The following is a 72,089-nucleotide window of genomic DNA, read 5'->3' as shown; positions in this document are numbered from 1 at the left end:
CCTGACAACAGTCAACAGTACACATACAAATTGGTTGAAACCATAGTAAAGAACAGAAATATCAGATATGTAGGTGAACACTGAGAGGCAATGAGGCAGCAGGGAACACATGTGGGGTCACATGCCCCCTCAGATTTGTTGCTTGGCTTGTACTGAGCATGCTCACACAGACCGAGCGTACTCAGTAACACTGTTGAAGCTGGCTGCCATCACTCTGCTCCCCCTCCCCATGACTGTCAGGCACAGATTGTCTCTGTGAACACTATATGTTGTGGTGAAGTCAACATGGCTTTTGTAAAGGGAAATCTTGCCTCACCAAACTATTGGAATTCTTTTAGGGAGTCAACAAACGTGTGGACAAGGATGATACAGTGAACCTGGACTTTCAGAAAGCCTTTGACAAGGTCCCTCACCAAAGGCTCTGAGAAAAGTAAGGTGTCTTGGGATAAGAGGGAAGGTCCTCTCCTAGATCAATAACTAGTTAAAAGATAGAAACAATGGGTAGGAATAAATGGTCAGTTTTCAGAGTGCAGAGAGGTAAATAGTGGGGTCCCACAAAGGATCTGTACTAGAGAACAGGGGATGGATCACTTGATAAATTGTCCTGTTCACTGTTCTTTTCATTCCCTCTGAAGCATCTGGCACTGACCACTGTCAGAAGACAGGATACTGGGCTAGATGGACCATTGGTAGGGCTCTGTGTTTGTCATGGAGGTCACAGAAGTCATGGATTCTGTGACGTCCTGCAACCTCCGTGACTTCTGCAGTGGCCAGTGTGGCTGACCCCAGGGCTGCCCAAACAGTGGCCGATGCGGCTGGCCCCGGGGTCCGCCTGAGCAGCGGTCCTGAGGGCAGCGGGAGCAGCCGCAGCTCAGCAGCTCCCGGCAGTGGTCCTGGGATGGCCGGAGCAGTGGCTGGCCCCAGGGCTCCCTGCCCCTGGCGGCGACCGGAACAGCTGTGGGCCCCCTGGTGCTCCCCACTCCCGGCACCCTCCTAAGATTAAATCAGGGGTATTTATGATATAAGTCATGGACAGGTCATGGGCCATGATTTTTTGTTTCTTGCCCATGACCTGTCCATGACTTTTACTAAAAATACGCATGATTAAATCATAGCCTTGACTATTGGTCTGATCCACTATGGCCATTCTTATGAGCTCTTCACAGCAGGCTTTTAGATGCTACCAGAATCTGGTCCTAGCTTTGAATTTAAAGAATTTGGCCATCATTGGAGCAAAAATATGAAATGAAGAATATTTAACACCTAAGGCTTCAGAGCACCATACCAACACTAACCATTTAATTAATGAAGTATAATGTTTGCAAGTATAAATCTATATTTAACAGTTAAACAATTCCAACAATGCTGTGCTTGATTTGAAAGCGGTTCAGCATCCAGGATCTTTTTGTTTAACTGCCAATGGAAATTGTGTACTGTACACGACACTAGCTCATTTAGGGACAGATTTCAGCCTTCAGAGATTGCCTGGAGGGAAGCTTGCATGGCACCTGGCTCAACAGTAACTCCTCACTTAATGTCCTCCCGGTTCACGTTGTTTCATTGTTATGTCGCTGATCTATTAGAGGACATGCTCGTTTAAAGTTGCGTAATGTTTGCTTATAACGTTGTTTGGTTGCCATCTGTTAACGGATGGGGCTTGGAACCAGGGTGGGGCTTGGAGCCAGGGTGGGCCGGTAGCCCCCCTATCAGCTCCCCTCCGCCACCCCCAGTGCCTCCTGCCCGCTGGCAGGCCCTGTGGATCAGCAACTTCCCCCTCCCTCCCTGCCCCAGCAAGCAGCTCTTTTGCAGGATTCAGGAGGCTCTGGGAGGGAGGGGAGAAGAGTGACGATGCACCACTCTCGGGGGAGGGGGTGGAGTGGGGCGGGCCTGGGGCAGAGCCGGGGGTTGAGCACCCCCTGGCACTTTGAGAAGTCAGCGCCTGTGCAGCCATGTATATGCCTTCCAGAGGAGGGAGTGGTGCGCTCCAGTGGGATAGCATGGGTTCATCATCACATTCAGTTTCCGCAGGGATGCGCTGCGGTGCATCTATTGTGTCTCCTGCCTCCTTCGATACTGTCTTGTAGAGTGTTAGGCTACATTATCATACACGTTGTAAGGAGACTGATCACTTTAGATAAACTATTACCAGCAGGAGAGTGGGGTGGGGGGAGAGAAAACCTTTTGTAGTGATAAACACCCATTTTTTCATGGTCTGTGTGTATAAAAACATCTTGTGTATTTTCCACAGTATGCATCCGATGAAGTGAGCTGTAGCTCACAAAAGCTTATGCTCAAATAAATTGGTTAGTCTCTAAGGTGCCACAAGTCCTCCTTTTCTTTTTAGGCTACATTAACAACAACGTGTTAACCCTTGAGGGCTCAGCCGAGTGCTAGTTCATCATTTAGCAGCAAGGCATTCCCTGGGAAATATCCCACCTGATATCAGCACAGTTGCTTTAGGAGAAGCTCGGGGAGCTCATGAGCAGGCCCCCAGACAATCCTCTGATTAGAACTTGTTTAAAACTTATACGGTATATGTCTATAATGTCTTTTGTTTGTTGAAAAAATTTCCTTGGAACCTAACCACTCCCCCCGACCCCATTTACATTAATTCTAATGGGGAAATTGGATTCGCTTAACATAGTTTCACGGAAAGTCGCATATTTTCAAGAACTTAACTACAACGTTAAGCGAGGAGTTACTGTATTCAGAATTACTCCTTATTCTTATGGAGTCCAATCCTGGAAGAGTTAGAAGTCCAAAGAAAAGCTATATTTGCGTGCCTCTGGAGCTACCAAATGAGGGCTGGGGAACATTTTCACCTTGGAGTGAAGGACTATACAGAAGTCCTGGGATACCCACATAACATAACCAGATGTAGTCCAGCTAGGTATGCTCAGATGGTGGTAAATCCTTTGCTTCTTTGCTGATTTTTGGCCTTCAGGATTTACATTTTACATGGAATGCTCGTAGCCCACATTTACTAGTGGGGAGAGACCTTTTAAAGTAGTTACATGTCAGGATGCTCCCACAGATGGGAATGGATATATTGTAAAGTGACCACTTAAACTGTCAACTCTGAAGTACTTTGAACATATTCTTGCCTTAAGAAATATTCCCCTTCTCACACACTCTGATAATTTATGGATATAGAGTTATCTTAATCTGTTCTTGTCAATACACTGACAGATTTTTTTTTATAATATCATAACATACTTTGTACTTCCTCATAACTAATTGCTTAAGTAAAGGAAGATTACTGCATCAACTAGAATGACTCCAGCTGTTCTGGTGACAAAAAAGAACATTGTATTTTCAAAGACTTATATAAAACAAAGGCAACTTAAGTTCCAGACATACAGCTTTGCCACTGACTTGCACATGCTTTGTGACTCTTGGTGTAGTTTCTTTACTTTGTTACTAGCCTACTAGTTTTGAGTCTGACCTACACTTGCTCCTTCGGATCAGGACCACCAACCTGGCAGACAAGCTCTTCTGCCAGGCAGGAGTGTGCACATTTTCAAGAATAGAGACTGGCATCAGACAGACTTGTCTAACTGCAGCAGTTAAGGACCCTGATTGTGTGATTAACTTCAGGACCAAAATGTACAACTCTGCTGCTGCAAAGAAATAGCAAATCTATGACGTACATTTTCAGATCCCACAATCTGACACTGAGATTAAAGATAACATTTAATTAAAAGCTCAAATAACAATTCATAGTCTGATCCTTTTTCCTCAGGCTTTTTTTTTTTTTTTTTTTGGGGGGGGGAGGGAATCTTTTGGAAGCTTAATCAATTTCTACCTTTTTATCAAAATGCATTTTATTCCATCACTCCAACAGGTTTTGTTGTTGGCTGGCCTCTGTGAGAAGCCCTATGACAGGTTTTGTTTTTAAGGAAAAAAAATAGTAGTTAGCTTTTTTGGGGGCAAAAATGCATATCAGAATTACATGGTCGTCTTATACAAATTTCCATAGCATTGATCACTGTAGTATCTTAAGCAGCTATAATACTTACAATTTCTCTAGTACCTTCCATACATGATTTCAAAGTACTTGATAATATAATTCTGAGAATGAGAGAGTAAGCCTCATTATCATTTTACAGACTGAGAAACTGAGGCAAACAAGATCAGAGACACAGGAACTAAGTCCGAGCTGGGAAGAGAATTCTAATCCAAGTGATACATCATCTCTAGAACTAGTCACCAAGCTCTGTCTTTCTACTTCCAAGAGGTAAATCACACAATGTGACTCAATGAGAAACCACAATTAATGAATGTCTGGGACACAGATAATTCTGGAAATGATAGCATAGAATAAACAATGCAGAAGGAAATATACTGTTGGTAATAGGCTCCTCTATTTTTTATGACAGGTTTCAGAGTAGCAGCCGTGTTAGTCTGTATTCGCAAAAAGAAAAGGAGTACTTGTGGCACCTTAGCGACTAACCAATTTATTTGAGCATAAGCTTTCGTGAGCCAGTGAGCTGTAGCTCATGAAAGCTTATGCTCAAATAAATTGGTTAGTCGCTAAGGTGCCACAAGTACTCCTTTTGTATTTTTTATGCATCAGAAAAACTAATGAACAAACAAATTCAACTCTGTGGTGTAATGTTTAATTTAAAGCAAGGGACTGTGAACCAGGACTTCTGGGTTTTAGTTTTCGCTCTGCAACTGACTTGTCATGTGATTGTGGGGACAAGTCACGTAACTTCTCTGCCAGTTTCTCCATTTGTAAAATGGAAAATACAGTAAAATCACTTTTTGATACTGCTTGTGTAGCAGCAGTAAATATGTTTGGATAATCAAGAGTTTGGAAAACTAAATCAATAGAGAAAACTGGCAATTTGTTAGAAAAGGAGGTTCAGGTAAGCAGAACTCTACTGTACTTAAGATGATGTGAGGCTTAGTCAATCTTTGTAAAGCACTTTGAGATCACTGGCTGAAGCACTACTGTGTATATGGTAAGTGCAGAGTATTACTACTGCAGGTACTTTAAGAGAGCCTGAGAATTTGGCAGAGAATGTTGTATGCTAGACATTAGGTCTGTCAAGCAATTGAAAAAATTAATCGCGATTACTCACGTTGTTAAGCAATAATTGAATACCATTTATTTAAATATTTTTGGATGTTTTCTACATTTTCAAATATATTTATTTCAGTTACAACACAGAATACAAAGTGTACAGTGCTCACTTTATATTTTTTATTAGAAATATTTGCACTGTAAAAAACAAAAAGGAATAGTATTTTTCAATTCACCCCATACACGTATTGTAGTGCAATCTCTTTATCATGAAAGTGCAACTTACAAATGTAGATTTTTGTTGTTGTTGTTACGTAACTGTTCTCAAAAACAAAACAATGTACAATTTTAGGGCCTACAAGTCCACTCAGTCCTACTTCAGCCAATCGCTCGGACAAACTTGGTTACAATTTGCAGGAGATAATGCTGCCCGCTTCTTGATTACAGTGTCACCTGAAAGTCAGAAAAGGTGTTTGCATGGCACTGTTGTAGCCAGCATCGCAAGATATTTACATGCCAGAGGCGCTGAAGATTCATATGTCCCTTCATCTTCAACCACCATTCCATAAGACCTGTGTCCATGCTAATGATGGGTTCTGCTCGATAATGATCCAAAGCAGAGCGGACCGATGCATGTTCATTTTCATTATCTGAGTCCGATGCCACCAGCAATAGATTTTCCTTTTGGTGGTTCAGGTTCTGTAGTTTCCGCATCTGAGTATTGCTCTTTTAAGACTTCTGAAAGCATGCTCCACACCTCATCCCTCTCAGATTTTGGACGGCACTTCAGATTCTTAAACCTTGGGTCAAGTGCTGTAGCTATTTTTAGAAATCTCACATTGGTACCTCCTTTGCGTTTTGTCAAATCTGTTGTAAAGTGTTCTTAAAACAAACATGTGCTGGGTCATCATCCGAGACTGCCAGAACATGAAATATATGGCAGAATGCGGGTAAAACAGAGCTGAAGACATACAGTTCTCCCCCAAGGAGTTCAGTCACAAATTTAATCAACGCATTATTTTTTTAGCGAGTATCATCAGCATGGAAGCCTGTCCTCTGGAATTGTGGCCAAAGCATGAAGGGGCATACGAATATTTAGCATATCTGACACATTAATACCTTGCAACGCCAGCTACAAAAGTGCCATGCGAATGCCTGTTCTCACTTTCAGGTGACATTGTAAATAAGAAGCAGGCAGCATGATCTCCCGTAAATGTAAACAAACTTGTTTGTCTTAGCAGTTGACTGACAAGTAGGACTGAGTGGACTTGTAGGCTCTAACGTTTCACATTGTTTTGTTTTTGAGCTCAGTTATGTAACAAATAAAATCTACATTTGTAAATTGCACTTTCACGATAAAGAGATCGCACTATAGTACTTGTATGAGGTGAATTGAAAAATACTATTTCTTTTGTTTATCATTTTTACAGTGCAAATATTTGTAATAAAAATAATAATATAAAGTGAGCACTGTACACTTTGTATTCTGTGTTGTAATAGAAATCAATATATTTGAAAATGTAGAAAAACATCCAAAAATATTTAATAAATTTCAATTGGTATTCTATTGTTTAACTGTGTGATTAATCATGATTAATTTTTTTTAGTTAATCGCATGAGTTAACGACGATTAATTGACAGCCCTACTAGACATACATCACTTAGATCTCCAGGCCACCAAGTAGAATGTCTGGGTCTGCTAAGCTGGTCTTCATCCAGACTTGGTGGGTCAAGGATTTTTAGAGTTTTTGGTGGGTTATAATTATTATCTGTTCTCTCCAATCTGATAGACTAAAAGCTCTTAAGAAGATAAAGCCATAAGGTGTGGATCATGTCAGCAACTGTCAATGTGAGAAACATGTTCCGTATCATGAAAGTATTTGACTTTGTCTCTAGTGTCTATAGCAGCTACTCTGACATCAGAATCGGTTTAGGTCCCAGAACTCCTTGCTCCAGCAATGGGAGTAAAGGAAATCTCTGACCCCCATGTGGCTCCTCCTGCCTCAATCTGCCTGTTGTCAGCCCAGAAGTAGAGACTTCACATGTTTCCCTATTGGGACTGATTCTGTAGCCCTTAACTTGGCAAGCTTGTCCCTCCCCTCGTGTATAGAGAGGAAAAAGGTTTTCCAAGTGCATATGCTTTGAGTAGTGTAAATTCAATGTTCAGATTTTACAAAGGAACAGAGGGAAATCAAATAAATTAAAACAGTTTCCGGATATAAACATTCTTTTACAGTATTTGCAAATTAACTATTGCAAATACTGAACTAATACAAGAGAACAAGAAACTGACTGGTTAATGTCACTTGTTTCTAGGCGAGCCTCATTCTCCAAGCAGACACATTCTGTTGGAAACAGCAGTAAAAAGTGCATTATTAAATCTGAAATTAACCACTTAATCTAGTTTAGTAGTAACAATGAACTTTTTTTCAAAAACATGTATTTTTCGACTTTACAGGGCTGCTTTAAAAATATCTCTCTGCAGAGCCTGGTTTGCATATTGAGACAAGTATAATTTAGGAGAGCTACTACCATAACAGAACTCCCCCTGGACTGAGTCAAAGCCAGAAAATGTTATACAAGGCTACTGGCTATCTTTTAAAATATGACTTTAGCAACAAACATGAATTTGCTGAGAATGTGAGGTTAGAGACAGCTGCCAGACCTTTGATCAGCTCTCCTTTTTCTATGCAAGCTCTTCTAAATCACATTGTTTGGTTCTTAGATATATCAATTCTGAGGAATTGCTGCTATAACGGTTCTGTATCTAAGCTCACTATTTTATTTAAACTTGCCAAGTAGTGGGGAACTGGGCCCTTTAAGAGAGGAAGGTTGGGAGAGTTGCAGGGCTTGCTGCAAGGCAAAAGGTTGTGTGCAGACCAAAGAGGGAACTCTGTGCAGCACGGGGCTAGCCCTACATGTCAGATGAACATACAGACTCATGAATGCTTATCTGAACTTTGATCATTATTTATAAAGCCAAAAAACTATGGTTCTGAAAGAATGGTGTTATAATGGAGAATATATTAATTACAATGATCAGTCTCAACTAATTTGCAGGAAGAATGAGACCGTAAATACAACTGGTGCTATGGAGACCCTCTAATCATTTTTAACATTAAAGTGATTTTTGTGAGCTAATCTGAGTTTATCCTATCTGTGATGGCTAATGTAACTACAGGAGACATCTGGTGTTTCAGCTGTAGCAGCTATTTTCTTTAATTTGCTTGCATGGTTTTAGTCATGCCCACATCAAAATCTAGTCTTGACATGCTGTTATAGATAGAACTATACCTAGAAATTGACTCCATCTGTATTCAGTCACGCCTAATTGCTCTTCAGACAAAAATAAGTTTCTACTACTGTTAACGCTACAGCAGACACAGCTATGGGACAGTGAGGTGCATGCTGTTTATCAACAGAACTGTTAACTATGTTACAATTGTACAACCCCATACGACTGTATGAGCCAGGAAGAAACCAGCTTGACTTAAGCCTCTCGGGTGTCTTCACTGCAGAGGTTACCAAGGTCAAGCCTGCCTATGAGCACCTGTGCTGCGGAGCCACGCTCTGCTCATACCCCTGTAGCTGCCTCCACACTGATGCTGCAGTAACCTGGGTTAGGTCATTAAACATTTCTTGTAGCAAATCAACCCTGTATACTTTATTTGTTCCTGGTTCAATCATAGTCCTTTCCTAAGAGGCCTGCATGAGTACCTCAGTCCGTCTGAGGTGGATGGTCCTGCCAAGGCAATGCAAGAACACTATATCCATGGAAATAAAAAAAATTTCTCCTTTTATCTTCTGCATCAAGGCAAGGCCAAAAGTAGATACCTGGTACATTTCCACATGTTAACCTGTTCAGGAGTTGCTGCAGAACAGATTACCAGTCCCCAGATACTTACTATAGAATATTTCAGATTTTCTTCATTTAAAAAATTAAGAGAATTTTTGGGTCTGGTTGAGGGGTTAGGGCGATCAGACCAATATTCTTTCCTGTACTTGCACCAGAGGGCAACCAGAACTCTTATGTGATCCTCTGGCTAGCTAGGTGCATGCTGGGATGAGGGTCTCTGGGATGGATGAGGGTGGCCAACCTTCCCAGATTGGCCAGGAGTCCACTGAAATTGGCATTGATCTCCTGGGGACTATTGAAAGCAATTCGGGATATTTTAATAGGCTGCTAAAAGTCCAATCAGCAGCGCAACGGGGCTAAGGCAGGCTCCCTACCTGCCCTGGCTCCACACGGCTCCCGGAAGTGGATGGCATATCTGGTTCCTAGGCACAGGGGTGGCCAGTGAGTCTGCCCCCACCCTGAGTGCTAACTCCGCAGTTCCCATTGGCTGGGAACCACAGCCAGTTGGAGCTGCGGGGGCAGTGCCTGCAGGCGGGGGCAGCGTGCAGAGCCACCTGGCTGCCCCTGAGCCTAGAAGCCAGAGGGACATGCCAGTCACTTCTGGGAGCCGACCGAGGTAAGCCCCGCCCGACTGGAGCCCGCACCCCAACTCCCTCCCCCAGCCCTGAGCCCTCTCCCACACCCAAACTCCCTCCCAGAGCCCTCACCCCAAACCCACTCCTGCACCCCAACCCCCTGCTCCAGCCCTGTCTTGCTCTCTGAACCCCTTGGCCCCAGCCCAAAGCCCCCTCTTGCACTCCAAATCCCTCATCCCCTGTCACACCCCAGAGCCCAAACCCCCAGGCAGAGTCCTCACCCCCTCCTGTAGCCCAACCTCCTCCCACATCCTGAACCCCTCATTTCTGGCCTCACCCTGGAGCCTGCACCCCCAGCTGGAGCCCTCACCTCCTTCTGCTCCCCAACACCCTGCTGCAGCCCGGTGAAAGTGAGTGAGGGTGTGGGAGAGTGAGTGATAGAGGGAGGAGGGATGGAGTGAGTGGGGGCAGGGCCTGGGAGTAGGTGCAGGGCCTCGGGCAGGGGGTGGGGCAAGGGTGTTCATTTTGTGCGATTAGAAAGTTGACAACCCTAGGTGGCATCTTAGTGCAATGTTCAGATGAACTTTGCAGAAATGGAGAAGGTCATGTAGAATGAGGGTTTAAATGCTGACCAGATGTGTGACAACCAGTAATAGCTTCAGACACATAGGAAGCATGTGGGAAGTGAGTAGATAGGCTGGAAAATACAGGCCAGTGAAATGGGATTGAAGGACTACCAGGCTCCACAAGCTGTGTTTCAGCTGTGTCTAAACTGCAAAGTAGGTCAATTGGAGCTAGCCTTAGAGAGAGACCCACGGTCTAACCCAATTTGATTAATATATACTCCATTATAACACCATTCTTTCAGGACCATATGCTTTTGGCATATAAATAATGAGTAAACCTGAAAAAGCTCAAGTTCAGATAAGCATTCATGAGACTGCATGCTCATCTGACCTAGCTGGGCCAGCAAGCCTGGGTTCAAAGCTTGTATTAATCCAGATTAAAGAGTTGTGTGTGGGAACAATAGGGGATTTGGGCCTAAAACCTGGGTAGGAGTGCAGGTTAACTGTACAGTGAAGACATACACTCGGGGAACTGGCAGGGTTGGCAGTTAAAGGCCATTTTTATAAAGATTATTAATTAAATAAATGACAGACGCACTGAAATACACCACACAATGTCACTTTTACGATCAGTTTTTAGATTAGAACTGCATTTAACTGAGCCTATCACGTTCTCTCAAGTCTGTTTACTGTACACCTTGCTAAGTGCAGTTATTGCCTGTACTGTTTCCTCAGTTTCTTAGGTCTAGGTCAGTGTAACTTTTCAAAATGCCGTATGGAAAATGCCTAATGTAAATCTGGCTTGCTCTTCTGCAGGTTTTTCCAGCCCACATCTATTGTTCAGCATAGCTTTAGTTTATCTGACTGACAACCTCCCTGGTATGCAGAATGTCAGTCCCTTTAAAGGCACAGGCAGGTATCTGAAAGGTAAGAGACTAAATACGTTCTGCATATGTGGATATGATATGTCTTTTCCAGAGCTATTATCTATGATTCATTACATTACCTAAATACTTTCAGCTATTTTCAGACTGGACCTAAATTCCAGGTTACACCTCCTCTTTGGGCTTTTTACATAAGGGTAACTTGGCTTTTGCACACATGGTAAAACAAGCTGAACTGCTTTGCATATTTTTTTGTTTCTTCAGCCAGTCTGTCTAACAAGGCCAAGTGCATACTGCTGACTTAGGTGCTGCACTGCACAAGCTACATTTTACATTAGTCCCATGTCTTCATGGCCTAGAAGAGGAACTTTGCAGTGGAAGCACTGTGGAATAATCAAGTGAGATAGGCTCTGCACACAGCGGTGTGGGGGAACCTACCAAACTAAAAGCAAAATTCTCTTTTCCATTCTCCCAAAGGTGGAGATACAAAGTACACAAATCAGGAAACTCTCAAACACAAGGTTGCTCTGCCACGTTGTGCATCATGCATATTTAACGGTATACCCTAAGAGCAAACAATAATAATTGAGGTTTGCATCACAAAGAGAAATACGTGCACCAGAGCCAAGTTCATGTGGCAACAACCTCAACTCTGGAATTGCCCCCCTTTTGAGTGATCAATCTTAGTGTTCCATTTTAACGTGCCTTTAGAAGAAAATCTAGAGTGCTTCCAATGAGGGAGTTTGTGCATCACCTTGAAGGTGGAGTTATTTGATTTAAAAGGCCAGATTCTGTCCTGTGCAAATCTGCTCAGTGCAACACTGGGGTGGTTGTCTGGGAGCTGGCTGTGATGCTGGCAGACCAGGTGCCAGCTCATGCCAGAGCCCCAGGCCAATTCACTTGTGTATTCATATAGATCAAAGCAATTGTTAAATGTGTAAGAGTGTATTTGGTGTTTAAACTTAATGAAAACTAATGGAAAGTTGCTTGCATTGTTTTCACTTTATATGTATCCTGTTATAATGCAATAGCAAACATTTACATTGTTCATACCCCTGTAACTAAATAACCCATCAAATGTGAAAGAAGCCTTGTGGAATGCAAAGAAGAACTTTAACAGAGAAGTGCTTATTTCAAAGCAAGTGGCCATTGTATGTGATGACTGGAGGTTAAGGACTCTAAGTGCATTCCTCACTCACTCTCATCAAAGGAAAAGTCCATGTAGATAATATCACTGTCCACTTCTTTTCTGTGAGAAGAAGCTACAAGTACGGATTCAAGAAAAGATCCTTCATCTCTGGACTGCTTGCACTCTTGAAGGGAAACATACCAGAAGCAAAGAGGAGATCCCAAGAGACAATCTGGGTACCCTGAGAAGACTTCTGGGAAACTGGCAGTTTATTACATCTCTGCCACCATTTTGAATTATGAACTGTGACTCACCTGTGCATATATTTTTACCTGCTTTAACCTCTCAGTAACTCTCATTTCCTTTCAGAGTAACAGCCGTGTTAGTCTGTATTCGCAAAAAGAAAAGGAGTACTTGTGGCACCTTAGAGACTAACCAATTTATTTGAGCATAAGCTTTCGTGAGCTACAGATCACTTCATCGGATGCATAAATTGGTTAGTCTCTAAGATGCCACAAGTACTCCTTTCCTTTTTGTCTCATTTCCTTTTCTCAGCTAATAAACCTTTAGTTAGTTGACTATAGAACTGGCTGCCAGCGTTGTCTTTGGTGTAAGACGGTAGAGTGCCAATTGATCTGGGGTAAGTGACTGGTCTCTTGGACTGGGAGCAACCTGATCTGGTTCACTGCACAGTTTTATCACAAAGTCCTTTTATCACAAAGTCCAGTTGTCTGGGTGGCAAGATAGCTTTAGACTCTCCAGTCTATGTCTATGCTACTGATCTTACAGCAGCTGTACTGCTGCAGCTGCGCCTCTATAAGATCTCCTGTGTAGCCACTCTATGCCGGCATAATTAAACCACCCCCAACAAGAAGTGACATAGCACTGTCCGTACCAGTGCTTTTGTCGGTGACACTTATATTGGTTGGGGGTGTGTTTGTTTTTTTTTCCCACACCCCTGACTGACAAAAGTGCTAGTATAGACAAAGCCTAAGGAGAGTGCTGTGACTCTGTGGTAAGACTGGTACAGTGATTCAGGAGTTCACATTTGTTACTGGCTTGATGAAATCTAGTTACAGAATACACCACCAGTGTGGAGTGACTGTCCTGTTTTCTGACGGTCTGCCCTGAGATGCACACTCACATTCGTGAGCTACTCCAGACAGCGTGACACAGCCCCTGATCCTCATAGCACACTTACACGAACTCCTCTGTAGCCTAGGTGCTGGAACACAGAGGAGACTCTTACCTGAAGCCACCTTAAACTGATTTTATTCAACTAAACCACATTTCACTGATCTTCCACAATCCAGATGTACTGCTGAATATACGGTTAAAGTGGATTAAACTATTTAAGCTGCTTAGGGGATCTTAAACAGCTTTTGAGTAACCAGAATGCAAAATTTCTGACTGCAACATAATAGCATCACCCCCCCCACACACACACACACATTTGAATAACTCAAAACTGACCACTCATTTCATTCAGGCTTTCAAAAAAGAAAGTTAGCCTTTGATCTAGGACTAAGCATGGAAAGTTTCAGCTGAAAAGGAATTTGTTTAATAAAGTTAAAAGCAACTGAAGAGGGGTTGTTAAACTGGAAAGCAGGACTGTTTCCTAGTGGGTTACCATCTGTGTCTGCTACAGTTTCCAGCTTAAAGACTGTTGTCACTTTTAAAGACAGCTTTGGACATCTTGGATCCATCTCAATCAAGAGACCTATGCCAGTTTTGTTCAGTGTAGAGCTTTCAAATAGGTGAGGATCACTTCTAACCATGTAGATAGTATCAGTTATGTGAATTTTGAACTGCCCGCAACTTTTGGGCCTCCTGGTGGTGGCAGCTACTCTATCTTGTTAAAAGGGGACATGACATAACTACCAATGTGTATGGAACCAAAGTCTAGGATTGTAAATGAGCTTTTGGCCCCTTAATCATCTGTTGTTCTCTGAATTTCTTCCAAAGGAAAGGGGAGCCTGGGCATGGGGAGTTGCTGGGAGGCTACAGGAGAACAGCCTGAAGTTTGAAAAAGCAGGATCAATCCACCATATGTGAAACTCCAGTTGTGTTCAGTGATATCTCCATCAACTGGAAGGACCCTTGTTCTGTGTTCTAGATTCTGTGTTGCCCTAATTGCTTTTAGCACCAATGCTATTCTAGACATGCCCACTGGCCAGCAGGATTTACCTTGTCTTTTAAGGCTCTTCACACTTAAATTGAGTTGCAAACTCCTCCCTGTAAACTCTGGTTACCTGTTTTGGTTTGCTTAATTCTGCTGCACCATGCTAAGCATTCATCCTTATATGGGTCTGTCTCTAATTAACTGATGGTCTAGAGCAGGGGTTCTCAAACTAGGGGTCGGGACCCCTCATGAGGGGGTTGCAAGCTGTCAACCTCCACCCCACAAACCCACTAGCTTGCTTCCAGCATTTATAATGGTTTTAAATATATTAAAAGTGTGTTTAATTTATTGGGGGGGGGGGGGGTCCGTACTCAGAGGCTTGCAATGTGAAAGGGATCACCAGTAAAAAGTTTGAGACCCACTGGTCTAGAGGCCTGAAAACTGGTCTGGTATCCAGAGCTCCTGACCTCTAATCTTGGCTCTGTCCCATCAGCCTTGAGTAACTTGAGTAAGTTATTGTGCCTCTCTGTTCGTTCATGATGTGCATATAGTTTCATTCCAGGTCCTACAACATTAGTATAACCTCCTGGCCATATGGCTGGCTATCTATCTATCTATTTGGCTGAAACGGTTACTGAATTACCACTTTTGGTCTAAATGCCATGGGACTGCCTCCCACCCCAGAAGATTTGGGATAGTAGAGATGATCCATGAAACTTCCCAGACCCATATCGTCTATGTATGCCTTTTGAGGAAAAAGGACTGAATCCTGAGGATATTAAAACCTAGGATAAAGTGCTGGCGTGTCCTTTAAAGGCTCCACAATAGTCAATTGTATTAGTCAATGCAAAATATGCTTCTGTAGAGTTGTTTATATTTAATAAAACAAAATATTTAGAATGTATTGGACACTGCAAAGACTATATGAGATAAAATCTCTTCCTTTGGATACATGCTGGCATTGTGGTAAAGATAATGCCACACTGGTGCCCATGTCATGGGAATGTCCTCCAGTTAAACATCTGTGGAAAGGTGTTGACAGAATTAAACAGATTTTAGGCTTTAGCGAGCAAACATTGGCAAGAAACTACATATTCAGATATTTATGTGCAAATTCGGGCCTCTCAGCAGCACAGAATTTGTGGTTCGGGAGCAGTTATGATCACAAAGTGAATAAATTGACAGAGATGGAAAAGTAAAACAACAATGGTATTCTGCCAAAGAAAGAGTCACCTTCCACTTCAGGGATCGACTACATACATTAGAAGAAATCTGGGCTTTTTAGAAACATCTTGACTAAGGGCCACCCAAAGACTTAGTCCACTCCAGACCTCTTTCCCGCTGGACTTTCTTCATGCTCCCTGGCCTGCCTTGTCTGTGTCTGTGTTTTGTAAAGTATTGATTTATGCAGTTTAATAGTAAGATTGTTATATGCTGTTTGCACAGGTGTGTTAATGCTGTGGTGTCACAGAAGGTAATTAAGGTTATAATCATTTTTTCTTTTTGCATTGTGATTGTATTGGAAAACAAAAATTAACACATCTTAATAAAATCTAGTTGTTGTAATGATTATTTATTTGTATTACTGAAGCACCTTGGAGCTCTAGTCATGGACCAGGACAACTAGGCACTGTACAGTTGTTACTGCCTATAGTTTCCTAAAGGTATGAATGGAAGACCTTAAAATTATTAGACCTGCACAGAACATCCTATTTCTCATAATTACAATAACTTGAGTTTATAAGCACCCACAAAATCACTACAAATACTTTAAAACAAAACAGTAGCTTGTGTGTGTATATGCTTGTTGTAGACTCAAATTAGATATTATAGATTCATAGAATATCAGGGTTGGAAGTGACCTCAGGAGATCATCTAGTCCAACCCCCTGCTCAAAGCAGGACCAATCCCCAGATCTCTAAATGGCCCCCTCAAGAACTGAGCTCACAACCTTGGGTTTAGCAGGCCAATGCTCAAACCACTGAGCTATCCCTCCCCCATACTACTACTTTGATCTGCCAAGAAAAAGGGTTTTCTTTAAAACTGGCTGATGCAGACTCATTTGTATAGACTATGGGGTTAGATTGTGTCTTCTGTAAAATGTGTGTTTTGTTTCTCCATGACAATGTTTGGTTCCAGTTAGCATTAGCCCTTTCCTGGAAGGAGTGAGGAAATTTCAAAATAACTCTGAACTGCATTTATTACACTTTTTGTTGGTCAAAAGAAGATATACATAACTTTCATCAAAGATTATAAGGTAAATACCTAGGTCTCTTACAATTTACTCTTGCATTATCCATGCAAGAAAATACATTAGGGTTTTAGACAGCCTTTAGATTCTAGTAGAGCTTCTTTACAAAATCTATATTCCTTAACAAGTATCTCCAAATATCTTAAAACTTGTTTGATGTGATTCTGTATTTCAAGGAGTGATGGCCAGTCATTGGTTTAGAGGCTTAGGCCCTACACCAAATCCTAGTTGCTTCCCTCCCATGGTAAGGATGGTTGAAAGGGATAGGCCAGGCACTAGAAGGGAAGGATATCATAGTGGGTTCGGGGCTAGAAGGGGAGGGTTTTAGGTATATTATGCTTGGTACAGCATCACATTTAGTTGCATCATAATGATCTCATTTATTATGACATCATCATTACCTTCTCTCTCAATCAACCTCTTATCAGTCCAACCTAATTAGTATGCCTTTAGTAAACCAACTTTAAATATTTATGTATTTAGCTATTTATATTAAGAGACCCCTTATTTCTAAAAAGCTGGTCAAACTTTGGATTGAAGATTTGGGAAGCTCCAATAAGCCCAGCAATATCCAGCTCGTGACTGCCCAACATACAAGGGGAAAACTTAGCAATTTTTACATGTGCATTTTCTCAGTGCAGACGGTGATTTTGTTAAGTCAATAAGTTGACATATGTCATATCAAACATCACTGATAAATGAATAAACAGTCCTGGGAAAAGACAGCCCAGTTAGAACAAAGTACTATTTATAATATACAGATTAGCTGTCCAAAAACTTCACACAGTTAAGGTTGACTGGCAGTGCCTTGTACTCTTTCAGAACATTGAATGCTCACTTACTTAAACCTCTGAATACCAGGAAATAGTTGGTTGCATGCCAGAATGTTTGCAGTCGAGGCCTAATCCTGCTGTATGTGCACAATTGACTTTCTCTGGCTCGATAACCTGGCTTGAGATGCAAGTTTTACCCTATATAAGTTTTTAAATATTGCTTCCCCAAAAGGGCAGTGGGTATCCAGACCCTCAAAGTCAAGGCTGAGTGGTTGAGAGCAGTTTGGTTAGTAGCAGGCTGTATTTTGAGCCCCAAGTGTGGGCAAAAAATTAGAAACAATGTAATTTGATGCCATGAGTTGTTTTTTCTCTTATGGAGACTGTATCGGGGCAAACACTTGTTCAAATGACTTAATCCAACTCTGGACTCCAGAGGTACAGCAGTTTTCAAGACTCACCCAGTAACCATGCGGACGTTAGCACTTTAACTTATAGTTTAATAGATTTGTATTTTTTTTTAAAGTATCAGTCTTAATTATAGTAGTGCTTCTGAAGTACAGGAGCTGGCTCTGCTGACTGCAGACTGAAGGTCCTCTGACAACAGAGAGATAAAGAGCAAATGAGAGCTGCTATATGTACTAGGTGTATGTACAAGTTTGGTGTATGTACTAGGATCAATCTGTCTGTCTTTCCTTCAGATTAATGAGTGGACAGAACTGTACATATAGACAGAGGACTCTGTGTCTTTAGATGTCTTTTAGGATTGGTATTACTGTGTCAAACACCAGCTGCTATGGTGGTACAACTGGCTGAGTTGGTTTGGACAACATGGACGAGGTTTAGGGATATTTCCGCAACTGCTGAAAACAGTTGTGGTTTGCAAATTCTAGTGTCCATGATTTGTGGAGTGTGTGTGTGAGATTGTGAAAGGGGGTATGGGAGTGAGGAATCATGGTTTCCTGTATAAACTCTGCAGCCTCCAGTGTAGGTATCCCCTCTGGAGCTATCCTGTTCACCTCTATGACATGTGGAACAAATGAAGAAAATATTTGGTGTATTATAAAATTAGTCAGATGTGGTTTATTTTGTGGTCTAACTGCCAATGTTAAAAAAAAAAAAAAAAAAAAAAGCCTTATGGGAAATTAAGCTGCTTTTACAATCTTCTCAGCTGCTGAAAGCAAACATGTCAAACCATCTGTATGGTTGGCAGTTGAATAACTGAAAAAGAGCTGCACTGAGTAATAATTGCTAGTAAAAATAAAAATAGCAATAAGAAAAGAATTCAACCAGCCTGCTAATGTAAGTCCATTAATTAATTAAAATATAGATCTCTGAAAACTGTCTAGCTTTACCAATCTCCTCCCCGCAGCCCCAGCACCAAATAGAGGGACTTATGCTCAAATAAATTAGTTAGTCTCTAAGGTGCCACAAGTACTCCTTTTCTTTTTGCGAATACAGACTAACACGGCTGTTACTCTGAAAACTGCTTTAGTAGGACTAGTTACATGACCAAGCCTTGCCAACTTTGTCCAATACAAGGTCAAATTAATATATTATTATGTAGTCAATTAATTTCTCCAAATGAATATGGTTTTTTAAAAATAAAGCTGTCAGGAAAACAGGGTTGCAGCTTCCTACAGATCCCCTGACCTGCTTACTTAATGGTCCAGTGTCACGGAGCATGGGGGAGTCAGGGCTCTGCACCCGCCACTTCCTGCGAGTCACCGTGACTCTCAGCCAGCCAGTAAAAAGAGAAGGTTTATTAGATGACAGGAACACAGTCCAAAACAGAGCTTGTAGGTACAGGAACCAGGACTCCTCAATCAGATCCCTCTTGGGGGATAGGGAGCCCAGACCCTGGTTCTGGGCCTCCCTCTGTTTCCGCAGCCAGCGCCAAACTGAAACCCCCACCAGCAGTCTTCCCCAGCCACACACCCCAGCTCCTTCTCCAGCTTTTGTCCAGTTTCCCAGGCAGGAGGTGTCACCTGGCCCCAACCCCCTCCTGGGCTCAGGTTATGGGCTCAAGTATCATCCCACAAGTGAAGTCACACTCTGATATCCCACCACCAGGGATGAAAGTAACCTAAAGGACTTATCAGTACACCGGAGTCCTGAACAGGGGGCATGGCCTCAACTGGAAGAGGCGGGGCCTTTAAATACCCAGGCCCTTTAAATCAAGATTTAAAGGCCCTGGACTCCGGCTGCAGTAGTGGTGGCTGGGAGCCCCAGCCCTTTAAATCACCCCCGGAGCTACCAGCTGCAGAGGCGGCTGGGAGCCCGGGGCTCAGGGGCAATTTAAAGGGCCCGAGGCTCCAGCCACCGCTACCGCAGCAGAGCTCCGGGCCCTTTAAATCACTGATGGAGCCCCAGGGGCACCCAGCTGCCGTCACTACCCCAGGGCTCCGGCAGTGGAGCTTGGGAGACGATTTAAAGGGCCCAGGGCTCCGGCCGCTGCAGGGAGCCCCGGGCCCTTTAAATCGCTGGCCTGGGGAAGCTGGTCCAGTCTGGCACGTCATACCAGCTCTTGCTGGCTTACTTTCACCAACTTTCCAGCAATGGGGTTCACAAGTTCCAGGGAGACAGCCCGCATTCCACGCCTCCCCCTGCCCCAGGAGATCGCTGCCTGTGATTTATTTTTGCAGGGCCCCCCTTGAGCCGGGGCCCTGGGCTGCAGCCCCTAAAGTCCCTGCCTTAATCTGGCCCTGTTCCTGATAATTAAGGCTAAGATTTTGTCACGGATATTTTTAGTAAAAGTCAAGGACAGGTCACGGGCTTCCGTGAATTTTTCTTGATTGCCTGTAACCTGTCCATGACTTTTACTAAAAATATCCATGATAAAATGGGAAGGTACTGAGCAGTTGCAGGGTGGCTGGGAGCTCTGGGGCCCCCACCACCCATGGGGACTCAGAGCTCCAGGGTCCCACTGCCCCCAGTGCTGGAGGGGAGCTGCAGGGTCTCCCTGCCCCCTCCCCAATGGCGGTGAGCTGTGGGAATCCCCCTGCCGCCACCGTAGTGGGGAGCTGCGGGGGTCCCCTTGCCCCCCATGGTGGCCAGGGGCTGTGGTGGTCCCTCTGCCCCCACTGAAGCAGAGGTGAGCTTTGGGTACCCCTGCCCTGTGGAAGTGGTGGGGAGCTTCTGGAGTCCCCCTGCCCTGCAGCAGCCCAGCGGCGGGGAGCTGCTGGGGTACCTGTGCCCCACGGCCGTGGCAGGGAGCTTGTCAGGATCCCCCTGTTCCTCACAGAGGCCAGGAGCTGTGGGGTACCCCCTGCCTGAGGCGACTGGGAGCTGTGAGGTACCCCCACTGCCCATGGCATCTGGGAGCTTGGGGGCCCGCTGCCTCAGGTGGCAGGGCTACCTTATAGCTCCCTGCCACTGCGGGAGGTGGCAGGACCCTGCAACTCCCAGCCTCTGGGGCTGAAGTCATGGAGGTATGCGGAAGTCACCAAATCTGTGACTTCCGTGACCTCCGTGACAAAATCGTAGCCTTACTGATAATCAAAAAGCTCTTATTTTAGAAGTAACTGGATGAATTAAATGGGTGTTCAGTCTAACCACTCCCCTTCTGGCTCTGTTGGTTTCACCTCTGCTCTAAGAACACTGCCTCTAGCATCCATATTCTTTAATTCTCTACTTTTTTGTTTATTCACTTTCTAATTTATTTTTTTTAGGATTAAGGGCAGACCCAAGATAACCCAACTATCTTCATGCTGATGATACTGAAATGTACCATACATATCTGACACCTTTAATGACTCCTTCCCATCCATTTTCTTTGCTGGCCATGACCCAATAAATGTGGATCCATTTCAGTTACTTGGATGCTATGCTGATGGGGATCAAATAAATATCTAGATCTAACAGCTTGATGATTCAAGAACCCTAGTTTTTGTGGTCAAAAGGAACATACAGCTGTCACTTCTAGCTCCCTTCTGAACTCAGACTATCAGCATCCTTGACATCCTCCCACTGAACTCTCTTCCTTTCCCTTGTTGGTAAGTTTGCTTACTACCAAATTCTTGATTCCAAAACATGGAGAATGCTATTGCCTGACTTCTTATGTGTACAAAGTATGCCACATCATTCTCATCCTCAGAGTCCACTGGCTCCTCCGTTCAGTTCAGGTTCCAGTTCAAAACTACCCTCTTGATTTCAAAGCTGTCTATCCGAAGCCTTGCCTCAGCCTCCCTTAGACCTTACTTTGCTCTACTCCCTACTTCCTCCACTCCTGTAGTAGTGGTTTCCTTTATCTTTCTACATAATCTTATCACACTGGGTACAATAGCTTTGTCCTTTGCATCTCAATATCTAGAACAGCTTTTCCTGTGTCTCTGCTTCATTGACTCTCACGATTAAACTGGCTTCTGAAATATGAAACTTAAGACTTTGGTTCTAATCTTCAAAGGAATTAATGGGTGAAGCCTAAGCTACAGTAAAGGCTTAAATTTGATCTATGAACTGCCATGACATCTGAGCTCCCCTGGGACAATGCAAATCACAAACTTAAGGGGGAAGCACATGAGAACTGGGGACAAAGCATTATCCCCAAGAGGAGTCTGGCTATGGATCAAACATCCAGAGGAGATTAGATGTATCAGGAGTCCAACAATCTTTAGGCAAACCACAACTTTCCTCTGTGTAAAAGGCTTTTCTCCATAAGACAACACTTAATATTGATGCACCTTTCCACCCTAATCCCCCCGCCACCATACACACTTTCTAAAAACACAAATTCTGCCCCACGCTGAATTTTTACTCCAGAAAGGGAGACTTACCAGAGACTCCATGACATTTTTGCTGTTAATTTAATATGGAAGTTGCCCAGATCCGATGGTAATGGGTGGCAACATAAAATCCTTGGCTAGAACATCTCTTCTCTATTGTTTTTACTTGTTAATTTCTCACTCCCTCTCTGACTGGCTCTGTCACTGTACTTATAGTTATTTTAGTGTTCTGAGATATAGTTGTTATGAAAGATGCCAAACGCAATAAAATCGGTGTGAAAAGTTCAAAAGGAGGTGAGTAGCTTCTTCTAAAGATGGGAATATTTGTGAATTTGCTAACGAATGTAACACAATTTACTTTTCAAGTTAAAGTCACACATCTCTAAGCTTATTTAATGTATTTCAGACTTAAGCCTTATCTAAATGCAAAAACTGCACTGGTTAAATTTAAATGGGTTTTGAAAACAATGTTATTAAACCAGTACAAAAGCCTTTTTGACTTACCCTGTCAACGTGGAATCTATTTAAAATAAACAAATGAACAAAAATAAGCCATTTCTCAACTTAACTAAGAGTGTCCATATAGTATTTTCACTGCTTTTAAATAAGCTGATTTAAAATAGCACCTTAAATTGAATTTGTGCGACTTTTTCCTGGCGGGTAGACAAAGCCCTAAGTAGCTGATTTCATTCTACCTCATGCCACTTGCTCCCTCTTGTGGCTGACACACAGATTCAGTTTAGATTTTTTAAAATAAAATAGGCAAGCTAAGCTTGTGTCACCAGTTACAGGGCCGGCTTCAGGCACAGCAAACCAAGCAGGTGCCTGGGGCGGCAAATGTAAAGGGGTGGAAGGACGCCAGGCTGTGGGGCGTTCCGCGCTCGGCGGCAATTCAGCGGCAGGGACGCGACTCTTCCTCGGTCGCCGGCAGCAATTCAGCGGCCGCACCATCGCTCCACCTCCATGTTCGGCGGGCAGGGTTCCGCCTCCCCATTCGGCGTCAAGTTGTTGGTTTTTTGCCAGTTGGGACCAGTTAGACTGCCCTTAACAATGACTTGGTAAGGTGTCCAGAAAGACAGCAGCTAGTAGCTTATCCTAATTTACAGTTCAAGAAAACTATCTAATTTTTTTTAAATAGGTGGAACACTGAAGTTGGATACTCATGTGCTACTAACTGCAATCTAATTATTTAGAAGACTTTCAGAATAAAATACCTAGCTGTGAAATGAGTTATATCAAGAAGTATTTTCCATTCCAATATTAATGACATTAACATAGCCTGTACTAAGATGGGTAACATGAGGACAAATAACTTTGTCAGCTGGACATATTTCCTATATTCTGGGATACTGAATGTCAGTGGTATACACAGAGATGGTGTGGGTCAGATACTATCAAGGAGGGCAGCCAAAACCTATGTGCGATCCCCAACTCCCAGTACAGGCTCTTGGAGTTACTGGCAAATGACACAGTTTAAAGCTGTACTAACCTATACTGGTTCGGAGAGGATTATAACAGTACAACTTACATCAAAGTTCCAGAAAGTGTCTTGTATTTAATGTTCCGCTCCAACAAATGAAGCAAGCCAAGACAAAAAAGAACTTCTCTGAGCAGCTACAGATAAGGTCCTCAAAAGAGATGCCCACCTTGTAATGGGAGATATGAATACTAAAGTAGGAAGCAACGAAACTGGCAGGGAAGAAATAAGGCCTTGGTGAAATGAATGAAAATGGTGAAATGTTTGCTGATTTTTGTGGAATGAATCACCTGGTCATTGGAGGTACTATCTTCCCTCACCAGACAGTTCATAATATAACTTGGAGGTCACCAGATCACAGAACAAGGAATCATACTGATCACATTACAGTTTGGTGTAAATGGAGATGAACTTTAAAAGCAGAAATGGAGCAGATGTAGAAACGGACCACACTTTAGTAGTAACTAAACTGAGAATAAAAGTAAGAACAAAAAAGAGATCTGAACAGTAGATGCCCATTTTATAACATCACTAAATAAATACCAGGTGCTTGAAGATGAGGATGATGGAACAGTGTCTATTTTCATTTGCCTTTTAAAGGAAACTTTAGTGAAAGTTTGTAAAGTACTGGGATTCAGGAAGAAACACCACAAAGAATGGTTAGCTGAGGGTACGGGGCCGAAAATAGAGACTGAAATTTAAACTAAATCAGGCAAGTACGCAGACTCCATGACTCTAGGAAGAATATGCTATGCAGAACAAAGAGCTCAAAAAGAGTGCTAGGAAAGACAAGCAAGATTTTATAGATAGACAAAAGGGCAACAGATGCACAGACTGATGCAGCACAAAGTGACATGAAGACACGGTACAATATCATTACACAGATGAACTTTAGTCAACTACTGAATGGTAAGCCAGTGACCAACCCCTGAAGCAGAGAAGGAGATCTAGACATCTAACTAAGGCCTATCACCATAGTAGACGTAGAGAGGGCAGTCAACTGGTTAAAAAGTGGAAAGGCACCAGGTCCCAATGGAGGTTCTTAAGGCAGACTTGAAGAACACAGACATTTTGATAGGCCTGTTACAAAAGATAGGGGAAGAAAAAAATAACAAACAGGCAGAGAAAGTGTCATATGATGAAGCTATCAAAAAAATGGAGGCACATTCAATTATTGTCTACCCCAAGTCAGGTATTTACACACATTATTCTAGACAGAATAAAGAACACAGTAGATTCAAGATGATGAGAAGAACAGGCAGGGTTCAGACAGGAGAAATTGTGTATAGATCAAATAGATCAATTTTGTGGAAGTGATGCCACTATGGAATCCCCACATCATTCAGAGCTGCTGTGAAGATATGACATGCTAAGTAATACAGAACAGTGAACTGACTAAGCCATTAGAGGTTACTACCAGCGTCAGATAAGGATGCCTTATATGACCCATGATCTCTTTACTAGTAGTCGACTGGGTAACGAGGGGCATACAATGGACTTTCAGGCAGAATTTAGAAGATCTTGACTATGTAGATGACCACAGTTTGCTATCCTATGCCCATAGAGGCATACAAGGCAAAACAAGTTATCTCCAGGCCTATTCACAGTCGGTAGGGTTGACAATGGACAGTAAAAAAACTAAAACTTGTTAATGAACATGCAACAAGAAACACCCATAACCTTTTCTGGAGCTGATGTTGAAGAACTCTGATATTTCACATATCTTAGCAGCACTGTAAGTGGAACAGAGGATGATGAAAGCCAGACATGCCTTCATAACTCCAAAGACAATCTGAAGAAACAGAATTCTTGCCCTACAAGCTAAACTTAGAATATTTAACACCATTATACAGTTTCTTTACTATATGGTGCTGAAAGTTGGAGTCTTTAAGATCTGACTGTCTAAACTCCAAACTTCCATAAACAACTCCTTTAGACAAATCTTCAGTATCAGATGACCAGAAAAAAGTCATAAAAACTCTGGAGGAGGACAAAACAGAAACTGATAAGACAGGAAATTACAAAATGAAAATGCAGATGAATAGGACACCCATGGGGGAAAGACACAAATAGCATAAGACAGGTGTTGGACTGGAACCCCCAGGTAAAACGTGACAAGGTAGACCAAAGACAACACAGAACTGCACAATAGAGGAAGCATTGAAAGCTCTCAAAATGACATAGGAAGAAGTTAAGGCTGCAGCAAGAGACTGTCACAGATGGAAGGCAGTGATGAAAGCTCTATGTTCTATGTGGAATAAAGAGGTATAAGTCAAGTCACTACAGCCTGTTGAGTCACACACTGGGAGGGGACTAGAATGAGGAAGAGGAAGTTGGGGAGGAGATGGTGAGGACAGACAAAGGAGTGGAGCAGGGCTGCAGAGAAGATAACAGAACAGGAGGAAGGAAGCCTGTTTGGAGTTGAGAGATTTCAGCTTGGGGCTGCCTGTGTGGGGGCTGCATTTCAGAGCTTGGAACCACATCACCTACTGGGGAGCCAAGAAACTACTGAAGGATTAGCATGGGGAAGGGTTAAGTTCACCTTCTGGCTCTCAGAGGGAGGGGAGCACCAAGAACCTTTTGGGGGGGGCGGTCTGGAAAGGGAGACTGGGGCATGGCTGGAGCCCAGGGTCTCAGTGAGAGGGAGAGGAGCCCCTTCAGAAAAACATTTTCTAACCTGAAAAAATATGGGTTCAGTGAATTGCCAGGCAGTAAGGAGAAGGGTTGGTTCTTGTTGTAATTGAACCAGTTTATCTGATATCTCTATCATTCTCCTAATGAGCAGCGTAGCAGTGAAATACACTGAATCAACAGCCTTTAAATCTGACTAAAGCTACCAATTTTCACTTGGTGCCAGGGCTGGCCTTGGCTGCAAAGGATGCTGAAAAGCAGGCCCAAATCTCCCAAGCCATGAGTTTGTCTGTTCCTAGTGCTCTGCTGTCACTGCAGTTCTGAAGCTCCTTGGTGGCACATAGTGTAGACACAGTGCTTCAGTTTCCCCTACTGGTGATGCTGTTTCTGGGGAGACACTTTACTGTTGCATCATTGGACATCAGAGGAGAGAGAGTCCTGGAGAAGAAGAGCTGAGAAACAGTGAGAGATGCATAGGAATGGCAGCTGTAGAAGAGCAGGGGGGTGGCACAGCAGAAGAGAAAACACAGGAGTAGGAGAATGGAGGAAAGAGAGCACAGAAATGTACAGTTGCCACCTTGTTAACTCTGTCCTAGTCATTCCTTCATAATGACACAGTATGGAGTTGTGATACTCTGATGTGTTGCTACCCCATGACACCAGTAACACCATGTGACATGGAATCAGCCCGAGACTCAGGATTTGAAATAAATAAAATAATCAGAAATTTAAACATTTTGCACTCCCATAGTAGCTACCACCCTAAAACTTTACAGATGTTATTGAAGTCAACCCCATAACACTGCTGTAAAGCGAGTGTTTCCCTCACTTTGCAAATGTGGAAACTGAGGCATACAGCTTAAACAACTTTCTCATCGTCATACCAAGACAGGGATGGTCCCAAGAATAGAGTCCAGGTCTAATACGCAGCTCTGCAACTTGTGTGCAAGACCACTCTTCCAATGCCTTGTAATGACATTGAACAGCCCAATTGTGAAGAAGGTTATCTTGTGAAAACTGAGAAGTAGCAACTCTATGACAGAGAAAGATGATTTTGGTGCTTTAAAGGATTTTATGGCTGTGAGTCTGGAAAACCATCTCTGCTGCATTGGCTAGGCTACATGAATAACATGGCTACCCCAAAAGCGCAATAAAAAGATTAAGCATTCCTTTTTTTTTTTGCTTTTTATTTGTTTACCCTTTTCTCTGCTCTGCACCCATCCCACTTAGTTTCTATGGAAGCAATAATAGTGTTGGTTTAGGGTGGAGCTTAATGATGCCTCCAAGAGAAGGAGGGGCTTTTTTAATACAAAAATTGGAAAATTACACCATGGCTTCTAAACTGTAGTACAGTTTGTAACCACCCTGAGTAGTATAATAATGAAAACCATCACAGCCATAGACTTGGATGGCTTTCATTATATTTACAGCGCTCAGGGTGGTCATGAGCACCATCAGTTATAAACCGCAAAAGCTGTCTGCTGGAGCAGAGTATTTGGACAGAAATATGCACTACTTAAGAGAAGGTAATGTTGGATGTTTATAATAGCCCATTTGAAAACAGGCCTATTAACTTTAATACCATTTTTTCTCCCTTCAGTTTCTTAGCCCACCCCCCCTTCCCTATGTAAAACTGGTAATGGGATGGTTATGTTGGTGGTAACTTTTCTACTCTCCCTCTTGGATCTTTCTTCTCACTTTGTGGTCTCCCTCACATCAATCAACCCCTCCCTTGGCCAAAAAGACTGGTATACTGCTCTCTAGTTCAAGGATGCAAATTTTCACACTATGATGCACCTAGCGTACAGGTGCTTCTTGAGGTTTGTGCTGAACAAACACTACCTATACTAGATTCTGCCTTAGGATTCTGTATAGCACGCCTTGTATTTATAAACGGCCTTGCAGTGATGGAGGCCTATCTCAGGGAGACGGGCATCCAGCTGTTCCTGTACTCTGGTCAGGGGCCACTCAGGTGCGGGCCAGCATCATGTCCATCTTCCAGCTGTTTGCACATTTGGGTTTACTGGTGAATGAGAAGAAATCCACATTAACCCCTACGAAGTTGGCAATACAGGAGGGAGATAGAGGAGCCAATTGGTTAGTGCACTGCATGTGCACTCCCTCCCACCTGAAACTTAAAACCTGCTGCGGCTTGCAGGTCCTATGTCATCTTGCGTTTATGGAGTTGAGACATACTGGCAAAGCTGCTCTCAGTGATGTAGCTAATACAGACTTCAATTGTCAGCTGTCTATGCTGCAGCTTTCAGCCATGCAAAAGAAAATATATGGAAGTTAACCTACTGTGTAAGCCACACTAGGTGGATCCTGAAAGCTTGCATTCCAAACTAGATGCATGGAGGTTTTAGCTGCTCAGCTCCTATTAAAGCTGACTGGAGTTTCATGATCAAAAACCTGTTCATCAAGTCTGTATACTGCCTAACTCATGCACTCCTTACACTGTCAATTTAAGTCACTGTCTGAACACTTTGTACCAATAGTAGGTGCAAAGTAACACCTAAGGTTATTTTCATTGCAAGATAAGAAGTAAAATTCTTGGTTTGCTGGGTGTTGGATAGCACTTTGCTTTCCTCCTCTTGCAGTAAAACTGACCATACAGAGAGAGCTGTTTCAAGGAAAAGTGACTTCTGAATAACATTTCTAGAATCATTGCCCCATAGGCTTGAATATTTGTACTTGTACAGTATACCTAGACTCTCACAGTTCAGTGGACTGAAGATTAAAGGAGAATTTATTTTTGAATAAACCATTAAAATCAAGAACTATAAAATAAGGTGCTATTACTGATTGTTTGGGGCTAAGTTAGCCCCAAATAGATTAGATTTTTTTCCTCCTTATAGTTAACTTTTGCTGTAATAAGATCTTGTGAAGTCAGAATTTAGTCAGGAAACAGATGCTCTTGGGCAAAGAGAAATGCCATTCTGTTCTAGAATAATGAATGTCATAGATGGATGCTGTTCCCACAGTATCTTTGCAGGTAATTCTTTCCTACCCTACCTCTAAGCTTACTTAAGAAACAATCTTAAGTATAAGATATGTTTTGTACTGCTAGTCTGAAATCAAAGATCTCCTGAAGGCAAGAGCTGCATGTCTAATAATTTTAACTGTTAAGTCTAGGTGCAGCTGTAGCCCCTTTATCTCTTTATTGGGTAAATCAGTGACCTTGTCTCTTGTTCATATGGAGCCCCTTCTTGAGGTATGAATAATCACCACCTTCTTTCCTTCATCTGTACCTGACATTAAATACAATTAAAGAATTTTGATGTGAGCTTTTTTGAAAATCAAATTATATATGACCCTGTATTGCTGATTTTTTTCCTAAAAAGGATCACAATCTAAAATAGTGGTCAAAACAATTACAGAAGCTTTTAAGCAGATGCTACTTCTTACCAGAGAGGTATCTGTACTTCAGTGATGGATTCTATTTATCTTGGACTTCCATCACAGTGGGGCTGAAATACCTTGCTAAGGTTTGTGGAACACAGAGATCCTTGAAGACAGATGCCGTAGAAACGTGAAGTATTAGGTTATGTCTACACTAGCACTTTTGTTGGTATAACTTGTTTCACACCCCTGAACAACATAAGTTACACTGACAGAAGCACCAGTGTGGACGCTATGTTGGTGGGAGACTGTCTTGCCGACATAGCTACCGCCGTTCGTTGGGGTTGGTTTAATTATGTCGACGAGAGAACTCTCTCTCCAATTGGCATGGCGCAGCTACATGGGAGATCTTACATTGGTGCAGCGGCATCAGTACAACTGTGCCACTGTAATCTCTCTAGTGTAGACATGGCCTTATTGCTGTTGTGCTTGGTCTTATATATACACAGGTTTTTTTCAAATGTTTTGAAAGACTTAAGTTTGAACCATTAGATAAATCTCTTCAATTCCAAAACTAAGACTTGTAAATGTTTTTTTTTTTAATTGTTTAGGTAATGGAATAAGCTAGTAATCATGTAACCTACCATTTCAAAGGCAGAGGCTTGCCTCATCACTGCTTTGCACCTTGGGTAGTCACTTAATTATTCCTGTGCAAAGGAGGTGTAGAATGCTAACTTTCTGATTGTGTAATATTTTACACCCACTTCACAGGTGTAAGTGACTACACCAGGCAGATCCAATGGACTGATCACATGAGTAAGACTGAACATTTTGACAATCAGAAGATCAGGGACTGAGTGAAAGAGAAGACATAGGCTGAGATTATCAAAGCAGTCTAGAAGATTTTTTTAGACACACTTTCCATTTAAATTTAGTGAGAGATGCATCTAAATCCCCTACACGGCTTTGAGAATCTCAGCCAGGTTTGTTATGTATGGAATTTGTTTTGAGTACAGTAAATATCTTTTTATGGACTAAAGTATTACTCTACAGGGCCAATCCTATAAACTCTCTTTATTCCTTTAAAAAGTACTCTCAGAGTACTTTGGATTCTTTTTAAACCCACTGTTACAGTAACAGCTAATGACCCCTATTTTCCCCCAGTTTGTTTACTTTGAAGATTTGTCATCCATTTCATTGTTATTCCCCATATAGCTTCTCTTGATATATGTGTGAGTCTTGCACACAGCAGCAAATGGACAGAAAAACACTTTAATGTTATTGTAAATACCTACAAAAACTGCTACATTGAAGGGCAGGCTTGGTACCTAAAAGCACTTTTAACTCACTTCTTAATTTGACAAGATTTTGAGTTTGTCCCTTTTAACAATACACTGTATTAAATTCACTCACTTTCACAACTGCTATCATAGTCATTTCCGTTAGTGGAGTAAGAGAAAACATGGGCTTCTTGACCACGATGAAAGTATATGGATATCACAATATCCCTTAACTTGCATAATTAGTATTTAAAAACCAAGCTGCACAATCAGGGCAAGATAAATGCCATTTGAAACCAAACTTCTGTTGTAAATGTGAAATAATCACAAAGGACTAGTCTAAGTAACAGTGCCTTTTATCCCAATCTGAGAACCTAATTCCTTGATAATGCCTGCCCACCTCCTCACCTCAGAGTTTGACACTGCAAAGTGCTCTAAGTGGGGACTCCTTCAGTCTACCTGAAAACCAAAGTGGATCAAGAATGTGGCAGCATGTTTAATGAGTGGATTCTCACCTAGGAGAATGTTACTAGTGCTCCATGATCTGTTTTGGCTGCTGCTTACTGGTTTGAGGAGAAGTTCGACATAAGCAGGCCCCTTTTATGTTCCATTGCAACAAACCATCAATTCCACAGCATGAATTCTATTGCCATGAAATACTCTCTATTCCCATCCTTCTTCTTCACTAAAAACCCACACAGCTATCACTCATAGTTGAAAATAAGGTAATTAATGTAAGATTCATTGGTTACTTTCAGCAGTGATCAGTTTCAAGGAGGGATTTCTTGTTGTGCTCCCCACCTAGCCTGACTCCTATTCCCTGGTGCCCAGCTCCCAGGATGTTGTCCAGGGAGCCCAGTCCCATGCCTCCTTCCTCAGGGCAGAGGGAGCTTTGTAGTCAGCTTCAGCAGCTCATTTCCCTTGGCCTCTTCTGCTGCACTGTGGCTAGTTGAGCTAGCCATCCTACATTTCTGACTTCATTGGCTCCAACAGGAGCAAAAGGGTTTGGTCACAAGCTGGCTCTAACTGTGGGTCCTTGACGAGCTGTAACACTGTAAGGAGCAGGCCCTGTGCTCAGTTGATGCACCAGTGGGAAGAGCTGGGGAGCAAGAAGCCACTGCAGGTAAGTCGTAGCAGGGAGACCAAGGAAAGTGGGGTGTGTACCTAACTGCAGCAAAATGGCAAACTTTCTGGAAAAGATGCTGATTTGAGAAGACGCTTGGGAAAAGGCCAGATTCCATTACCACTGCTCAGCAGAGTCCATGAAGGGGTAGTTCAGCCTTCTGAGCTATACTTTCATGCTCTTTGCAGAGTCTGCATCTTCATACTCTCGTCATATCTTCAAGGTTATCTCTACAACCAGAGTGGCTAGAAACATGCTTAAAAATGAAAGCTGAGATTCTGGAGCATAGTTCTGTGGCAATGGGTAAATTCCACCATACATGCAATCTACAAGGTCCTAAATGGTTTAGGGCCTTCCAGCCTGAGGCTGCCTTCCCCTCATATATTATCACCACAGCTGCAGTCAGCAAAGATGTTGCAGAGCCCTCTGTCCAGAAGAGGAATTCTACCAGAAACCCCTCCAGGAGGGGACCCCCTGTATTAGAACATATACATAGCTCAGAATGGTTGACTTTCAGGACACTGTGCTAGCCTTGTTTACCCAAGCTTGTGAAGAAAGAAAGGCATGATGTCTCCATGTGTGCTAGTGTTTGGGTTTCCATTGCCAGTTGGTCAGTTATGGGTTTACAGGGGATGGTGTCACCTTTTTTTGTGATTTTTATTTTTAATTATGTAAAAGCATCCCCAGCTTGATCAGTCCCCTATGGGAGAACTTCTGCCTGTTTTGAGGATCAGTTGGGTGGGAAGCTTTGTAGACACAAGTGTTTCTGTTCATCCACATATTCTGATCATTAGCTGAAGAAAACCACACTGTGATAAAGAGAAGCTATGCACTTCTACTGTACCTTTCCATCCAAAGATCATTATGAAGAATAAGTGGCTAACAAAATGGCAACTTTAAAATAAAAAACATATCAGTTAGGAAACTATCTTTTCAACAAGGACAGAATTCAGTGTGTGGGATGCTTGAATGCATGAGAAATTGGAGAGCTGAGGCCTGGAATACACTTAACACTTAGGCTATGTCTACACTACGCATCTTTTAGCGACACAGCTTTGCTGCTACAGCCGTGCCACTAAAAGGCGCGCAGTGTAGCCAGTTTGTCGACAGGAGAGAGCTCTCCTGCTGACAAAATATTTCCACTCCCAACAGTAGCGTGGCGGTAGCTTTGTTGGCAGGAGAGCGCTCCTGCCGACAAAGTGCTGTTCACACCAGTGCTTTACGTTGACAAAACTTTTGTCTTTCGGGGTGTGGGCTTTTTAACACCTCTGAACAACAACAGTTTTATTGTTCAGTTGCCAGTGTAGACAAAGCCTATGATTGACATATCTGCAGTGCTCAGGGACGTGAAAAATCCCGCTGAGCACCATAGCTATACCAACCTATCCCCTGGCGTAAATGCAGCTAGGTCAATAGAAGAATTAGCTACCTAGTTGACCTAGCTACCACTGCTTGGGGAGGTGGAGTTTCTCCAATGATGGTACTCTGCATCTACACTGTGGGGTTACATCACCATAGCTATGCTGCTTGTAACACCCATAGTGTGGATATGGCCTAAGGCAAGCTATTTTAATTTTGTCTAGTGGTATGGGCTGGTTTAAACCTCACTGAAACTAGGGGTATAACCATCACCCTTCATTTGGGATAAATGTAAGAAATAGCTTCCACTCAAACCAAAGGTATATGTGAGTGGAGGTGTTTTGCTGGGCATTGTTTGGTGGAGGGGTGTAGATGTGACAGAGAATGAGGAGAAAGACCCCAGCAAGGAGGCAGCAAGGAAGCACCAGACACAGCTTGGGCTGAGTGCTGTCAAGAAAAGGGGGGTAGACTGGGAAGCAAAGAAACAGTCTCTTGCTGTTTGATTCCTGCTGTGTTCAGAGAAAGAGGACTTTGTGCATTCTTTTTGTAAATAGGATTGTAACAGTAATTCCTGGCTCCATTAAAAATTTCTTCTCTTCACTCTTTAGCTCTCAGGACCTTGACTTTTGTCTCACTGCTTGGGTCGAGAAGGGGTAATGCTACCTTAATACCTCGCATAGAAGGCTTCTGTGTGAAGCTTTTGGACTGTGCATTCCCCTCCCAGTGTCCTACTCTGCACAATCAGCTGAAACTCCTGGGACATAGCACACTGGCAGCTTCATCCGAAAGAACAGTGTTCCATGCCTTTCATAGTTCCAAAGCTAATGAAACAATGACAGGTACTTCTAGCAACTTTAAAAAACATAGGTAATATGCTGTGTGTGCCTTGTATTATGGGCAGAGCTAGCAGTGCTCCTGTTGCAGGGTGATGGGCCCCTTTAAGAGGGAGCAGGATCCAGTGCACCTGGACTATAATTAGCTGCTGCCTAATAGGACTTAAGGGAAGACAGCTATGCATTATGAAGGGGCAGACAGCTGTAGGTTGTTGGGCAGATGTCTGTAAGCACTGAGAAGGCTTCTGCAGTGCCTTGAGTCAGCAGGAAGATGATGCTCTCTAGTTAAGAGATGCTGGCAGAGGAGGAAGCTGGACCTCTAAGGAGGAGTGGCTGTGCCTAGCTTGGGACTTGGGTGAAGACTTTGTAAGTTTGTTTTCTTTTGAAAGACTTTGTGCAGGATTTAATGAATTGGCCCTTTAAAACAATCAATATACTCCCATTAAACCAAAGATTAAATGCCCAGTGGAATGGAACTACTTTGCTTGGGAAAACAAAAATAATACCCAAAAAGGATTGCCAAATGCATTTGCAAATGACTAGTCTCAGAGTATGAAATAACAGGCAACTTCAAATGTGTGTGCCAAGCTTAGCTGATATTTTAATTTGCAGAATGGCTTTTTCTACCAACTTCTTCCAACTGATATTGAATAGACCTGGGTGGGAACTGGATTTTCTTTTTTAAGGAAAATTCTGTGGTTGTCCTCTTCCCCTCCCCCCCCCCCCCCGCATTCTAAAACCAAAAAAAGTCAAAATTTTTTCCAAATTTTGGGGAAAAAATGGTCTTGGATTGATTTTCATAAAATCAAAATATTTGTTATGATTTTGATTTTTTAAGTTAAAACATATATGAATGAGTAGGTTGAAGAGTTAAAAAAACTCTCAACTTCCCATTCCAAAATGGGACACTTCACTGTTACTAAAATGCCTTGTTTCATTTTTTAAAACAAAACTTAATAAGAATCAACATTTTAAAGCATTTTGATTTCAACAAAAACCATTCAAATAAAAAAATTCCAACCAAGCTCTAATATTCAATGAGTTCAGTGCTTCCATGGAAGTTTCTGGGGCAGGCCTAGAAAAACAAGCCACTGCTTCCTGAGAATGGTAAAATCAGCTGATTTTAAGAGATGTCACCAGGAGTTGTACTGAAGGAGGGTGGGTGTTAGATCACAGCAGTGAGACTGGGACAGGGTCCAGAGGGCCTCCTTGACTGCAAGATTTTACTCAAGTGTACAGGCTGGAGAAATCAAGTACCCAGTTGAGCACTCAGAAGGGAGCCTTTTTGAAAGTCACCTTGAGAAGACTCTTGTTAGAGCTCTGGGCTATTGCTAGAGAGCTGAGTTTTAATGGAAGCTGTCCGCCTGCCTCCACTGGCTTCTCCTCAAGTAGAGACTTTGATGGTGTCCAGGGGCCCCAATCAGGGATTGGGCTCCCATCGTGCATGAGGCACTGTACACACACACACCACAAGACTGTCCCTGTACCAAAGGGCTTTACAGATCTTTTATTATAAGCCTGTGCGCACTAAGAATAAAGCGGTGCAGAAAGACTCCTTGGTCCACTGAAGATTAGTTTTCTTTGGTGGGGGGGTGTTTTTTTTTTTTTTGAGTTGCTGACCAGATTTACCACCTTACAACTCATGAACTTCTGTAACTTACATTTCCAAATACAGTGGATCATGCAAACAAAAGCTTTAAAAAGCTATCCAGAATAAATTCTGTGCACTGAGTGATGGCAAACTGCCTGACTGCTCTTCAGATGAATCACCGGGAGGGGTAAGCTTCAAGAATTCAGCGTTAAGGATCAGATTAGCAAACTTTTGGATGCTTATTTGAAGCTTCTTTGAACTATGCACCCACTAGCAAATGCAGAAATAAACTTGTCTCACAGGAACATGCTTTCATGAGATTTTGTTTTAATGCTAATGAGATGTACCACACTGTAAAGACATTGTTCTTTACAAATAGTACATTCCCTACCTTAGAGAGCTTACAATCAGATTTCCAACACTATTGCTTCTAGTCTCAGATGGAACAGCCCTTGTGGTTTGGATCATCTAGTCCTGGCTAGTAATGAGAATTAAGAACACATCTCTGAAAATTTCGATCTCTGTTTGGGTAGCTTGTTTCTGGAAATAAGTGATGAAGTTCATACAGGATATGCATGGGAGGGTATTTTATGCAATTCAGTTAATCCATCACGACTTAATAGATCTCGTACTTGAACAAGTCATTTAAGTGTGTGTTAATTGGACAGAACATTCTGACTTACCTGTACAAGAACTAGTTCTGTTAACTTTCAAAATCATTTCAGCACTGGAAGCTTATTCCCTTAGCAGGGTATTAGTAGTGATGGGTGAATGGACTAGCGTAAAACCAAACCCTTCCATGCCCACCCTGCCTGAACATACTGAAGTGTCTTTTTGTGGGTGAGGCATTGGACTGAGCCTCACAAGATCTGGGTCAAATTCCTTTATAGCAACTATGAGACATAGCTTCCCCATGTTAGCCCAACAGCCTAGAGAAATGTGTAAGCAGGGCAAGGCTAGGATTAAGCTTGGGACCTTCCCAGCAAGCATACCACATGTACATGCGTGTGCCAGTGCATACACACATTTGCCCTATTTAATGCAGCTTCCTCAAGGAGCCAATTGTGAAGGGTGGGACTCCTTTCCAATGGCTCCTTATTTAGGAGTCCCAGTCTGGCAGGCATCCTCTTCACCTTTGGTAATGTGACCCTTAATCCTGAGCGAGGCAAAGTGCATGGCGGTAATATCTTAATCTTACAACTCCTGGAAGAGCAGCGGTCTGTTTCTGATTCCAGTATGAGGGGTAGGAACAGATTCTCCATACTAGGCAAGCTAAGCTGTAACACTCTCGCATTATGGCATTGGTTGACAACAGCAACCTCTGCGGGAAGTTAGAGGCTGAAAACGGGACAAGAATCTTAAGCTCTATGGAGAATCCTGAAGCAGTGCTGACACTATGTAAAGCTTTTTCCAGCCACTCCTGCCTGACCACATGAACACACATACAGGTGCTCCAGATACTACAGTGATCAATGCAGTACAAGAACCTATATGGAAGAGAATAGACACAGCAAAGATCTTGTTAATGAGGAACACAACATCACTGAGACAAAGATGCAAAAAAGTCAGAAATAAGGGGCTTCTGTTTAGTTTCTGGGGTTTAGCAACTGGGTGTTTCCCACTGAATGCAGGTTTAAGAAACCCCAGTTGTGAGTATACTCGATATGGGGATATATGTGAGAGTCTTATGAAAATCTGGCATTGTCCTTCACAACAGGGCAGTTGCTGTGTTGTCACCCAGATACTGATCTGAAGCATCAAACACAGAAACTCTAACAAGATAATAGGCCTGTTTCTCCTCTGCCTTATGCTTGTATTACAGACAAACTATGTTAAAAGAACATTAAGGTTCAAGTACTCAAAAGTTAGGAACAGTTGCTCATGCAACCTTAATTTGTCCATCATGCGCAAATGCGTGATGATACAGTTTTGAATGTCCCATACTATTTTTTCCACTCTGCCTTATTCAACACACAGAATAGACAGTGCTCACTGAATAAACAGCTATTCAATGTTTTGTTTTATCCTCATTGTTCAGTGGGTGGGCCCCTGCCTTATTTACTGCATGCTAACTAAATCCTGTTGTAAGGATAGTATTTTTCTCATGGCTGTCCTATGACACTCATCATAGTATCTGAGTGGTTCACAAATATGAATTTATATTACACCACCTCTGGGATATGAAGGGGTCTTATAGCCATTTAAAATGGCTAACAGGCTCTGAAAGAGTAGTGTCAAAAGTATCCATTATTATTTATATTATCATAGCACCTAGAAGTTCCAGTCATGGACCAGAACCCAATTGGGCTGGGTGCTATACAAACACAGAACAAAAAGACAGACCCTGTTACAAAGAGCTTACAATCTAGGTATGAGACAACCGAAAGGAAGGGAAAGTGGGGGAGGCAGGGCAGGATAGTAGACGGTAGGAGGGGCAGCTGTGAAGTGAAACTGAGGTTAACATAAGACCTTCCATTGACCTACTTATGCATCTGTCTATACTCAAATTTGTCTCCTGCTGATGTAAGTGCCATTATGGCAACACACCTCCCCAAATGACCTGAAGTCATGGTTGATGTACTTGCACTATGTCACCAACAGCCCTCCAGCAGCTATCCCACAATGCCCAACAGCCAAGCAGGGATGAGCCCAATGCAGGAGAAGCAACATGTGTGCATGCATTTTCCCTAACAGTGTTTAAATGTAAAGATGGCGCCCACTCTGTCCCCAAGTTACCAAGACACAAGTATCAACTCTTCCTTTTTTTTTTTTTAACTCCTATGAGAAGAGGTAGTGGTACAACAAACAGAAGTAGTTATCTGTTTTTCATTCCCTTGGAGGATTGGGGTGTGGGGGCCTGTCCCTTGAATCCTCCTAAGAGATTGCTATGAAATTTTCATGGACATACTCTGCAATCCTCTCCTGAGGGTTTCTAGGATTGACTGCCTTATTTCTTCCTCTGCTGTAGGACACTTTCCCACACCACTTCCCAGTGAGTTCAGCTGGCACCACTGCAGTGAAGAGGCTAGTGGTGTATGGGCCAGGGCAGCTTCAGGACACCAGACGCAACTGTGCTCTTTGTGCCTTTGTTACCGTCAGAAGTGAGAGAGCCACTAAAATCACCAATGCCTATGGAAAATAGAGAGCCATGGCACTGAAAATTGGCACTATTTGTATCCATGGAACTAGGGATCAAAACACTGTTTCATGCAACTGAAAATGTTAATTCCTCCTCCTTCCCTGTCCCCAACCTCCAGCTAGGCCATGCTCACCGTGACTGAGACTGGAGAGGGGTGCTGTGCCGAGGCACTCCATAGCTGAAGTGTCAATAACCATGTCTTGTTTAAAACATTTGGGGAGCAAGGGAAGGGAGTTCTGGAATTTAACATTTGCTTTCTGATGGGACTATAAATACGATACCTCTGTGTGCGTTGTCTGTAGCTGCTGCCATGCACCCTTGAGCGGTTCTACCCCCCACCACACCTGTAGAACAGCTGACCAGGAGGAGAAAGAAGAGTACACAGGAGGAGATGTTCAGTGAAATACTGCAAGTTAGTGCTGCACCAGACTGTCAACAGACTCCCTGGATGGTCAGTATTACAGGCGGTATCTAGAGGGAAAGGTGCATGAGTTACAGAAGGAGATGCACCAGGGTATAATGCAGCTTCTCCAATAGCAAGCATAAATGCTACAAACTCCTGTTGACCTACAGGTTCAACAGTCATGGGCTTGCCTCCCGCTACAGCCAATAGAGAACTACACTTCAGCACCTCCTTACACACCCGCAACATTCCATGTGTCATCAGGGTCTCATCCCTACCCCTTCCTGTCCCCAGCTGTGGACAACCACAGCTTCACAAACTAACTATGCCTCTCGCAGGTCAGTGTCTATGTGTAGCAAAAATGGACTACATTAGTGCACTGAAATGCTGCTTTTCTAAATTTAAAGTTCCATTTGGTTAACTTATGTTTGAAATTTGCATTGCCCATTTTTTATTTGCACATTTTTCACCCCTTTTGTCAGTCAATAAACTTTTCTTTTAAAATAAATAAATGTTAATTAGTTCATACCTACTGCAGTACTCAAAGCAGCCACTAGTTGTAGGTGTACATCAACACAGACAGGACTTGGAGGGTCAAGAAAACAACCAGGCATATGTGTAAATGTACTGCAAGCACCATATAATTCATAGTTTCAGTGAAAGAAAATGTAATAGTTTATAAATGTACAGCAAAACACAATCGCTCATAGGTTCATTGTAAGACACTATATTGTATGTACACTAAAGCACTACACAATTCCTATCCGCCCAAAAACTTTCAGGGCCGGGGTGCAGTCAAGCACAGCATGTTAATGTGGCTGACCATTAAAGTGCTCTTTCAAAGCATCCCATAACCGCATCGCTCCATGTTTCGTTCTTGTAATTGCCCTTGTGTCTAGCTGTTCAAACTCACTGGACCTCCGCTCTGCCTCTACCCTCCATGCCAGCAGCAGCATTTCTCCCTTTGCCTCACATATATTATGCAGCATGCAACAGGCAGTTATAGCCATTGGCATTGCACGAGATGGGAGCGTGTTGCACAGTGGGATAACCTACCTATGGTGCACTGCACTTTGATGCAAGCACTCCTGGTGAGTATGCTCAGCACCAGCGCAGCAAGCCAAGTACATAAACTTGCACAAGTGATACACTAACTTTGGCATCTGTGCATGGACATAACTTGTGTCGATCAAAGTTTATGGTGTAGACATGGCCTGTAATTTTGGGTACCCAATTTGGGATGTCTAGAGCCTGATTTTGGACACTTGGGTAACAAAGAACACACAACATGGGCATGTCAGCAAGTGTGAAGTGAAATTTTTCAAAAGCTTATAGCTTGGCCAAACTTGTGGTGGTTTTTTACAGGAACGGCAAAAGGCACATCCCTGACAGCAGGCCTCCCCGACCAGGTTTCAAGCACTTGCTCAAAAGGCAAGGGGTACTAGAGCTTGTCAGTGACATGGTTCATAGGTGCTGGAACTAAGGGTGCTGCTGCCCCTGGCTTGAAATGATTTCTATCGTATACTAGGTTTACAATTTGGGTCAATGGCTCTCAGCACCCCCACTATATAAGTTGTCCCAGCACCCCTGAAATGGTTGTAAGAATTTTCAACATGGGCAAAAAAACATATTTTCCTGTATTGGAAACAGCAGAACCATTTTTGCTGAAACTTAAACAACAACAAAACTGAGGCAGACACCCATCATGGAAAATTTTAGTCTGAACTGTTAACGTTTGGCAAAGTTGTGAGCAACTGAAAACAGTGTCTTATAATGGGAAGTGTCAGGCAGCTTTAATAATAGGCAGGGCTACCAGCTTTGGCTATACTAAATCAGGAATACCTCCACTAAATGCAGTACACTTGTGTATGTCAGAGCTGAATGAACCCAGTTTCTACTGTAGCAATAACAGTAACAGGCAACAAATCACTTTCTGCTAATATTCCACATTCCCAGGACTGTAAAACAGAAACTATAGAGAATGAAATCACTGATATGAATGCAGATTGTGAGTGATAACTATACTTTGTGATAGTGAAATGTAATGGTAGAAATCTCAAAATGGAACTACATCCAGGGATAGCAATAAGTGCTAGGTTGGGTGGGGGCGGAGGGGAGAAACAAAAACCATTCAAGAATAAATTCTGAAATGTATAGGCCAGTAATTTGTTCTAGCAGCAGTTAGAAATTAAATGCCAGTAAGTGGGATGTTTCTAGATGAGGTAGTAAATTTCACAGTTTTAATGTGTCGAGCAGGGGTTCTCAAACTGGGGGTCGGGACAACTCAGTGGGTCACAAGGTTCTTACATGGTGGGGCATGAGCTGTCAGGCTCCACCCCAAAGCCCGTTTTGCCTCCAGCATTTATAATGGTGTTAAATATATAAAAAGTGTTTTTAATTTATAAGGAGGGGTCAGACTCAGAAGCTTTCTATGTAAAAGGAGTCACCAGTACAAAAGTTTGAGAACCACTGGTGTAGAGCAAAGGTATTTTGAAAAGTGTTTATATAGACAAGAAAAATTTGAATGGTCAAGAATGAATCAAAAGCTGTACCTGCATTTAAGCTAGGAATGGGTTTGCTTAGAAGAACTGAGATAAAACTGTGTTTCAGAGAAAACCATTCCAAAATTTTATAAAGCTAGTCTAGTGCCTTATGCCTTGTGGCATTGTGAATCAGCAATTCAAAGAGCAGGAAAATGAGAGAGCAATCTGCCCTGCTTCTCAGAGAGAGTGGATACTTCAAAATGATTCAGAAACACAAATTTGTGGAGACAATAGAGCGGCAATACTGGCTTAGATGTAGATCACTTATGTGTTTCAGTGTTAGCAGGAGGAAAGAAGTTCACCAAGTTAGATTTGATACAAGCTAACCAGTAAATGGCCCAGAATAGTCAATCTAAATAGTGCCTTGCTGTGGATGGCTGGTATGTGGGTTATTTTTAAATCAGGGACGTGCACTCATGTTAACTGGAAGCAGTAGTAAGCAGAGTGCAAGGCTATGGGCCAGATTCCTGAACTAAGCCTTTGTGCTTCTGAGATTGTTAAGGGGTGATGTGCAAAGGTGGCTTTAAACCAACTTTATACCCCTCTGATCCTGGGCCTGCTGACCTGGCTGCCCAGCAGCTGGAACTACTAGGACATTCCTGTACCCTGGCAATACCCGTTTACCCTGCCTGTGTCCCTTAAGCTAGGAGGGGATAGGGCATAGGACTCAACTGTGACAGCCCTATGCAATTGGAGGATTCCTCAACAGAGGAATACTGGAGTGTGGTGCTGGGTATTGAGAGCACAGAAAACAAACTGGGGTGGGGTTTTTGTTAGGATAATGTAACTTATTAAACAGAATTGACACTGAAGGAATTCCTCCAGTTATAGCAATCAGCTGGATCTATAAAGCTAGCCTCATTGTTACCAGTGTTACTGAACTAGGGGCTTTCTTGCCATCAGTAAACTATTACTAAAGGAAATACATTTCATCCTTCTACAAACTGGATGGAATTGTTACACTAGAACTAGAAAGTGGGATTGTTCACAGGAGTCTTCCTAACTCATCTGTACACTTTTAAATATTATTATTCCAAACACACCACCTCTGGTTTCCAGGTGAGCCATGCCTTCTATTTTTCTTGAGCTTTAATGGCTGCCTCACCTAAGTCATAGCTCTATCTAGTTTATAAGCGTTTTGCTGTGGTGGTAAAACAACTCCATTAACTTAGGCATGTCAGATATTCTGCATGATTATCTCCCTCCGACCTTTTCATTCTGATACTGTCTGCTCTGTTGCTTTTTTGACCTCCTAATAATGCACTTTTTTTATGGTCCTTTGCTCACCCTCAGCTTGAGGTTTCTCATGCTACTAAAATGAGAACATGGCTATTTTTAGCATATAAAATATGCAAGAACTACAAAACTCTTCCTCTGTGTTGGTAGAGCCTAATAGTCTTTGGTTTTGATTGAAATGAACATGGACGTATTCTAACAAAATCTGGGGTGGAGGGTTGTTATATATATTAAGATTTACATTTTTAAATAAACATCAGCCTTGCTTGGAAGTTACTCACACTGCTTACTCACTGAAAGCATACCACCCTGGTATAGGATGAGACAGATAACTATAAATACCTTATACATGCTTGTTTTTTTAACCATTTCTCTTTTAAAAAATCTTCTAACCTTTTGGTACCAATGGAGACTTTGTATCAGTGAGGGTTTTCAAAAAATTCATTTGTAGTAGTCACAAAGACATATAATTTCATACCCACAACAGTGTAAGAGCTTTGTGTAACTTTATTGAACTGTACCCCATGCATGTTGTTCTGTGCTGCCTAAATTATTACTCTTTAAAGTAAATATAAGTAAAACAACAAACTTGAAAAGATTAAAGCCAAGTCAGATTAATCTTTGCACAACACATTTAACAGTTGTCACAACAGATTAATACCCTGGCAGAATCACAGAAACATACTTAATCTTTCCAATTAAATGAACATCTTGTTGGTAGAATGTATATTTGATAGGAAGGTATCTATAGTGTTTGTCTTTAAATTATCATGCTGATCAACTTTTCTTAGCCAAGCAATGTCTTCTTCATGATAACCGTAGGTCAAATGGTTTCCTGGCGGGTTATTTCACTGGTTTGAGATGTAGTAATAAATGGCCTTCTTTCATTCCAATTTAGCAGACTATAAACAAGAAACATAATGGGATATATTGAGTAAACAAGTATTGCTAAAAGTTTCTGGTACAACTAGGGCCAAGTCCTTACCCCGCCTTCCTCCCACTGAAATCAACTGAAGTCTAGTCAATACTGAAGGTCCAACTCATTGTTGCAACTGAACTGAGTTGGAGGGCTGCAGACAGGAAAGGCAAAGGGAACTTTACTTCACTTTCATGGCTCTTCTGGGGTTGGCTGAAGACATCTCACCCACCAGCAGCAGAGTTACAGCAGCCTCAGGATCTTATCTACCTTGCACTAAGCCGCCTGTAGTACCAAGGGGCTGTCCAGCAGTTGGGAATACTTGGATTGCAGCAGTGCTCAGACCATGCTATTTTCCCCCCAGGAACTCCCCCTTACCACAGCAGCCATGTGAAGAGTCCTTCTATACCAGGGAAATTCTCCAGTGCCCAGTTACAGTGGCTATACAGCAGCTTTAGGCTGGCAGAGCTGGGGTAGCAACCATGAATTGGACCCTAAGAAAGGACTCCAGGATTATGTCCATACAGGTTAGCATAGCTGCAAGTAAAGGCAAGATTTATCTATAGGGTCTGAGTCTCCTCTCCTGATGGTCTAAATCAGGAGTAACTTCACTGAAGTAAATGAAGTTGCACTTGTGTTAAACTGATATGTACATGAGAGGAGAATCAGGCTCATAGAGTGAAGGCATCTTAATTACCAGTCAAAGATCAAAAACATTCACAATTGCTTTGAGTCCAATAGTTTCAGAAAAAAAAAATAGAATATTGATCTGCTGCTTCTGGTTCAGCAAAATTTTGAGCTCTGGAATCACTTGTATTAATCACTGGGTTAGGAGAGAAAAGTATTTGAAAGCAGCCAAGGCTACAGATTGACTGCAGCAGATGTTTTAGCATCTGACAGCTGATAATATACTTCCATCTGCTTCAATGTATTCATCTGTAAAATCAACACTACCTCATGACCTTGGTTCTGCATTGTAATGTTTTAACATTAGAACATTACATTGAGATAGCAGCCACAGCAGCATTACAAAATCTGACTTTCTAGTTGAAGATCCTCTTTAAGTGTTAGGGGCGTCAGAGCTCTATGAAGAAATTGTATGTCTTGAATTAATAAATGAACATACATTGTCTTATTATTATCATGGAATGGCCTCCATGTTATAATACACTTCAGATTACCTAGGCTAGTCTGCAGCCTTATTTATGTGCATAGTCCCAAGGAGTTCAATGGGACTATTGTGGTGGATAAGAGCTGCAGGATCATGCTCTAATGATTATTTTTAATGATGGTCATACTGTCAAACCAAACACCAATGTATTTTTAAATGTATCATTTGCGCTAAGAGGAATATAACTACCTGAATAAACGCAAGCTGACTGACCTACACATATCGATGGCCCTGAGAACATGGTGCAAAACTGCTCCTGCTTCTAAATGGCATTGTGAGACAGTATAGGAATCGGGTGGGAGATTAAAATGTCTTGAAGAGTGAAAAGGTGCACTCCCCTCCTCCATGAATTCTTTAAGAATGGGACAAGAGGAGCAGCAAAAGACTTCAGGTTTTTCAGGCCAGTAGAGGCTCCTTAAGGTAGACTTTACCCAACATGTTTTTAAGCCAGATACAGTGATCGCTACGCTAAGCATTAGCTCTAAATATACCTATGTACGTCAGTTATGCCTTCCATTTTCATATGCCACCAGCATCTACTGGTCTAGGCTTATACCTTGGACCAAGTTCTGAGAACCTCTATCTACGCTGCAAATTACTTAAACTCTCTGTGTAAGGGTCCCTATACTTCAGCTATATCCTGAAGCTACTTGGCCTGGACAAGCTTTCCTTTGGAATCTGTCAGTGTCACCCTTTGTTTAGCAGGAAGAGGAGTATGCTCACATGGTCTTGTGGTATCCTTCTCCTCTCAGGGTTGGGTTCAGGCTGCTACCTCCACAGCCAATAAATCATATTACAATTAAGTATGATTAGTCATTCAAAGTAATTACAGATTTTTAGAAATGTAGGAAAACCTGGCACAGCAAAGTTCCATTTAATTTCCTTTCTCCTGTACTAGAACAAGCTTAACTTAAGAAACCAGTCTGCGTAATTTAGAAGGAAGGACGTGTCATTGCCAAGTATGTTAGAGAGTGGATAAACGAGCCTATGAAGGAATGGCTCAGCCTGACTACAGAGGTGAATACCCTGTGAAAGAAGCTTGCAGATTTCCCTCGGTAATTGCTACGTAAGTCCATGAGTTGTTGTTGCTTTTCGGATTTCAGAAATCCCTCAAGATCACCACTGAAATATAGCTGAACTGTCCCTCAAGCAGGCAAGCACCACTTGCAGTCAGCAGTCAGTCATCCTTTCTCTAGAGTAAAACTTGATAGGAAAGTCATGATTTTAAGAAAAATACTGCAGTAAATGATATATTAAAATATTATGATATACATTTTTAAATGCCAGATGGGGATAGGAGGCTACTGCTTCTTCCAAGCAGCAGAGCTCCTCCTCCCCTCCTACTCACAATCATGTATGATTGAGGAGGCTCAAACCATTGTATTGTGCTTTTGTTGCCACTCAGCAAACACTGTGTTGCTTGTTGATGCATAGCACACATATGGGGACCTGGTTATTCAAACGGAAGAAGCTCAGTCTCCCTAAGTGTGCCTCACAGAGCTCATAGACTCAGAGATATTAAGGTCAGAAGGGACCATTATGATCTAGTCTGACCTCCTGCACAATGCAGGCCACAGAATCTCACCCACCAACTCCTGCAAAAAACTTCTCACCTGTGTATGAGCTTTTGAAGTCCTCAAATCATGGTTTAAAGACTTCAAGGTGCAGAGAATCCTCCAGCAAGTGACCCATGCCCCATGCTACAGAGGAAGGCGAAAACCCCCAGGGCCTCTTCCAATCTGCCCTCAAGGAAAATTCCTTCCCGACCCCAAATATGGCAATCAGCTGAACCCTGAGCATGTGGGCAATCCGAAGTTTTGGACAGTTTTTTGAATTGGAGTAGATCTTACTTCTAGTGAATGTAGGGCCAGAACGGACCTCAAGAAATCATCAAATCCAAGCTCCTACATAGTGGCCAGGACCAAGTAAACCTACACCCTCCCTAACAGATGTTCATCCAACCTGTTCTTAAAAACCTCCAATTATGGGGATTCCACAGCCACCATGGAAGCCTAGTCAAGAACTTAGAATTAGAAAGTTTTTCCTAATTTCTAACCTAAATTACTCTTGCTGCAGTAGGACATGGAGAACAATTGATTGTTGTCCTCTTTATAGTAGCCCTTAACATATCTGCAGACTGTTATGTCCCACTTCAGTCTTTTCTCAAAGCCAAATATGTCCAGTTTTTTTAACCTTTCCTAATATATCAGGTTTTCTAAAACTTTTGTCATTTTTATTGCTCTCCTCTGGACTCTCTCCAATTTGTCCCCATCTTTCCTTAAATGTGGAGCCTAGAATTGGACATAGTACTCCAGCTGAGGCCTTGCCAGTGCTGAGTAGAGCAGGACAACTACCTCCATGTCTTACATACGACATCCCTGTTAATACACCCCAGAATGACAGTAGCCTTTTTTGCAGCTGCATCACATTGACTCGTATTCAATTTGTGATCCAATATAACCCCAGATCCTTTTCAGCAGTACCACCAGTCATTCCCCATTTTGTAGTTTTGAATTTGATTCTTCCTTCCTAAAGGAAGTACTTGCTTTTGTTTTTATTGAATTTCATCTTGTTGAATTCAGACCAATTCTCCAGTTTGTCATGGTCATTTTGAACTCTAATCGTATCCTCCAAAGCGTTTGCAACCCCTCCCACCTTAGAGTCATCTGCTAATTTTATAAGTATACTTCCACTGCATTATCCAAGTTATTAACAAAAATACTCAATAGTACCAGATCCAGAAGTGATCCCTGCAGGGCCCCAGTACATATACCCTCCCAGTCTGACAGCAAACCACTGATAACTACTCTTTGAGTATGGACTATTATTTTCCAAGTACTTATGTTCCAGGAGCTTTCCAGATATTAAAGTTAGGCTGACTAGTTTTTAATTCCCCAGATCCTCTTTGTTCCTATTTTTGAAGATAAGTAATGTTTCCCCTTCTCCAGTCTTCTGGAACTTTACCCATCCTCTAGGAGTTCTCAGCGATGGCTACTCTCAACCTCCTTTGCTCCCTGCTGGAATATCTAGGCGTAGGCCTTAATAATAGTCCTGATCACTGACACAAGGCCCATTGAAGTCAATGGAAATACTCCACTGATTTCAATGGGCTTTGGATCAGGCCCTCAGCAGCCAGTTGTTTTTACTGTGTTTTTACTCTTAGGAAATACAAACTCAGAACTGGAGAAGGCTCTTCCCTGCTCCTCCCAGGACCAAATGATGCCGGTTCTTCCTAAGTGAGCTATGTGTGTGTTGCTGAACCACAGGATATGAGAATTTGGAACAATATGTGCTAGCCTGTAGACCATGATTTAAGACCAAGTGTGTTACAAAGATTCTGAGGAGCATAATGACAGATAGATAATGTCACTGGTCAATATTTGGACACAAATCCTTTCCCCTTTATTATACTGTTTTTTTCTTTAAAATGGGGATTAAAGTTAGCAATATTTCTGTTACATAAAAGCCGTGGGGTTTTATAATTTTCTGAAGGTCAGCTATAATCCATACTGAATGTTTTTAGGTTCTGTTTGGTTTATTGTATTTGGCAAAAATGTAACTTGCAAGATGGAGTAAGATTTATTTTACCATTAACAAAAACATGTTGTATTGAGAAGAAATGTTCTCTAATAGAGTGCGGGGACTGGGAGTCGTGTCTTCTGGGTTTTGAAAGGCAGTGTGGCCTAGTGGATAGATCATTGGACCTGAGTGCTATTCCTGGCTTGGATACTGGACTGCTAGGTGACTTTGGGCAAGTAACTTCATTGCTCTGTGACTCAGTTTCCCCTCTAAAATGGGGTTAATGATACTTTCCTCCTTTATAAAGCACTTTGAGATCGCCTGATTAAAAGTACTGTATAAAAAACAGGTATTATTATTATTTTATTATTTTATTTATTGTTCACAGCTCTGCCAGTAGACAAGTCAATGAATCTCTATGCAGCTCAATCTACCTGTCTGAAAAAGGAGTATATAATTTAGAGGACCTAATTCCTAATGGTGTCATGAGAGTTAATTACTGCGTGTAAAAGCATTTTAAGATCTTTGAATTAAAAGCTTTATACGATTATTACTTATTCAGATATCTACATTTTTGATTTCTTATGGCCTCTGCCCCTGAGAAATTGAAGTGTGAATAGTAGGGTGTGTGACAGAATGGGTATATGTCTGTGTCAAATTATGAACTCCATTTTGTTTTGTGAATGCCAGATTTGATTGTTGTATTGCAGAGTTGTAGTAGCCATGTTGGTGCCAGGATGTTACAGAGACTGATGACCTGAAGAAGAGCTCTGTATAAGCACGAAAGCTTGAAACAGAATTTGGTCCAGTAAAAGATATTATGTCACCGACTTTGTAAATTTTAACATTTCTCTAAATTCGATTGTAACCTTCATTGTGACTGCCACTTTGTATTGTAATCTTTTAGGTTGGGGTGTGACCCCCATGTTGTATTGCATTCTCCATTGTGAATTAGAGTAACCATTTTGTGTTACAGAGTAGCAGCCGTGTTAGTCTGTATTCCACTGAATGCATCCGATGAAGTGAGCTTTAGCTCACGAAAGCTTATGCTCAAATAAATTTGTTAATCTCTAAGGTGCCACAAGTACTCCTTTTCATTTTGTGTTAAGGGCTTGACACCTAGTGGAATGACTATGTGCTGGTCTACACTAGAAAGGTAGGTTCCCCCTGCTCTCAGCTCACACCCCTGAGAGATGTAGTTAAGCTGACCTAAGCTCTAGTGTAGACAGTGCAAGGTCAACGGAAGAATACTTCCATTGATCTAACTGCCTCCTCTCAGAGAGGTGGATTTACTACAGTGATGGAAGAACCCTTTCTGTCACTGTAATAAGTGAAGCCCTACAGCAGTGTAGCTACAGTGGTGCTGCTGTGCCTCTCTAGTATTTCTAGCGTAGACATACCCTATGCCTGAGAAACTAAAACAAAGCAATCTGCCATCAACTCTGATTGTCTGTCAATGACCAGCCAGCCAACCCCTGGAACAATAAACTCTCTGCACAGCAGCCTGCCTGGGGGGAGGGGGAAAAAATGAAATTTCCTAGCTAGAGCACATAGCTGGGAGCTCTCCAGTTTCTCCTGCTTGGCCCATGACCAAACAGGTCAGGAACTGTTTTAAAAGGTGGGGTGCTTCTCTAAGTGAGGGGCCAATCCATCAGCACGAAGAAGAAGAAAGGGATGGCGAAGGAGAAGGCAAGAAGGGTTATGTAGCCTGTGAATGCTGACCAAATCCAGGACTCACAGAAGGGGTAAGATCAGATTCAGGGGAAGTGCATTCAGGACCGTTTGTTGTTTTCCAAAGATCTGTAACTCCCAAGTGCTTTTAAAGTGCCTGTGGTTAATAAATTCTTTTGTTAAGCCTGTATTCCTTGCTAGTCTACCACATTGTCCCTGACAAGGTTAATCGAGAAGCTCAGTGCTCACAAGGAGATGGGACTCTGAGGGAACGTGTATAAGCAACTGGGGGCTCAGGAAGGCAGAGGCACTGGTTCTGGGATTTAAGGTGGCTGGGCTGCAGAGCTCCACATCCCAAGGAAGGAATGCAGACATAATCTGGGAATGTGGCTGAGCCCTGGACTACACTATGAGTTTAGGTCGAATTTAGCAGTGTTAGGTCGATTTAACCCTGCACCCATCCAAGCCTATTTTGTCGACTATGGTGATGAGCTCTGCATGGTCACCTGTGCAGTCCCAGAATCGCAAAAGAGCTCCAGCATGGACCGAATGGGAGGTACTGGATCTGATCGCTGTATGGGGAGAAGAATCCGTGCAGGCAGAACTCTGTTCCAAAAGACGAAATGCCAATATATATGCCAAAATCACACAGGGCATGATGGAGAGAGGCTACAACAGGGACACACAGCAGTGCCACGTGAAAATTAAGGAGCTCAGGCAAGCCTATCAAAAAACAAAGGATGCAAACAGTTGCTCCGGGTCAGAGCCCCATACATGCCGCTTCTATGATGAGCTGCATGCAATTCTGGGGGGACCGGGGGGGGCCTACCACTACGCCACCACTGTCTGTGGACACCTGCAAGGGGGGAGTCTCACGCAACAAGGATGAGGATTTTGTGGATGAGGAAGATGAGGAGGAGGAGGAGGTTGAGGATAGCGCACAGCAGGCAAGTGGAGAATCCCTTCTCCCCAGCAGCCAGGAACTGTTCTTTACCCTGGAGCCAATACCTTCCCAACCCTCCCAAGGCGGGCTCCCGGACCATGAAGCCAGAGAAGGCACCTCTGGTGAGTGTACCTTTGTAAATATAATACAGGGTTTAAAAGCAAGCGTGTTTAATGAGTAATTTGTCCTGAAGACTTGGGATGCATTCGCGGCCAGTATAGCTACTGGAAAAGTCTGTTAATGTGTCTGGGGATGGAGCGGAAATTCTCCAGGGACATCTCCATGAAGCTCTCCTGGAGGTACTCTAAAAGCCTTTGCAGAAGGTTTCTGGGGAGGGCAGCCTTATTCCGTCCCCCATGGTAGGACACTTTACCATCCAAGGGAACATTCAGAGGTGCCCGTTCCTGCTGGGCTGTTTGCCTTTGGCTGAAAAGAAATCATCCCCGCTGTTAGCCGTGCGGTGGGGGGAGGCCCATTCATGCTGAGCTAGTCGCGTTTTCCTGACAGGGATCTTCCCTGATACTAGCCACGCGGTGGTTGGGTGGGGTGGGGCGGGGGGTGTGAAGTGAAGTGATTATCCCGGAGAATTGAGGAGGGGGGGTTGGGTTGTGCTGCACATTCACCATAAAACTGCAGCCCCTCCTTTTAAATGGCCAACCCAATGGGCTTTTCTTGGTATGGGAAAGGAGGGCACTGCTGTTTGAAACCATTCCCACACATTATGAAGGCTGAAGAAGCTGAAACCCTTTGCCTTACCATGGCTGCCTGCAAGCCGAATTCTGTTGCCCAGCCGAGCGTGTGTGATGTCTCACACCAAACCGGCAGGCACTCAATGTAAGAGGCAAAATGCAACCTTGTAAAAGCATAAGTGTTATGTAATGTGAATCGCTTGATTTAGTGTGAAATAGTCTTCCCTTTGTTCTCTAAAATGTATCTTTTTAAATACTACTCTCCCTTTTTTCCTCCCACAGCTGCAAATGTTTCTATGCTCCCCCTATCATCTCTGTCCCAGAAGCTAACACAGATTAAGAAGGCGAAAAAAATGCACTCGCGATTGACATGTTTTCAGAGCTCATGCAGTTCTCCCGCACTGAAAGAGCTCAGCAGAATGCGTGGAGGCAAACAATGGCAGAGTCCAGGAAAGAGTTAAATGAACGTGATGAGAGGAGGGAGGAGTACGATGAGAGGAGGCAGGATGCAATGCTGAGACTAATGGGGGAGCAAACTGCCATGCTCAGGCGTCTGGTGGAACTGCAGGAAAGGCAGCAGGAGCATAGACCACCACTGCAGCCCCTGTATAACTGTCTACCCTCCTCCCCAAGTTCCATATCCTCCTCACCCAGACGCCCAAGAATGCAGGAGGGGGAAGGCTACGGGCACCCAGCCACTCCACCGCAGAGGACTGCCCAAGCAACAGAAGGCTGGCATTCAATAAGTTTTGAACTGTAGTGTGGCCTTGTCCTTCCATCCTCCCCTCCTCCACCACCCCACCCGGTGCTTCCCTCCTCCCCACCGCTCCTGGGCTACTTTGCGAGTTTTCCCCCTATTTGTTTGATGAATTAATAAAGAATGCATGATTCTGAAACAATAATGGCTTTATTGCCTCTGAAAGCGGTGATCGAAGTGGGGAGGTTGATTAGCTTACAAGGAAGTAGAGTCAACCAAGGTGGTGGGTTTTCATCAAGGAGAAACTAACACAACTTTCACACCTTAGCCTGGCCAGTCATGAATTTAGTTTTCAAAGCTTCTCTGATGTAAAGGGCACCCAGCTGTGCTCTTCTAATCGCCCTGGTATCTGGCTGTGCATAATCGGTTGCCAGGCAATTTGCCTCAACCGCCCACCCCACCATAAACATCTCCCCCTTACTCTCACAGATATTGTGGAGCACACAGCAAGCAGCAATAACAATGGGAACATTGGTTTCGCTGAGGTTTAACATAGTAAACCGCACCAGCGAGCTTTTAAATATCCAAATACACATTCTACCACCATTCTGCACTTGCTCAGCCTATAGTTGAACTGCTCCTTACTATTGTCCAGGGTGCCTGTTTATGGCTTCATGAGTCATGGCATTAAGGGGTAGGTTGGGTCTCCAACGATAACTATAGGCATTTCAACATCCCCAACAGTAATTTTCCGGTCTGGGAAGTAAGTTCCTTCCTGCAGCTGTTCAAACAGACCAGAGTTCCTGAAGATGCGAGCATCATGCACCTTTTCCGGCCATCCCACATTGATGTTGGTGAAACGTCCCTAGCGATCCACCAGTGCTTCCAGCACCATTGAAAAGTACAGTTGCAGTTTACGTACTGGCTGCCAAGGTGGTCCGGTCCCAAGGTGGTCTGGTCCCAGGATATGCATTTCGTCTATTGCCCTACCATAGTTAGGGAATCCCATTGCAGCAAAGCCATCCACTATGACCTGTACATTTCTCAGAGTCACTACCCTTGATAGCAGCAGCTCAGTGATAGCATTGGCTACTTGGATCACAGCAGCCCCCACAGTAGATTTACCCACTCCAAATTGATTCCCGACCGACCGGTAGCTGTCTGGCGTTGCAAGCTTCCAGAGGGCTATCCCCACTTGCTTCTCAACTGTGAGGGCTGCTTTCATCTTGCTATTCTTGCGCTTCAGGGCAGGGGAAAGCAAGTCACAATGTTCCATGAAAGTGCCCTTACGCATGTGAAAGTTTCGCAGCCACTGTGAATCATCCCAGACCTGCAACACTCTGTGGTCCCACCAGTCTGTCTTTGTTTCCCGGGCCCAGAATCGGTGTTCCACGGCAGGAACCTGCCCCGTTACCACCATGATGTCCAAATTGCCAGTGCCCGTGCTTTGAGAGAAGTCTGTGTCCATGTCCTCATCACTATCGTGATTGCGCTGTCGTCGCCTCCTCACTTGCTTTTGCAGGTTCTGCACATACTGCAGGATAATGCACGAAGTGTTTACAATGCTCACAACAGCAGCGGTGAGCTGAGCGGGCTCCATCCTTGCTGTGGTATGGCGTCTGCAGGAAAGCAGAGTTGCAGCAGAAGTGGTGATTGCCACGAGAATAGATATTTATACAGAACAACAAGAGGACCTGCAAGGTGGATTCATGGCACCAGGAGAGCAGAGTTGCAGCGGAAGCGGTGGATGATGACAACATGGAGAAATTTGCTATTAAGACTGAGCTCATTTACAAGAGCAGGAGAGCAGAGTTGCAGCGGAAGCAGTGGATGACGACAACATGGAGAAATTTGCTATTGGGAATGAGTTCATTTACAAGAGCAGGAGAGCAGAGTTGCAGTGGATGACGACTGCACCGTCTGCTGACAGGAGCACCCAGGACACAACAGCAGCGGTGACAGTGAGCTGAGCTGAGCGGGCTCCATGCTTGCCGTGGTATATCGTCTGCACGGAAAAAAGGCGCGAAACGATTGGCTGCTGTTGCTTTCACGGAGGGAGGGGCGACTGACAACATGTACCCAAAACCACCCGCCACAATGTTTTTGTCCCATCAAGCATTGGGAGCTTAACCCAGAACTCCAATGGTTGGCGGAGACTGTGGGAACTGAGGGATAGCTACCCACACTGCACCGCTCTGTAAGTTGATGCTATCCGCGGTAGTGAGGACGCACTCCGCCAACTTAATGCGCTTAGTGGGGACATATGCAATCAACTGTATAAAATTGATTTCTAAAAATCGACTTCTATAAAATTGACCTAATTTCGTAGTGTAGACATACCCTTAGAGACCCAGAGCTATGAATAGTGACATAGTTCTGCCAGGATCCATTTGGCTTAGATTGAAGCCACTGGGATCCAATAGCTGGGTTCACTCACAACAAACTGGCATGCTTGCAGAGGGAGATTTGGCTAGGTTGTGACAAGGTGTATCTGCAGTAAAGGAGGAAACCATTGTAGGGACATTGATGGCATGAACTGTTTTGTTGAATTGCTTGTCCTTGAAATGGTTTAATTCATCTGCACACCAATGCTTTTAGTCCTGTCTGCATTTGGAAACAGATCTGGTGCTGAAACAACAGGTCCCGCTGAGCTGCTACTATTCTGAGGACAAAACTACTTTCAGCACCATTGCATAGTGTTCTTGAGACTTGGTAGGGATGGAATTTTATTAGAACTGGACCTAAACTGGATCTGAAACAAAACATTGTGGTTTAGGGCCATCTCTACTCCCTACTTATAATAATGAAAATAATTCGTACCTCTACTGTGCTTTCTATCTAAAGATTTCAAACCTCTTTAAAGAAAAGAATTAAAGTTTGCAACACTCTTAAGCATTATTATGCCCATTTGCAAACCTGGAAATGTAGACACAAAGAAATTAACTAATTCACTGCAAGGCACATAGGAAGCTACTAGCAGAGCCAGGAAGAGATGTCACGCCTGATGACTCTCACTTTTGTGCTTTAGCTGCAAGACTGTCCTTCCCTAAATGTCATAGAGGAACCAGTGAAACAGGAACTGCAAGCTCTGCTTAGCTGAGCCTGTAACAGGCCAAATTCATCCTTCATGCACAATTCCAGTGTAGTCAATGGAGTCATGCATCATCTGCCAGAGATTAATTTGGTCTAAGTAACCAGAGCTTAAAATTCCTACATCCTAAATTTGTCCCGTGGGTTCACAGGGGATGACCAATACCTTTTCCCACCAATAATGAAACTTTCTGGGTGACCATATTTGTTTCTCTATTTCCAGTTAAACTAATTGAAAACCTTGTATGACTCCTTTTAAACAACTTGAGATTCCCTTCAATAATGCAAACAGTGCTTTTGCTCAGGTGATTCACACAGGCTGTGAGGAAAGGTGTTGACTGCATCAGTCACAACGCTTCCAGTGCCAACTCATCCATGGAACAGCACCAGAATTAGGTTTGGGAATGTTAAGCACCTCCACCCTAGCCTAAGGAAAAGTATCACAAGTACAACTAAGAAGACAGGACAGAGAATTAGGGAAGAAAAGTTGAAATTATTATAGGGGCCACCTTAAATTTCTGACTACAAGCTGGGAGTGTAAGACAGGAGTGGATCACTCCATAATTGCTCTGTTCTGTACATACCCCCTGAAACTCTGGTATGGGGCACTGTCAGAGGGATACTGGGCAAGACGGACCATGGTCTGACCCAGTATCGCAGCTCTTTTGTTCTTATACTGTATAACCCCAAAGTTCCAGACACTTATTATATAGACTTATATGGTCCTTCAGGTTTCAGAAGTCCCTCCAGTTCTCTAAGCAAAACCTAACTGATCCCCCTAGAATGCCAGTAGACTGCAATTATAATGATTTAAGGGCAGTCAGATACGTTTTCCAAAAGATTTGAAGACAAATGATTGTCTCTCTTCTATATTACTCCTCCGGTCTTTGAGGTATGGGACAGCATTTTTTTAAATATGTATCTGTAGAGCAATCAGAACAGTGAAAGTCACAATCCTGATTGAAACCTCTGAGTGCTTCTGTAAAATAAATAACAGTAATTAATTTTCTTCTCTTCTTTATTGCCCAGACTCAGCAGGAGATAAAACTAAAAGTACAAATATCGATGAATGTTACCAATCATGGCACCTCTTACATGTTTTAATTTTGCAGTGTATCTAAGGCAGCAAAACCAAGGGCATGGAAAATTTTGTTGAAGTCTTAGCACAAAACTAAAGATAAAAGAGAAGTTTGTTATTGGGAGCGCAAAGACATAATAGTTTATACAAAGTCTGTTGTCACTGTTGACATTTTTTACATTGCTGGAACAATAGCTAGTGCTCCTAAGGCAATAATGTGACATTTTGAATATCTAGTGGAGTGAAAGATCCTTTCACTAGCAAAGGTTGATGCTCTGAGCCTGAGTTCCAACCATTTTAATTTGGTAGGCAGTATGACGCATAGAATTATAAAAATATAAACAAAGGATAAGATTGACAACCAATTTGAAAGAGATCACAATTATCAATATAAGAACTGGGTTTTTTTACATTTATGTAAATCATATGTTCTAATAAACACACCATACCATACTGATATAACACAAAGTAGATTCATATCTAGAGGAAAGGTAAGTCAGAAGCTATCTGTCTTTTTAACAGTGAGGGTAGAATCATAGAACTGGAAGGGACCTCGAGAGGTCATCTAGCCTAGTCCCCTGCACTCAAGGCAGGACTAAGTATTATCTAGAGACCATTCAGTTCCAGTGGTAATTAACCACTGGAACAATTTACCAAGGGTTGTAGTGGATTTGCGATCACTGGAAATTTTAAATCAAGATTTGATGCTTTTCTAAAAGATATGCTGTAGTTCAAAGAGAAATTATCTCAGGAAAGTCCCTTGCTCTGTGTTATACAGGTCAGACTAAATAATCACAGTGGTCTCTTCTGGCCTTATAAACTATTAATCTCCAAAATCAACTTTGCACTGTCATTTTATTGACTCATGTTTGTAAATTTTAAAGCCATGTGGCAGCTTTCTCATTCATACAACAAACCTATTGCTAGGGAATTACACTGCAATATAGGCTTGAGATGCTGGAATTTTCAGGATGTTGGTGATGACCAAAGAAAAGGAGTAGTTAGGGAAAGCTCTTGGGTATAATATTTAACCAGTGATTCATTTGTGAAGTACCTAGAAGAAGGGGGATGAGAAGTCATATAAAACGGTCTTTGCATCTGAAGATTGAGGTAGATAGTATATTGTAATATATGTATGAGAATATGCAAAATACCAAAAAACATAAATAAGGAGACAAATATATTTGGGAATCTAATGACCCATAGCTCTAAATAATGTTCTTTTTCCTACAATATTACCGGAGCAGTGATCGATCATTCAGTTGATGAGGTAAGATAAGAACCACTGTTGCCAACTCTCATGATTTTATGGTGACTCTAGTGATGTTTGGTGGAATTTATTAAGCATCCCATTACTGGCATTAAACTTAAGAATTTTCACTTATTCACAATGCCCACCACCATCTTGCTATTACTGCTAATAGCACTGAAGCCAGGTTGCCTGTAGTCAAGATGGCCACCATTTCCCGAGACTATTTGCATGTGGAGGTGAATCTGCCCCTAGTACAGGACAGAGGAAATATGGTCCATGGGATAGAGCTAACCTGGGACTCAGGGTCAAGTCCCTGCTCCACTGCATACTTCCTGTATGACCTTGGGTAAGTAACTTAGGCCTAGTTCCTCAAAGGTAGTTAAGCCGTTAAATCCCATTGCAATCAGTTGTATCTCTGTGCCTCGGTTCCCCATTTGTAAAATGGGGATAACAGCACTTCCCTACCTCCCAGCGGTATTGTAAGGATAAATTAATTAAAGATTGTGAGGTGCTCAAATACTGCACTGATGGGGGCTATACCACTAACTCCTGTTTCTAATGAGACTGGAGCCAGGATGCCTTCAGGTAAGTGGGTGCTCCTTGAAGGTTAAGAGGCTGCTCAAAATTCCACAAGGAGGCAGGGAAATGGGGAGCAGGAAGGAGCCTAAGGAAACTGAGAGGTGCTGGAGAACTGATGTGCAGAGAATATGGGGGAAGATTGCCATACAGATGCAAAAACACAGGCCATCCAGGATGATCTTGAGTCCATAAAACTGGACAGCTGGCAGCACGTGCTGAGCACCCTTCCAGACTTCCTAGGACAGCCTGGACAGGTGGTGCCCCCAAAGTGAGGTGTTGGAGGAGACAGAGTCCTGTGCAGGGGAATCAGTGCAGGGAGAGATGCTGAGGCCGGGGGTGCAGAGGAACAGGGGTTCAGTGGAGAGACTTAGGGGTCAGGGGAAGGAGAGGCAGAAGGCTCTGTTTGGGAAAGTGCCCATTGAAGGAGAGGAGAATGTGGGGAGCAGAAGGGAACAGGGAGAGGTGCAGCAGAGGGAAAACATGAGGGGTAGGGGACTGTAAATCAGACAAACTGTGTGGCAAGGGGGGGAGCGGAGTCTCCAGGGGTCGGTGAGGGAAAAGGGAGGTAACGAGGGTCAGAAGTAGAATGGCAGCTCCCCGCAGCCCAGGGACTGGGGGACGGGGTCCCTGCCGGCCACGGGCCATGTGTTTCGGGTCGAATCGCGGCTACCGCACGTCTTGGGCAGGAAACAACCACCACAGGGGCCGCCAAGGGACTGGCTTTCCTCGCGCACCGTGCGAGCCTCAAGCCTCGTTCAGGATTTTGGCGGGAGGCGGGCGCTGACTCCCCTGTTCTGCCGCATCACCTCACAAGGGCGGGCGGGCGTTCCCTGCCGCCCTGCGTGACGCGAGAACAACACGGCCGGGCGGGGACCGAGCACTGCGTCTGGGCTGCCTCCGGGATGGGGGAGGGGAGCCGCAACTTCCTAGCTTGTGAGTCACAATAGAGGAAGGGCAGGGCGGCGTTGCGGGAACCCAGGGGAACCTCCGCGCACTGCAGCACCCTCGGAGTCGCCAATCTCCCCGTGACCTTAGAGCGGCGGCGGCGACATAGCCACCCCCAGCCAACCGCCCCTTCTCCTTCACAGCGCAGTAAGGCAAAAAAATAGTCGAGACTGGCCTGACCTGGTAGGCGGGCACCTCCCCCTTTTCGACGGCGCTGATTGGTCCTCCCATCCCCAGCGCTGATTGGCTGCACGGGGGCAGCGGCGGGTGCCCATTGGTTGTGCGAACGGGATAATGAGCCGTGCGCAGAGGGATAGGGAAGGGCGGGGTGAGAGTGAGTAAGCGCGTGTGTGGGGCCGTGTGCAAACCGCGTGTGGCGCAGGCAGCGGGGCTCTAGTATCAAGCGGGGGAGATCGAAAGAGAACCGGGCCCATCGTCGCCCGGACGTGCTACCTATCGCAGGAGGGTCGGGAGCCTGCAGGTAACCGTCAAGCCGGCTCGTGGAGCAAGCGGGGGGAGGCCTGGCCCCGGCCTGCGTGGGGGGTGGCGGTGGCGCACTCTGGCCTAGCGCGCGGGAAACCACCCGAGCCCTGGCCGCGCTTGCCTGCAACCCTGGAGGGAGAGGTGGCCGGTAGCTTGACTGGAAGCGGCGCGCGTGTGAGGGGGGCCCTTCGGGTGGGCCGGGCGCGCTGGCTGGGCTGAGTCACCCTGTGGGCGGCGGTGAGAGGAAGCCATCGCTGGTCTGGAGCCCGACGGCGGAGCGGGCTGGGGACGGAGCGCCGCCCCCCCCCGTTCGAGACCCGGGTGAACCGCCCTGTGGGGGGCTGCCTGGGGCACCTCATCCCGGTGCGTGGGGATGGAGGAGGCTGGTGGCTGGGCCGCAGCCTTTCTTGCGCGGCATGAACACACTTGTCCGGCTGGGCGTAGGGTCAGCCTGCTGCGTCGGGCCTATTGCCCCTGGGGGCAGTAGCGGGTCTGGGCTCTGTGATCCGAGTGGGAAGGGAGTTTGGGGCTGAACTCGTGCTCTGTGTTCAAGCTGCCGTCTGCTCTACCGCTCTTCTCTCATTTGTTGCGACCTAGCGCGAGTCGGGAAGGTGGTAATGGCCAGGAGGGCGGGCCGTGGCGTGATTGCACCATGTGCTCGGCTCAGGAGGGTTGGGGTGTTCCATCGATTTACATCTGACTGGAGATATAGGAGGTGTCCCACTCTGTCTGTGAGCCCTGCAACTTAATAGAGTAACTCCTGCGATAAAGGTTGCACTTCTGATTTACAATCACTTTATTTGAATATTTGTTAAACTTACGTTTTACGTCATCCTAGTCTATTCTCACTTACTCCAATATTGCTTATCTAGTATCTGGAAGTGAGAGGTGCAGAATAATATCTTAAGGAGTTGTGGATATTTAGGTACTTGGGTGGGTCCTATCACCTTAGAATCTGAGTGCCTCTAAAGCCAGGAAATATTATCCTTTTACAGATAAAGTGTAGAGATTAAGTGAGTGACTAGGGTCACAGAGGAAGTCTGGGAGCCAAAAACTGAACACATGGTTTTTAAAACCTTGAATTGGACTTGAACTACAAGACCATCCTTTCTTGGAAGAATTCCATCTTGGTTTAGGCAAGATGAAACCAGTAACTGTTAACTGTATACCCCTAAACACTTAGAATGTTACAATAAATTCATTTGGGTGTGTGGGTTTATATTCATGATGTAACATTACAATTAAGTTTCTATACCCGTATGAATATTTAGAGACCTAAGTGGTGGGGTCAGTTGGGTGGAAGAAGGTAAGAAAAGATACTTGAAATGGTAGTGATAGGCATAAGAGGTGTGAGAATATGTACTATGTGGAGTGGAGGCACAAGTAGAAATATCTTTGCTTGGGATTGTTCTAGTTAGTCTGTTCTATAACTTGAGCTAAAAAAAAAATCTCAAATTATTTTTAGGGTGTATTAATGTAAGTAGTAACTCTTTCTACGTAGACTCTTGAACTGGGGTTGTGTTTTGTGAGGAGGTGGGGGCTAGAGTGAAATTTACACCTTACTTACACTGGCAGTCTCAACTCCTGTTTGAGTTAGCTATAGATGCTCTTGGATTAGGAAGCCTAGGTTTCCCATGTGAATAAGGTTTCATCCAAGCAAGTGGCTTGCAGTCTCTTTCTGGAGCGTACCCTCTCATTGACTTTGCCTCAGTCTCCTAGTTTCCCATTTTTTTCAGTGCTCAAAATGTTTCATGTGTTGGGTTAACAGAAGGCCTTAGTAAATTCCTGGTGATCTGTGGACCGCAGTTTGAGAACCCCATTGTTAAGGCTATGCTTGCAATAGCCAATAACTCACTGGCTCCAATATTGTCTTCCAGTATCATACTTACAGGTCATGTGATATACAGATTAATTGGGGACCCATTAGGGTTACAGTGACAGTATGTCAGCCTGACTGGTATTAAAGAATTAATTCTTTTGGAGGAAGTAAATAGTTCTTTGTGGAAGGCACCTTTGCTCAAATACATGGTGTATAATAGGCCATATTCTAGAACAGGAGTAGACAAATTATTTTTTGTCACGGTCTAGACTCCACAGAAAATAATTAAAAAAAAAAAAAACCCCCCAATAATGATAGTAATAAGTAAACAAAAAGATGTCAGGGTCTGTTTAAAAGCATCTGGTGGTCCAGATTTGGCCTGTGGTTTGTGTATTGACTACCCTGTTAATGCTGACCTATTTTGCCAGGAATCATATTGTCCCTACCCTCCTTTCTGGAAGCTCATGGGAGGAAAAGTAACTGCAGAGTAGGTTGGCTGGTATCTGATCACCTTTGTCCCTTGATTGGGTTGTGGCATATGGATCTAACAATATAATGTCAAGTATTGTTCCTGATTCTCAAGTTTGTCACTACTTTTGTTAGTGTGAACTTGTGTCTGGACCCTGCTTGCGTAGATTACTGTTTGGTGAGTCACTTCTGATACTGGTTTCAGAGAGGTAGCTGTGTTAGTCTGTATCAGCAAAAGCATCTGATGAAGTGGGTTTTAGCCCACAAAAGCTTATGCCCAAATAAATTTGTTAGTCTCTAAGGTGCCACAAGGACTTCTGATACTGAAGATGGCTTTGGGAACAGTACTTTTGCCTGCTGGTTTGCCCTTGGAATTCCACAGCATTTTAAATCTCTACTGTGTGTACTGCTTTTGTTTGGGAATAATAGACTTGGACTTTGATCAGTATTTTGGTCTACATCTTTCATTGTACCTGGGTGTTGCTGTCTCCTGGCTGCTGCAGTGAGTGCCTGGTTAAAGCTTCAGCTTCTAATATAAGATGCTGGTAATAAGTTGAGGGGAAATATTTAGTAAGTATGGTGAAGATAATTGGCCCCATTGTTGGCAAGAGGAGGGTTGTACTTGCCAACAGAGTTAACTGTGGGCACTTCTGGATTCCAAGGTAGTGCTAACATCTCTCTGTGGACCTCTCAACAGTTCTCTGTTAGGTGCCACCAGACTCATTGTTTTTGTTCATTCTGTACTATCTACGTAGTGTAAGTGAAGTTAGCTCCATGGGTCATTAAGGCTTGTATTGCAGTACACATAGGAGGGGGGGAAAAAGGGCAGGGCATTGTGTTGGCTCTTGACTATAGTTAGCTTGCCCTTGGATTAAGACTGATTGACGTTAGCTTTTTTGTGTGTGTGTAATCTAGAAAACTGTTTGGGTGCTTGCTAGAATAAAGCAAACTGGCAGGGATGAAAGCCCCTATGAGTTGAAGCTGGGGGAAGCAGGACAGCATGGGGTAAGGTGTGTTTTGTTTGGTTTGTTTGTTTGGTTTTTTTTTCCCCCTTCCCCCTGTGCATGGAGTCTGGATTTTTCCCTCCCCTGGACAGACCTGTGTCTTAACTCCTTGAAACTGCTGCTCTGCTCACAAGTAATTCAGCAAGGTGGCTTGTCTTCACTTACTTGATCTTTGCTCTTGTTTGTTTGGGGTTTTTTTTGCCTTTATGCATTTGCTGTTGTAAATATCCAGTGAAGGCAATGGTGCAGGTCAAATTCCATTATCAAGGATTAGATTTATAACTCAGAATGAACTGAAAGTACTAAAACATTAGTTGCTTTTTCAGTTGTTCAAGAAAATACCTTCTAGCTCCATTTTACTTGGACATAAAAACTTAGAATGTATATTTCAAGCTATTGTATCTACTCTTCCTCTTCTCCCCCACTCCCTCCCCCAGTCCTTAAGCTTTCCATTATGAGCTATTTGCATTTCTTTTTTGGTCTAACTCTCTGCTTATGGCAGAAGCATTAGTTTATTTAAAAGGTGAGTGCAGGTGCAGTCGGTTTTATGACCAAAACAGTGGTTTACGAAACTTGACTTCTAAAAAACAATAGATATGCTGGACTAACAGTTTGTAAGGAAAAACAATGGAGTGTTATAGCTCTTCAAACCCATTAAATTACAACATTTTTTAGTCTCATTACTCTTGCTTGCTTTCCAGTGGGTTCTCAGTAGCTTCTTTCTGTAACTTAATTTGACTTTTTGGCCATAGTGCTACAAGGAAGACCACTTTAAAACTTTAGTTTGGAAAGTCTCTTTACAGAAGAGTGGAACTATGACAAACAGTAACACAACACTGAAAGTACTTGTTGCTAATCTCTGACTGCAACTTCTTGTTGCTCCTGGTTAGTTTATTATATAATAAAAAAAAATCTAACCTTTGATATAAACAGAGTTCTAGAGTTTCTGATCTACAAGATGCAAGGTACTGCAGTACTATATTGTGATATGAAAGCTTAAATATACCCACATCCAAAGATCTGGAAATGAAGGTTTTCAGCGCTTTACAGTTGATAAATCTAGTGTAAAAATCACACTGAAACTTGGGCCTGGTCTACACTGGGGGAGGGGAGGGGAGTCGATCTAAGATATGTTGTAGCTGAAGTTGCAATAGCTTAGATCAACTTAGAATTACTTCACATCCTTGCGGTGCAGGATCAACAGCCGCTGCTCCCCTGTTGACTCCGCTTCTGCCTCTCACCCTGGTGGAGTTCTGGAGTCAAAAGCAGAGTGATAGGGGATCTATTTATCGTGTCTAGTGTAGACGCGATAAATCGATCCCCATAGATGGATCACTACCCGCCCATCTGGCAGGTAGTATAGAGGTAGCCTTGGACATACAATGTATCAGAGTTAAGACTGTTTGTTTGTTTGTTCTCTTTTTTTGAAAGAGCTCTAGCATATTGCTTATGGAGTTCAAGTGTTCTGCAGGGTCCTTGCCTTCCTCCCACTCTCCTGTGCTGCAGAAACTTAAATACTGCATACCCATATTTCCCTAGCTGACCTTGTCCTTAAAGCTTTTGAGTTAAATTGGGTATCTAGTTCATAATATCTTATTTGTGCTGTTTGAGCTTCCAAGGTTCTTCAAGTCCTTGGCTGTCCTGGCTTAATCTTCTCTCTTCTTCTCCCCCCCACCCCCCCTTACTCCCCAACACTGGTTGTACTTGTTCATGTACTCATGGGGTAAAAATAAAGCTCCTCTGAATAGGATATTAATCAAACTTGTTCATGTTTAAATCTTCCAAAATTTTAGTGCATCCTGAAAGTTTTTTTTAGTTGAGTATAATGAACACGAAAATAAGGTTTACAGTAAAGATGTGGCTGTAACCTTAAGGTGACTTGCAGAAGGCATTCCTGTGTGGGTTTTTTTGTCAGCTGCACTGTGATGCATGAAGACCTAATGAAAAACTGAGAAGGTATTTATTTTTTTTTTTCTTTTTGTTCTTTGGCAAAGGGGCTTGTGTTGAGAAGGTCGTGTCAAGTGTGCATAACAAACTGCCTTCTCTGAAGGAGAAAAGGATGTCTATTATATTTGAAACCTCTTAGTGTCAGTTTTGTTGGGGTAAATGTCAAAGGTTTAAAGAGTAACTAAAAATCCTTTCTCCCCACTTCTTGCTTAGCTTGCAGTTGCTTGAAGCGCTGACTTGTGGTGTTTGAGTCCCTTAAGATTCAGGTCTTCCCTGGAATATTAAGGTTTATTATTATTAAACAATATTCAGGCCCTGATGCATCATACAAAAAACCCCACACGTTTTTTCATTGCAGGTCATCTTTAACTGAGACTCTTGGGTGGCTCTAAATAAAAGTAATGCTAATGACTAACAGGAAAAATTGACCAATTTACATGATTCTGAAAGTCTGCCTCTTTACAAAGAACTGATTGCTATAGATGAACAAACACTCATGCTGTCCAACCTGCAAACAGCCATGAAGGAAAACATGGCTATGTATTGTAATTTAAAATGAATAAAATCATTAACTCTGCAGCATTACATTTGTTCAGATATGGCGCATACTTTTTCAAGGGACAGCAATAAGCCATATTTGAACTACTGTCCCTAGATGGCTTGTTCACATATATTTTTAGAACTCAGTCCTCTGTTTCTAGCAGTGCAGTTCTCTGAATTCTGAAGCAGTTTCTCCTAAAAGGTGGAAACATTCTTTTTATTATGTCTTATAATACACTTGTCATCTTCATCAAGTCTCTAGTTACAGGCTATAGATTGTTTTAAGTGTCAGCATCACAGTGGAGGCCCTGAAAGTGACCCAAACTTACATGTGGACGTTAGAATTTTGGTGCAGAGAAATACAGTAGTTTAAAGTGACTGTCAAGGTAGGTTAACATAAGCTGTAGATGCTGCAATCAGAGGTACCTTTGAACATACAGAACAGCATCTAAATCAGTGGTACTCAAACTTTTGCGTTTGCACCCCTCCCCCCTTACCAGAAAGATACAGGGGAAAAAATAGAGGTCCTCAAAACGATAGGAACAGCTACACAGTATCTAAGTTTCAATTGCCTGCCACATAAAAGCAGGCGGAGTAAAAAAAATTCATATAAAGTAGTTGATCAGTATTGATGCCATGCTAATACTTAACAAAAGTGGCCCATAAGGATTTTCTCAGCTTTCCTTTTTATTTGTCACAGTTGCAATACTGTAAGCAGAAGACCCTTCTCAATCCTTTTCCCCTCCTTTTTCTGCTTGTTTTATTGCACCAATTTTTGCATGTTAACTTTTATTGTACTCCCCTTTTTTTAAATTCGAGACTTAATAATATGTCTGCATAGTGATTAAAATTGGGGCCTCTGGATGTTTAAGTACAGAATACTTCTGGTCAACTGGTTGGGTGGTAGTTTTTAGTGTCTGTCTTGCATACACTACTGTACCAGTTTACATTAAACTTCCCATGCAGCATGATGCTGCTCAACAAAATGTCAAAGAAACCTAGGTAACAGTGTTAACAAGTGCACAAATCCAGCTGTTGTACTACTTAGCATGATTGTAGCAATCACTGACTTTTGTTAACAGCAGAATTTCCTTTGTATCCATGTCTCTCTCCTTGGTCAGATCAGCAGTATAACTTTAGTTATGCAAAAACTAAGTTAATGCAAAGGTCAGCTAAATATAAGTAGAAATGACAATTTTTAGTTAGAAATTTTCTAATCTCTAGCTAGTTCTACAGCAAGTTTAATCTTCATAACAAAGTTTAAATTTTCAGTTTTTGTACTTTATTTCCTGTTAAGCGCAGTCTTACATTATGGTTGAGTATTTGAAGAATTTAATACCTGAATAGTCTAGTGATGAGTCTTCAGAAATAAACAGTACATAATTTAGAAGTTAAACATTTGAAACTGCATAGCTAATGTTGGCCATTACATGCAAGCCTATTTTATAACATAAACAGGTGGATAGCAACTGAGCTTTTCTGTTGAGTTTCTGTTATACTAATCATTCATAAAAGCTGGAGTAACTTATGCTGTGTATATTTAGTTGATCATTGTTTGAGCCTTTGTGTGTGTGACTTTGTGTTGAATTGTCTGTAGTTCAGGTGCTACTAAAGATGTAACTTTCAGTGACTGATGGAAATTTTCCCAGTATAAAACTTCAACATAGCTGAAAATATGCTGTTTTACTGCAAAAGTTATTCATGTGTAAGCAAAGTTATTCTACATAGCTTATCAGCCCTAGATATTAATGTGCCACAGTTAAAGGACACTCAGACAGGGTTCAAAATTTACTTTTGGCCTAAGCAAGCTTCTACAAATTTCAGACTAAGCGTTTCCAGGAATTTTTAAATTCTGAGGAGTTACTTAAAATTCCCCAACCGTGTTTACAGTCACATCATGCAGCACTGTAGTGCATGAGATATGAAAGTGAAACTGTTTTATTTACTAAACTAAAAAATGCCAAAAAACTCTTACAAAATCTTAAGATCTAAATTTGTCAAAACTTAATTGATGGTGTCCTTCCAGAACACAATAGGTGTTTAAGATTCTCAAATAGCTACTTAAACGTGGGTGGGTTGGTTTTAATTGGTTCACTTTTCTACAAGGTTGATTTCTCATTCTTTGGTAGCTATTAAAACATTGATTTGAAACTAAATATTACCTATAGCAAACAAGCCTCCTATTTAGTGTAATGAGGATACAGTATACCTATACACACTTCAGATTCTGTTTTACATCTCTTACAATGATAGAAAATGGCAAAGAATGCATTTTTTTTTAGTTGTGTCAAGCTCTGTTTGGATGGAAAATTAATTAAATGCACAAGAAGCATTTTAATTTTTTTAATAAGTCCTAATACAATCTTGTCGTCAAATCATGCTTTGGAATTAAAATAGATTTTAGAACTAGTAGATCTCCTCCTCACACCTAGTCTTGATATATAATCGCAGGAAGAAAATGAGCATTCCTGCTCATACAGCTCCCAGTTGGCTTAACTTTGAGTGAACTAAATAAACTGAAACAAAGAAAATATTCTTTCTGCAATTGCAGAAGAGGTTTCTGCAGTGTCAAACTGATTAAACACCTCCACAAACTGGTGCCCAGTGCTTAGCCAATGACTTTAAAATAAGAGTCAAATCACTGACCTAGTTGAAAAGTCAAGTTTTTTTGTATGTACAAAATATTTGTTAAGTTTAGACATTCACTGAAGCTGTCAACTTCAAATTTAATTTTCAATAGGCTCACTTTTAAAAAAGCCCATAAATATCTGCTGTAAATTTAAAATGTTTTTATATGTAGGAAATCAAACCGCAGTGATGAGCAGCAACGAGTGCTTCAAGTGTGGACGTACTGGTCATTGGGCTCGGGAATGCCCTACTGGAATTGGCCGTGGCCGTGGGATGCGGAGCCGTGGCAGAGGTGGATTTACCTCCGCAAGAGGTTTCTAATTTACACGTATCTGAACAAACAGTAAAATCTCATTAATTGCAAATGTGATACTAATGACATCTTTGCAAGTATTGCTTTAGTGACTGAGCAAACACAGATCAAGCATAGTACACTAAATCTATTTTGGTAACCTTATTTTGTCAAGTGTAGTTCCAATTTTAATTTGGTAATCTTTCGTACTTACAGTACACCAAAGTACATTTGCTAAGTCTTAATGAGGACTTACTGCAACCGTCTGCTACTAAATCTTTAAGAATAGTGAAGTTGCTGTGGGAAGGATTGTAAACTGCAAATTGTCACTTTGCTAATGTCCTAACCCTTATGTTTACACTGTCAAGTTGTTTGATGTATATTTTGATCCATAAATAAAAATGCTTTTCATGTTCCCTATCTAAAATAGGCTTCCAGTTCATGTCTTCATCTCTCCCAGACATCTGTTACCGCTGTGGTGAGTCTGGCCATCTTGCCAAGGACTGTGATCTTCAGGAGGATGGTAAATATTACTAAATTTTTCTATATTTTATTTACTCAGTGTTGTAGAAGGGGGGAAAAAAACACGTTTGTCAGTTCATTTAAAAATAAACTGATCGTTTATTTCTGTTAAATGCATGTTATGTTGTAACTTTATCAAGGTTTTATAGTCTTGTTTGGCTTGTTTTCTTATTGTGGAAGCCTGCTATAACTGCGGCAGAGGTGGCCATATTGCTAAGGACTGCAAGGAGCCAAAGAGAGAGCGAGAGCAGTGCTGCTACAACTGTGGCAAACCTGGCCATCTGGCTCGTGATTGTGACCATGCAGATGAGCAGAAATGCTATTCTTGTGGGGAATTTGGACACATTCAAAAAGACTGCACCAAAGTTAAGTGCTATAGGTAAGCACTTAAAAGCTTTTTTTATAGCACTAAAGCTATAAAAGTATACCTTAAATAGCTGTAAGATATCTTACCCTTAATCTAATTTGAAGTTTATACAAGCTAACTTTGTATATCTGTTTTGGGTATATGCCTATTTTCTTGTGATCTTTCTAAAGAAACCAACTTTGACTCACCACCTGTAATGTTTAGACTAATGTCTGATACAACTTGTTGCTTTTGACTTAAACAGGATTCAGCATGTATAGTAGTGCAACACATTCAGTGAGGTCAGTCAGGATATTAGAAATGGCACACATTTCTCTGGCATAGAATTGAGCTTGCCTAATATCGAAGGGTGTATTTCCAACTGATTAGAACAGTTATACAGCAGAAGCCTTAAATGCAGAGTTCATTAGTGGTACATAAGTTGTACTGTTGACGGCAGTGTTGAAGTAGTTCCTGTTCTGGCTTTTGAGGAGGCTAACAAATCCACTTTTAGTTTATCAATAACCTATTAATATTTCTCTCCTTCAGGTGTGGTGAAACTGGGCATGTAGCCATCAACTGCAGCAAGACAAGCGAAGTCAACTGTTATCGCTGTGGCGAGTCAGGGCACCTTGCACGGGAATGCACAATTGAAGCTACAGCTTAATTATTTCCTTTATCGCCCCTCCTTTTTCTGATTGATGGTTGTATTATTTTTCTCTGAATCCTCTTCACTGGCCAAAGGTTGGCAGATAGAGGCTACTCCCAGGCCAGTGAGCTTTACTTGCCGTGTAAAAGGAGGAAAGGGGTGGAAAAATCAACTTTCTGCATTTAACTACAAAAATGTTTATGTTTAGTTTGGTAGAGGTGTTATGTATAATGCTTTGTTAAAGAACCCCCTTTCCGTGCCACTGGTGAATAGGGATTGAGTGGGAAGAGTTGAGTCAGACCAGCAAACGCTCTCCAGGTTCCATGAGAGTGATCCTTTGCAGGAGGAAGAATAAATCCTGGAAGTGTCTGAACTTCCACAAGTAACTAACTTTAATTTTATTACAATGATGGCCTTGGATTGTCTGACCTCAGTAGCTGTTAATAACATCAAGTAATGTCTTTATCAGGCCCTACCTAGAGCATATAGCTGAGTGGGAGTAAACAAAACAAACAGATGCACGTGCCTGTTAGTGGCCGAGAGAGAGAGAGAGGGAAATCAGGAATAATTAAACAAAGTAACAATAATTCAGTCAATGAATGTTAATGTTAGCAATACAGAAGGTAATGGGAAGCTTTTGAGTAAGTATTTCAAACTAAATCTAAAACCCAGAACATCAGTTACAACATACACAATTTGGAGCTATTCAGGAGTTGCAAAGAAATGCATTTTCACAGAAATCAAGATGTTATTTTTGTATACTATATCACTTAAACCAACTGAGTTTCATTTGCTTGTAATCAGTTTTTAAAGTAAAATGGTAAAAGCAATTGAAGTCCTAGAACACAGAAATGTAATTTTAAACTATCAATAAAGCTGGAGGAGGAAGGGGAGTTTGGCTAAAGTTCCTTTTTGTTTAGCTTTTGTTCATGTACATAGTGCAAAACACCATATTAAAGAGGGGAATGTGGAGGTGTTGAAAAGCTTACAGTTTGGACTTTTCTTTTGTATGAAATTTATCTGGTATAAAGTTGAGTCCCATAACATAAAATAACAAAATACAGCACTATTTACAGGCCTGAATTTCTTTGCATACAGTGACACTTGCAAACCATTGGTTCCTACTTACACTACACTGTGCAACCTTTGCACTGGCTACCCATTAAACCATCAGTTCATATGTGTCTTTTACAATCCTAATGACTGGGCAGAATAAACTGGCAGTGAAGAGACCAGCTTTATGTATCATGCTGTAATATTAACTCCAATAGCCTGATAAACCATATTGGTATCAGACAGCCTAATTCTTCAAAGGCAAGCATGTCCTTACTAGATGTTTAGAAAGGTCAAAATACTAATTCTATCAGGTGCCCACAGACTATATGGAAGTGCATTAAGATGTAGTTTTAGGTTGTCATTTAGATGACAGAAGCTTATGACAAAGGTAGGAGAACTGTTAGGCCTTGTCTACGCTACAAAATTTTATTGACAAAAGTGGTGATGACATTCCATTTTTATTATGGTTTGAGCATGTTCCCACTCACTTCCTCTGTCAGCAGAGCACATCCACAGTTGGGGCACTAGCCTAGATGGTGAGCAATGCACTGTGGGTATCTGTGCCAGTCTAGCTTGATACCTTTTGTTACTAGGTGGTGTTGTGGGAAGACAGAGCAGATCACAGCACATCTTGGGATGGAGATCAGTGTCCCATGATGCGTTACTTTCTGTCCCAGCACTCCATAGGCTTCCGGCTTTCTTTTGTGGCACTTTTTCAGTGGCTGTCAACCTTGCTGTGCACCTCAGCATCTTTGTGAGAAGAGATGGATCCTGCACTGCTCTCCTATGTTTAACTGTCATGAAGGCATGGCAGTGCAGTTAATCGTGACATTCCTAACTGAAGACTTCCAGTTGCCTGACATGCTGTGGGATTGCTTTTGGCATTCACAAAACAGCTGCATAGGGTAGACGGTCACTTTTG

The 72,089-nt window shown here is 42.7% G+C and overlaps 1 protein-coding gene across 4 annotated transcripts; it reads left to right on the top strand.

Moving 5' to 3' along the window:
* Nucleotides 1–59,737: 59,737 nt before the first annotated feature.
* CNBP (CCHC-type zinc finger nucleic acid binding protein) lies at nt 59,738–71,004 on the top strand. Of its 4 annotated transcripts, none has more exons than XM_077823071.1 (5): nt 59,738–59,894; nt 68,475–68,594; nt 69,025–69,117; nt 69,297–69,495; nt 70,012–71,004. In XM_077823071.1, the coding sequence occupies exons 2-5, from the start codon at nt 68,492–68,494 to the stop codon at nt 70,127–70,129; spliced, it is 513 nt and encodes a 170-aa protein (XP_077679197.1). In that variant the 5' UTR covers nt 59,738–59,894; nt 68,475–68,491; the 3' UTR covers nt 70,130–71,004. The 4 variants fall into 4 exon arrangements, with proteins under 4 accessions (XP_077679197.1, XP_077679196.1, XP_077679195.1 ...); XM_077823070.1 differs by having other exon boundaries at nt 69,294–69,495; XM_077823069.1 differs by having other exon boundaries at nt 68,475–68,615.
* The last annotated feature ends 1,085 nt before the right edge of the window (nt 71,005–72,089 follow it).

This window comes from Eretmochelys imbricata, chromosome 7, assembly GCF_965152235.1.
Source record: "Eretmochelys imbricata isolate rEreImb1 chromosome 7, rEreImb1.hap1, whole genome shotgun sequence".
Lineage (NCBI taxonomy): Eukaryota > Metazoa > Chordata > Testudines > Cheloniidae > Eretmochelys > Eretmochelys imbricata.
This window is presented reverse-complemented; position numbering and strand designations above follow the sequence as displayed.

Bases quoted from the DNA above. Each gene is read 5' to 3' on its own strand.
- CNBP (XM_077823068.1), top strand. From the start codon at position 68,492: ATGAGCAGCAACGAGTGCTTCAAGTGTGGACGTACTGGTCATTGGGCT. The intron at 68,616-69,024 runs GTTTCTAATTTA...TATCTAAAATAG, and splicing joins TGGATTTACCTCCGCAAGAG to GCTTCCAGTTCATGTCTTCA. The intron at 69,496-70,011 runs GTAAGCACTTAA...TCTCTCCTTCAG, and splicing joins ACCAAAGTTAAGTGCTATAG to GTGTGGTGAAACTGGGCATG.